Consider the following 72089-nt stretch of genomic DNA (forward strand, 5'->3'; position numbering starts at 1 on the left):
TATGTTGAAATGCCATGGAATTAGGAGGGCGTCCAAGGCGTACGGATTGTCTCTGGGGTTTAGGGAGCAAAACTGGCGACTCTTTTTGTTTTCTTTGCTGGCGAAGAGGTCTATATCCGGGCACCCCCATAGAAGTGTGATCTGGTTGAAGACAGTCTGATTGAGAACCCGAATCTCCTTGCCTGAGTTTTCTGCAACTTAAATAATCTGCCATGATGTTGTGTTTTCCCTTTGTATGAAGAGATGTGAGTGACCGTAGATGAGTTTCGGCTATCTGAAAGATACGACCCGCCACTTCCATTAAGGATCTGGATCAGGTTCCCCCTGATGATTAATATAAGCTACAGTTACCTGATTGTCTGAAAATAGCCTGATGTGACGGCCCTGTAAGGACATAAGAAAATAACTCAGAGCTCGTTCTACCGCCAATAACTCTTTAAGGTTGGAGAAGTTTTGCTCGGAATGTGACCAAACTCCCTGGACCCACAAATCACACATATGTGATCCCCATCCCCTGGGGCTAGCATCTGTGGTCACCACACGAGATATATGGTTTATCCAGGGAACACCTGTCCACAGGTTTGGTGTGTGTAACCACCAACGTAAGGATTGTATAGAGGCATCAGACAAGGAAAATGTACTATCAAGGTGGCCTTCTAACTGACGAGTATTGCACAGTATATCCCACTGTAGGACTCTGGTGTGGTACTGGGCCCAAAGAACCGCCGGGATACAAGACGTGAGTGAGCCTAACAGTGACATTGCCCCTCTTAACGTGACTGATGGATTGTTAAGGACCTTGAGTATTTGCTGTCGAATTTTGTCTACCTTTGTGTCTGGTAGGCGGCATTCTTGCAACCTGGACTCTAAGATGAGACTCAGGAATTCTTGTACTCTAAGGGCTGTAAACGTGATTTTTTTAAATTAATTATCCATCCCAAACTTTGTAAGGCTGCAATTACTTTTGCTAGTTGGGCCGCAGAGTGTCATTCTGAGTGTCCTATGATCAATAGGTCATCCAGATATGGAACCACTAGAATATCCTGTTCATGAAGATGTGCCATGACCTCCACCATTATCTTTGTGAAAACACGAGGGGCAACTGCAACTCCAAAGGGAAGGGCCCTGTATTGGAAGTGTATTACTGTCCCGCCTAGTGAGACTGCTACTCTTAAAAACTGTTGGTGGTCTACGTGTATAGGGACATGATAATAGGCGTCTTTAAGATCTAAGACAACCATGAAACACGTGTCAAACAATAGCTTTATTGCTGTTTTTACCGACTCCATTTTAAACTATTGGACCCATAAGAACTTATACAGGCCTTTAAGATTGAGGATAGTACGATAAGATTTTAATAGATACAGCCCACAGTGGACCAAAACATATGCGATCTCACACACATGCATGTAGCCATGTGTTCACACTGTGAGAGCCAGAGATTGCATAACTAGCCAATACTATGGACACTCCAAGAAACAGACATAGAAACCAGGAGAAAAAATAGGAGTATACGTCCAAGATTTTTGCATATAAAATTATCTTCAAATTTTATTACATCAAATATATACAAAACACGTCACATAACAAAACCAGTACTACATAGTGATCACGAGGGAAAGACTGGAACAACACTGAAAAAACACCCGGGGAGAAGCCCCTGGAAATGTCCGTATTATCAAATAAAGTGCCACTAGTGCATATCACAAAAATGGGTAAGCAAGAAGTTACTTGGAGAAAGTCAGCATACTGCGCTAAATAATATGACCCAAATCAGGGGTTACCATCCGATACAGCGCACTCAATGCCCACAATCCCTGTCAAGATCTTACCCATTTGCCGGACCACCAGGAGTTTCCACCGGAGCCCCAACGCGTCTGTTTCGTCAGGGGGCAGTGCTGTATTGTGTGTCAACCCGGTATTTAAGCGGTCAGTAAACTCCATCAGGTGCCACTCATCACGGCGCATGTCCGACGTCAGTGTGCCAGGAAATACAACGCTGCGGCGCACTCCATGACACTGCGTTCCACCCAAGCGCCGTAATGACGCCAGTGGAGCGCAAATGTCACTACTGGACGCTCCCAGCGATGTCCCGGAATTCGGACCACACAAGACATGCGCACCGTGGAACCCACCAAATCCCCGCCCATCAAATGAGGTGCCACTCGTCATGGCGCATGTCCGACGTCAATGCGCCAGGAATTACAACGCAGCGGTGCACTCCATGACGCCGCGTTCCACCAAAGCGTCGTAACCACGCCAGTGGAACGCAAACGTCACTAACGGGCGCCCCCAGCGATGTCCCGGAATTCGGACCACAAAGGACATGCGCACAGTGGACACCACCAAAACCCCGCCCATAGGACATCACGTCAGAGAATAAAAATAATAAAGACACCATTGTACCCCACAAATCCTAAAACCCAAAAAGGCCTAAGGGATGCGACAGGTGCGTACAAACCGTCCATATTAGATCGCACCCATAAAACATACAAAAAATAAATCGAAATACTTGAAGTGAAAACATAACATAAAGACCCCCCAAAAAAGGGGAATAACATACTACATCAAAAGACATAAAATGACAAGTACATAGCGCAGACATAAATGGATTACTCCATACATCAACGCAAAAATACAGTGTAGACATCGTGAACATATATGCTATAAATAAAGTCCATATATATCTATACAATATGAATATACAAAAGTGCACAGTGCACGTGTAGAAGCTTCTGATGGTCATCTTTAAGGCGTCAAACGGGGCCAGGGGGGAGGGGAATCACTCAACATCAGCACCCATCTTTAGGATGACTGTCTCTCATCCACCGGAATAATGACATTCAAACATATAACATGGGGTTCATCTTAAAGAACACTAAAAGAATAATCAGGTGGAGAAAAAACAAATTAATAGACACACAAAAACAAACACAAAAATAAAAAAGCATTAAAAACAGATCCAGAACTGCCTCACTATAAAAAGGAACTAAAGCTCAATTGTTCGTTTAACCCATGTGGGGAGATGGTATTTAACAGGGTTATCCAACGGCATTCACGTGCTAATTTTCGTTTTAGATCACCTCCCTTGATGCCTGCACGGACCTTATCAATACCCCAGATCTTCAAAAATTTTGGATTACATTGATGGTGTAAACGGAAGTGTTTTGGTATTGGTTTCAGGTTAGCCACATCCTCCACGTCCCAGGCTCCCATGATGTCCCTTACGTGCTCCCGCACGCGCACGCGCAATTCCCGTGATGTTAGCCCAATATAGATCAATTTGCACGTGCATACAGCGTAATATACTACAAATGCTGTGCTGCACGTAATATGTTCTCTTATTTGATACTGTTTCTTGCCATCTGTGGACGTGAAGGATGTGGCCCTTACCAGATTTTTGCATGCTAGACACCCCCCGCATGGAAAAAAACCTTTTCTTTGTTGGCCCGCACCAAAAAAGTCAGGGGTTTTAGCCACATAGTGGCTATGTACCAACATATCAGATATGTTGCTTCTCCGCCGTGCAGTCATCAGGGGTTGATCGGACAGATGTTTACCCAGAATTGGGTCTGTCTGTAATACTGACCAATGCCTTCTGATAATATTTCTCATCACATCCCACCTATGATTATAGGTGGATATGAACCGTGGTTGACCATCGCAAGTATTTTTCTTTTTGTCCTTCTTTATTTCCACAAGGAGATCATCTCTCTTCGTTTTTTTAGCTCTAGCATAACCTTTTTTGATCACACGACCACTGTACCTGCGTTGTTTAAACCTCTCCCCAAGGTCCCTAGCTTGTTCCTCAAATAAAACGTCAGAGGTACAGATCCTTCGAGCCCGAAGGATCTGTCCAATGGGGATGGCTCTTATCGTGGAGGGTGGATGTGAAGATGTGGAGTGCAGGAGGGCATTTACTGAGGTATCCTTTCGGTACATGTCCGTATAGATTAGACCATCATCGTTCACTCTCAGTGTAATATCAAGAAAAGAGATATCTTTGTGGTGGTAGGAGTACGTGAGCCTGATGTTGGAGTCGTTATTATTAAGGTCAATCATAAACTGCTGTAACTCCAGGACAGGGCCATGCCAAATAAACAGGACGTCATCGATAAATAGATACCATCCAAGAATCTGTGGGGCCGCCTGTGCTCCGCCGCAGAAGATCTAACGCTCCCAAAAGCCCAAAAACAAATTAGCATACGACGGAGCACAGGCCGCCCCCATAGCAGTGCCCTGCCTCTGGAGAAAAAAACGGTCCTTAAAAACAAAAAAGTTATGTGTTAAAACAGGGGTGTCAAACTGCATTCCTCGAGGGCTGCAAACAGGTCATGTTTTCCGGATTTCCTTGCACTGCACAGGTGATAATTTAATCACCTACACACATAATGATTGCAGCACCTTGTCCAATGCTAAGGAAATCTTGAAAACACGCATGGTTTGCGGCCCTCGAGGAATACAGTTTGACACCCCTGTGTTAAAACAAAATCCAGCAACTCCAACACCAGCTCACGCACATCTGCCTCCACATTACTAGGCTCCAAAAAGAATCTGGCTGCCCTCATGCCATCCACATGTCGAATGCTGGTGTAAAGTGCTTCAACATCCGCTGTCACAAGGACCATGTCCCCCTCCACGACAAGGCCATCAACCCGTTTCAGGACTTCCGTAGTGTCCCTGACATAGGAGGGCAAAGTCTCCACCTGTGGTCTCAGATAATATTCAATAAATTTGCAGGTCATATCACATAGCCCCCCTATGCCAGAGACAATGGGACGTCCTGGAGGAGAAGTGGGATCTTTATGGACCTTGGGGAGAAGGTAGAAAGTGGGTATTACTGGGTACTGTGGCAGTAGACCTCCCAGAATCTTCTTAGTTATTATGCCTCTTTCAAAGGCAATTTCTAAAATCGCCTGTAATTGACTTTGAAATTTGGGGAGGGGATTTTGTCCAAGCTGGGTGTAGGTATCTTTATTTTTGAGTTGACGAAAGGCTTCCTTTTCTTACTTCTCCACCGGACGTCCCATTGTCTCTGGCATAGGGGGGCTATGTGATATGACCTGCAAATTTATTGTATATTATCTGAGACCACAGGTGGAGACTTTGCCCTCCTATGTCAGGGACACTACGGACGTCCTGAAACGGGTTGATGGCCTTGTCGTGGAGGGGGACATGGTCCTTGTGACAGCGGATGTTGAAGCACTTTACACCAGCATTCGACATGTGGATGGCATGAGGGCAGCCAGATTCTTTTTGGAGTCTAGTAATGTGGAGGCGGATGTGCGTGAGCTGGTGTTGGAGTTGCTGGATTTCGTTTTAACACATAACTTTTTTGTTTTTAAGGACCGTTTTTTTCTCCAGAGGCAGGGCACTGCTATGGGGGCGGCCTGTGCTCCATCGTATGCTAATTTGTTTTTGGGCTTTTGGGAGCGTGAGATCTTCTGCAGCGGAGCACAGGCGGCCCCACAGATTCTTGGATGGTATCGATTTATCGATGACGTCCTGTTTATTTGGCATGGCCCTGTCCTGGAGTTACAGCAGTTTATGATTGACCTTAATAATAACGACTCCAACATCAGGCTCACGTACTCCTACCACCACAAAGAGATCTATTTTCTTGATATTACACTGAGAGGGAATGATGATGGTCTAATCTATACGGACATGTACCGAAAGGATACCTCAGTAAATGCCCTCCTGCACTCCACATCTTCACATCCACCCTCCACGATAAGAGCCATCCCCATTGCACAGTTCCTTCGGGCTCGAAGGATCTGTACCTCTGACGCTTTATTTGAGGAACAAGCTAGGGACCTTGGGGAGAGGTTTAAACAACGCAGGTACAGTGGTCGTGTGATCAAAAAAGGTTATGCTAGAGCTAAAAAAACGAAGAGAGATGATCTCCTGGTGGAAATAAAGAAGGACAAAAAGAAAAATACTTGGGATAGTCAACCACGGTTCATATCCACCTATAATCATAGGTGGGATATGATGAGAAATATTATCAGAAGGCATTGGTCAGTATTACAGACAGACCCGATTCTGGGTAAACATCTGTCCGATCAACCCCTGATGACTGCACGGTGGAGTAGCAACATATCTGATATGTTGGTACATAGCCACTATGTGGCTAAAACCCCTGACTTTTTTGGTGCGGGCCAACAAAGAAAAGGTTTTTTTTCCATGTGGGGGGTGTCTAGCATGTAAAAATCTGGTAAGGGCCACATCCTTCATGTCCTCAGATGGCAAGAAACAGTATCAAATAAGAGAACATATTACGTGCAGCACAACATTTGTAGTATATTACGCTGTATGCACGTGCAAATTGATCCATATTGGGCTAACATCACGGGAATTGCGCGTGAGCGTGCGGGAGCACGTAAGGGACATCATGGGAGCCAGGGACGTGGCTAACCTGAAACCAATACCAAAACACTTCCGTTTACACCATCAATGTAATCCAAAATTTTTGAAGATCTGGGGTATTGATAAGGTCCGTGCAGGCATCAGGGGAGGTGATCTAAAACGAAAATTAGCACGTGAATGTCGTTGGGTAACCCTGTTAAATACCATCTCCCCACATGGGTTAAACGAACAATTGAGCTTTAGTTCCTTTTTATAGTGAGGCAGTTCTAGATCTGTTTTTAATGCATTTTTTATTTTTGTGTTTGTTTTTGTGTGTCTATTAATTTGTTTTCTTCTCCCCCTGATTATTCTTTTAGTGTTCTTTAAGATGAACCCCATGTTATATGTTTGAATGTCATTATTCCGGTGGATGAGAGACAGTCATCCTAAAGATGGGTGCTGATGTTGAGCGATTCCCCTCCCTATGGCCCCGTTTGACGCCTTAAAGATGACCATCAGAAGCTTCTACACGTGCACTGTGCACTTTTGTATATTCATATTGTATAGATATATATGGACTTTATTTATAGCATATATGTTCACGATGTCTACACTGTATTTTTGCGTTGATGTATGGAGTAATCCATTTATGTCTGCGCTATGTACTTGTCATTTTATGTCTTTTGATGTAGTATGTTATTCCCCTTTTTTGGGGGGTCTTTATGTTATGTTTTCACTTCAAGTATTTCGATTTATTTTTTGTATGTTTTATGGGTGCGATGTAATATGGATGGTTTGTACGCACCTGTCGCATCCCTTAGGCCTTTTTGGGTTTTAGGATTTGTGGGGTACGATGGTGTCTTTATTATTTTTATTCTCTGACGCGATGTCCTATGGGCGGGGTTTTGGTGGTGTCCACTGTGCGCATGTCCTTTGTGGTCCGAATTCCGGGACATCGCTGGGGGCACCCGTTAGTGACGTTTGCGTTCCACTGGCGTCATTACGGCGCTTTGGTGGAACGCGGCATCATGGAGTGTGCCGCTGCGTTGTAATTCCTGGCGCACGGACGTCGGACATGCGCCATGACGAGTGGCACCTCATCTGATGGGCAGGGATTTGGTGGGTTCCACGGTGCGCATGTCTTGTGTGGTCCAAATTCCGGGACATTGCTGGGGGTGTCCAGTAGTGACGTTTGCGCTCCACTGGCGTCGTTACGGCGCTTGGGTGGAATGCAGTGTCATGGAGTGCACCGCAGCGTTGTATTTCCTGGCGAACTGACGTCGGACATGCGCCGTGATGAGTGGCACCTGATGGGGTTTACTGACCGCTTAAATACAGGGTTGACACACAATACAGCACTGCCCCCTGACGAAGCCGACGCGAAACGCGTGTTGGGGCTCCGGTGGAAACTCCTGGTGGTCCGGCAAATGGGTAAGATCTTGACAGGGATTGTGGGCATTGAGTGCGCTGTATCGGATGGTAATCCCTGATTTGGGTCATATTATTTAGCGCAGTATGCTGACTTTCTCCAAGTAACTTCTTGCTTACCCATTTTTGTGATATGCACTAGTGGCACTTTATTTGATAATACGGACATTTCCAGGTGCTTCTTCCCGGGTGTTTTTTCAGTGTTGTTCCAGTCTTTCCCTCATGATCACTATGTAGTACTGGTTTTGTTATGTGACGTGTTTTGTATATATTTGATGTAATAAAATTTGAAGATAATTTAAAGATAATGCAAAAATCTTGGACGTATACTCCTATTTTTTCTCCTGGTTCCTAGTACGATAAGATTTGTCTGGCTTTTTAATCAAGAAGAGGGGGGAATAAAACCCCTTACCTCTTTGTATTGTACTTCAGGAACTTCCACCAATACACCCTTTTGTTGAAGTTCCTGGACCTCAGACTCTAATGCCAGCTGTTCTGCAGGTGAAGATCGAACAGGTGTTAACAGAAATTTATTCTGAGGAATCCTCTGAAAATCAAACTTTAGTCCTGATTTAATAATGTTTAGGACCCATGGGCTACTGGAAATATTTAGCCAAGATGGATAGAAGGCCAAAAGCCTGCCTCCCACCCGGTCCGGCAGTCATTGTGACTTTCTGTTGTCCCGAAAGGAGTTGAACATATAACCTATTATTATTATTATTTATTGTTATAGCGCCATTTATTCCATGGAGCTTTACATGTGAGGAGGGGTATACATAATAAAAACAAGTACAATAGTCTTAAACAATACAAGTCATAACTGGTACAGGAGGAGTGAGGACCCTGCCCGCGAAGGCTCACAATCTACAAGGGATGGGTGAGAATACAGTAGGTGAGGATAGAGCTGGTCATGCAGCGGTTTGGTCGATCGGTGGTGAATGCAGGTTGTAGGCTTGTCGGAAGAGGTGGGTCTTCAGGTTCTTTTTGAAGGTTTCGATGGTAGGCGAGAGTCTGATGTGTTGTGGTAGAGGGTTCCAGAGTGGGGGTGATACGCAAGAGAAATCTTGTATACGATTGTGGGAAGAGGAGATAAGAGGGGAGTAGAGAAGGAGATCTTGTGAGGATCGGAGGTTGCGTGTAGGCAAGTACCGGGAGACGAGGTCACAGATGTATGGAGGAGACAGGTTGTGGATGGCTTTGTACGTCATGGTTAGAATTTTGTAGTGGAGTCTCTGGGCAATGGGGAGACAGTGAAGGGATTGACAGAGGGGAGTAGCCGGGGAATAGCGGGGGGACAAGTGGATTAGTCGGGCAGCAGAGTTTAGAATAGATTGGAGGGGTGCGAGATTGTTAGAGGGGGGCCACAGAGAAGGAGGTTGCAGTAGTCAAGGCGAGAGATGATGAGGGCATGGACTAGGGTTTTTGCAGATTCTTGGTTGAGGAATGTACGGATTCGTGAAACATTTTTGAGTTGAAGTCGGCAGGAAGTACTAAGGGCTTGGATATGTGGTTTGAAGGAGAGATCAGCGACAAGGATTACCCCGAGGCAGCGAGCTTGTGGGACTGGGGAGAGTGGGCAGCCATTTACTGTAATGGATAGGTTCGTTGGGGGGGTCGCGTGAGATGGGGGAAAGATGATGAATTCTGTTTTGTCCATGTTAAGTTTCAGAAATCTAGCGGAGAAGAAGGATGAAATAGTGGACAGACATTGTGGGATTCTGGTTAGTAGGGAGGTGATATCTGGTCCAGAGATGTAGATCTGTGTGTCATCAGCATAGAGGTGATACTGAAAGCCATGAGATTCTATGAGCTGTCCCAGGCCAAAGGTGTAAATGGAGAAGAGCAGGGGCTCAAGGACTGAACCTTGTGGGACTCCAACAGATAGGGGGCGAGGTGAGGAGGTGGTGTGTGAGTGGGAGACACTGAATGTCTGGTCTGTTAGGTATGATGAGATCCAGGATAGGTCCAAGTCTGTGATGCCAAGGGATGAGAGCATCTGTAATAATAGGGAATGGTCCACTGTGTCAAAGGCAGCCGACAGGTGCAGGAGGAGGACAGAGTAGTGTCGCTTGCTCTTGGCGGTTAAGAGGTCATTGGTGACCTTAGATAGGGCAGTTTCAGTGGAATGGTGTGACCAGAAGCCAGATTGTAAGCGGTCAAAGGAGCAAGAAGAGAGATGGGAGGACAGTTCAAGGTAGGCGTGTTGTTTCAGTAGTTTGGAGGCATAAGGGAGTGATATAGGGCGATAGCTAGATACAGAGGATGGGTCAAGAGAGGGCTTTCTTCCTATTGGTGTCATATCTGGACCTTTCTCTATTAGTTCTTGTACGGTCAAACCATCTTCTATTAGTACCCCATCTGTAAGAGGGTCTTCTAAGTAAGGGAAACGTTTTTTTGCTATCACCTGCTTTCTCCAATAGTTCATCTAGAACTGACCCGAACAAATGCGCCCCTTTACACGGAATACTGCACAATTTTGATATGGCCTGCATGACTCCTGGCCAACATTTTAGCAAAATGGCTCTACGAGCAGCATTAGAAAGGGCCGCTGATCTGCCTGCCAGCTTCACAGAATCTGCAGATGCATCTGAACGGTAAGCAGCCGCTCCTTGAATCATAGGAAGAGAGGATAAAATCTCATTTCTCGGAGTCTTGTTTTTAAGTTGATCCTCTAAACCAGTGTTCACCAAGTTCGGTCCTCAAGAGCCACCAACGGGTCATGTTTTTAGGGTTGCCTTAGTATTGTTCAGGTGAAAATTCCATCATCTAGACAGGCAATAATTCCATCACATGGGCCATACTAAGGAAATCCGGAAAACACGACCTGTTGGTGACTCTTGAGGACCGAACTTGGGGAACACTGCTCTAAACTGTTTAACCACACCATCATAGAGCGTGCTATACAGGTGGCCGCAATTGACGGCCTGAGAGCTCCTGCTGACGTTTCCCAAGCCCCTTTAAGGAACACATCAGCTCTCCTGTCCATCGTTCCCAAATCCTCAAATGGTAGAGAGGATTTCTTGGAAGCTTTGGCAGCATCGAGTTTTGGGGCTTTATCCCATGCTGAAGATGCCGCCTCCTCAAAAGGGTATTTCCTTTTAAACAACGGCGGAAGAGAACCTTTCCTCAGGTTTCTTCTACTCTCGTAGAATAAGGGAGTTCACCTTGTCCACCACCGGAAAACATCTACGAGATTTCCGGTCTAGACCTTTAAACATGACAACCTGCATAGATTTCTCTGACGGGGTCTCTTCAATTCCTATAGTAGTATTTACCGCCTTGACCAGCCGGTCTATCCGGTCAAAAGAAAAACATGAATGACCGGACTCCGTCTCTGAAGAGGATGATGAAGAATGAGGAAAGTCTGATCTTAGCTCCCCTGAGTCACTGTCCACAATTGATACCGGGGATCTGGGCTCCCTTCCTCTAATCTCTCTATCCTGAGAAAGGGATTTGACCGAACCTCTGACCTCCTGCCTGACCATCTGTCTCAGGCTGGTAAAAAAGTCTGGTGTCTCCTCTGCTATCAAATGCTGAATACAAGGTCCGCATAGCTTATGTCGTTGTCCAGTAAAGGAACTCCACATTCAGCACATTCTCTATGTTTAGCCGTAGTGGACAGTTTCTTTCCCTAATAAAGAGAGAGGGAACATAAGGGGAGACACACATCACCAAGTGAACTTTCTTGGAGATCACTTACTCCTAGAAAGTAACAGTGGTACCGTAGACTGCGGAAAGGGGGGGGTTCTTCACAGCCGGTGAGTCATCTTTACAGCTTGAAGATCTACCCGGCTTAAGGTTCTGACTGGTCCTCTCTTTCTGGGTGACTACTGCCACTGGACCTTCGCTGGATAGTCAACACTTGGGGCTCCTCCAATGGATGACAGTGCTGCTCTGGAGATTGCTGCAATGCTCCTGAGACTCCATTTCCCAATATGGATAAGAAGCATTTAGTAGCCTATAGGGATCTCTTAAATAGCCTGGTCCCTCTAAAGTACCTCCCCCGGATGGGGTCAGCAGGCCAATCCGAGTGAACTGCCTGGTACATAGTATATGGGAGGCCCCTCCCCCACAAGATCGCACCCCCATCGCTCCCTTATCCCTCCTATCAGCTCCATCTGCCCCAGGAACCGCCAGGCACCCACATTCCCCCATTGCGCTTTACAGGGCACCGCCATATTTACCACCGTGGCCCCCACTGCGCATGCGCCATCGATCCTCGCCAGCACCAGGGCCCGCCCCTTCCCGTGCATCATCCGCGATGCACCCTGCTGTGCCTGGAACGCTGACCGCACCACCACACCTGGCTCCGGCTGGAAGAGAACGCCAGCTCCGTCACATAGTCCCGGAAGACAGGGCCTCCCACGTTATATGCACCTGTACCTGCGGCGATGGGACACCCAAAGTCAGCACTCCCCCTGCTGCTGCCTACCCCCACAGCCCTCTGTGGTGTGGCACCCCCAGGACTCCCATCACCAAGGAAGGGGAGCTCCCGCCTCCTGAACCAGTCTGCCAGGGCTGGGTACAGTCTTTTATCTTCACCTTGCTTCTAAAGGTATGTCTGCAGGGTCCCCTGTCAGGGACAGGAAACCAACTGATGCGAGAGAGGTGCCGCCCTTTTATGTCTGTAGGTTTCCTGTCCTTGAAGGGTGGATTCCCTCTCTCGTTAGTCCTGTCATGGCGACTGAACAAGCTGTTTCTGGTGTCTGGTAAAAAAAAAAAAAAAAATCGTATACAGTAATGTTTTGTCTCTGAAAAAGCTGGAGGTGCCAGATCCGGCACTTCCGGCTTTTTGCTAGAATGGAAGCCGGATCTGGAAAATCTTTTTTTTTTTTTAAACTGAGAATGCGCCAATTGTTTTTTAATCCAATTATCTGATTATGCTAGTCAGATCTGTCGGGGGAAAAAAAATAAAAAAAAAAAAAAAAAAAAAAAATTCGTCGCATCAGTTTTCCCACAATCTGCAACGGATCCGTTTTTTCTTCAACATTTGACAGATTGTGCCTGACGGCAAAAACCTGATGTGTGAAAGTAGCCTAAAGAAGGACCCAAACATTCCCTCATCTCTAGTAAGAATAAGACCATTGTCTGTTATCTGAGGGGCTCCGATCAGCCTCCTTCAGGTTATGATCTGCCAGATTGCTCCAGTGTTTGCTGGGTGATCTAGATTAAGTCTCAACTCAATGTAAAATCGTAGAAAGCAAGAAAATATATGCAGACAAAATGGATTTTGAGCTGTGTGTAACCCCACCACCTGCTAATCAGTGCAGTAGTGACTAGATTATGAGGCTGCAGCGATAAGCTCCTGCAGCTGAAACACTCATTGCAGTGAAACAGCAAACCACAGTCCAGTAAAGGACATACCTGAAAACAGGGTCTCTTGTCCATTAAAGTGCTCTACCCTCGCCTACTGTATTCTCACCCATCCCTTGTGAGCCTTCGCGGGCAGGGTCCTCTCTCCTCCTGTACCAGTTATGACTTGTATTGTTTAAGATTCTTGTACTTGTTTTTATTATGTATACCCCTCCTTACATGTAAAGCGCCATGGAATAAATGGCGCTATAACAATAAATAACCTGCCAACAGATTCCCTGTAAACCAAACCAAGCCATTTGCAAAGTTGCTTAATTTTTATGCGATGCATCAGGTCAATACTATAAATTGTTGCAAATGTGCAATTCTGAACATGCATTTTTTTGGGGGAGGGGGGGTGGAGAATAACCATAGGAGTCAAGTTATGCAAGAAAGAACAAATGGTGGAAAAAAAACACTTTAATCAAATATTTTTAGATTGCAAATAAACACCAACAAAGCCAAGTTTCAGTAAGAAGCATGATATATATATTTTTAGATTCTCAACTGTATGCTGTGTATGCATATAAACATCTGCCCATGTCCATTCACCCCCTTAAAGAAAAAAAAACCAAAACCCACAGAAACTATTCACCGATCCCCCCCCAGCCACCACTTCTTGAATCTTCTTCTGGTCTACATAGCCTGGAGCGAAACCATTTTGATACAGACTTGGCTGCAGCAGACATACTGTTGGCCAAGGAGACCTGGAAAGTTGCAGCATCAGTCAGGTAAGGCAAGAATTATTCATTTTGTAATTTCATACCAGTCCAAGCTTTTAGTTTTAAGACCAAAAAAATAAAAAATAAATAATGGACAACCTTTATTTGTGCATGTTGCTTCTCAACATTTTCTAGACTATTACATTTCTGAGGAAATGAAGATAATTGGCACTTCTCATGTCAACATTATCAGATCAAGATTTTGTATCCCTCTGCAGAGTTCCTTAAAACTAGTTATGGTCCGCTGCACTTGCTCTAGGAGATAAAGTGGGATTGTGGGCTGATGTGTGTTATATCATGATCAGCAGGATTGGCGGCAGATTCATAGTTGCAGATTGTCACTTCATGGCGATGTGCCTGCAAATAGAAAATGAGACAATGAATCCAAACGGTTTAAGCCTTAACCCTGCATTCTGTACGGTTTGGGTTAGGACTCCATTTTAAACAATTGCTGTTTAATACTGGAGTCAACTGCATGAAATGTGTTTTATCCATTTGACAACTATCTATATGTAGAAAAAAAAAAAAAAAAAAAAAAAACACGGAAAAGAAAAGGTTTGGTCAAAATGGATTTGAACTGACCGATTGTGAACCTGAATTTGCCAACAAGAGCCTTAGCACAAATTGATTAAAATAAGCCCTAGGCAACTACATGGCGCAGAAGTGTGTCCCTATTATTTTAGGAGCAGAACTGTGCACGGAGAGATGGGAAGAAGCACTCAATAGAACAACAGCACTCCGATTGCACTTGCGCTATTTAAGTCATAACGTAAGCACAGCTTTAGATTAGCCAATCATTTGCCGTCTGTAACGTATTTGCAGCGTATTTGAATTTATTTATTACCTCTGTCCATTCTCCTCTTAAACCAATGTAATAAATCTTAGTGTTTTCTGCGCCAAAATTTTTGGAAATGTGGATAGATAGATGATATACACTTGAAAAGCGAGAAATTCTGTTAGGAAAAAAAAAAAAAAAAAGTTTAACAGTCAACAACAACTGAAATTGCATTTTTGTTTTGCACAAATTTCACTGCATTAGGGATTTTTTTTTTTTAAATGTTTTCCAGTATGGTATACAGTAAAATCAATAGTGTAATAATGCAAAAGTACAACTCATCCGGCAAAAAGTAAGACCTCATAAGGATTAACTGACGAAAGAAAAGTCATGGCTCTGGCAAGGGGGAGTAAACAAAAAACCTTTTGCAAGGTTGTGAACGGGTTGCCACAACATGGCAATTTTCCATTTTTCCACTCATCCCTTCTTCCAAGCAGGGCTGTGGAGTCGGAGCCCATTTTGGTGGAGTTGAGGTCATGGAAATTGAGGAGTCAGAGGTTTGGCTTACCGACTCCACAGTCCTGCTTCCAAGCGACAGTTTTCCTGTCAATTTAGCAGTGAGGGGGACTTGTGCGTCCCCAGTTGTACCTTTGAATGTCACCTTTCCTTCTACCATAGGACTGAAAAAAAAAAAAAAAAAAAAAAAAAAAAGATTCTGCAACAGATAATCCATCTTCTGCACCTCAATGTGTGATTTATGAAGCATAAAATTTCTTTAAACCCCATACATACGACTGAGTCAAAAAATAAATTGCATATCTGCTAGGTGCAAGCATACCCTAAATTATACATAAAGCACATCATTTTATTATTGTTCACACTCCCAGAAGACAAATTAAAAGGACGCAGATCTTTATGAAAGTTACTTACCTTCCATCAAAAGGCATGGAGATCTTGCAAAATCTATTCAATAATCACAAAGCATATTTATGGGTAGACACGCGAGATCATACGTACTTTGTTGGATATTCTAGTTCTCCTGTGGTGTCAACGTGAAGATTGAAAACTTGATCAGCTTCCCTTCCAACGTCGTCAAAGCTCATGTGAGGAACGTTCTTAAATCTGGAAGAGGCATGCATAGTATAAAAGAAACTGATTAGGAAAAACAACACAATTGCAGTTAAAGGGAACCTGTCAGCAGGATTGTGCTCAGTAACCTACAGACTGTCAGGTCGGCGCCGTTATACTGATTACAATGATATCTTGGTTGTTGAAATCCATCTTGTGGTTGTCAGTTAAGGTACCTTCACACACAACGATATTGTTAACGATATCGTTGCTATTTGTGACGTAGCAACGATATCGTTAATGAAATCGTTATGTGTGACAGCGACCAACGATCAGGCCCCTGCTGGGAGATCGTTGGTCGCTGAATAAAGTCCAGAACTTTATTTCGTCGCTGGATCTCCCGCGGACATCGCTGGATCGGCGTGTGTGACACCGATCCAGCGATGTCTTCACTGGTAACCAGGGTAAACATCGGGTAACTAAGCGCAGGGCCGCGCTTAGTAACCCGATGTTTACCCTGGTTACCATGCTAAAAGTAAAAAAAAACAAACAGTACATACTTACCTACAGCCGTCTGTCCTCCAGCGCTGTGCTCTGCTCTCCTCCTGTACTGTCTGTGAGCCGGAAAGCAGAGCGGTGACGTCACCGCTCTGCTTTCCGGCTCCCAGCCAGTACAGGAGGAGAGCAGAGAAGCAGAGCGCAGCGCTGGAGGACGGACGGCTGTAGGTAAGTATGTACTGTTTGTTTTTTTTTTACTTTTAGCATGGTAACCAGGGTAAACATCGGGTTACTAAGCGCGGCCCTGCGCTTAGTTACCCGATGTTTACCCTGGTTACCGGCATCGTTGGTCGCTGGAGAGCTGTCTGTGTGACAGCTCTCCAGCGACCAAACAGCGACGCTGCAGCGATCCGGATCGTTGTCGGTATCGCTGCAGCGTCGCTTAATGTGAAGGGGCCTTAAATCTTTATTTTCAGTGTCGAGTTCGTGATCTGCTCATGCTCTGGGACGGGTCTTTATGTGGTGCTCTGATTAGGTATTCATCGGTATGGCTTCTGACAGCTCACTGATTAAGTACATGCAGTACATTTTAAGAAAAAAAAAGTAGCAAAAATGGCATCTGCAGCCAGCGGCAATCAGATACCCAATCCAGTGCAGGTGACACCATTTTGCCACAGTTTTTGAATTTATTTATAGCATCAAATAAAATAAATGCATGTTATACATGCAATCATGCCGCAGGAAATGTGCCAACTGCTGAAATAATTTTATGTAAAATAGGGGCAGGTCAGTGAGGGATCAGTGACCTGTCAAGCCATACACATGAATACCTAGAGACCCTCCCCCGGTCACCTCAGGGCAAGAGCATATCAATAACTCAAAACTGAAAAGATTAAACCACAAGGCGGATGTCATCTACCAAGGTATCATTTTAATCCGTGTACCGGCACCAACCTGACATTGTAGGCACAATCCTGACAGGTTCCCTTTAAAAATTCTGCAATGCTAGAGTAATCAATTTCACAATTCCCTTTTATGTACACTCATTTTCCTAAATTTCTTCACTTAACTCCATTACCCCCCCCAAAGGTGGTTTACACGTTAATGACCGGGCCAATTACTACAATTCTGACCACTGTCCCTTTATGGAGGCAACTCTGGTAAATGTCAAGATCTGTTGAAGCATTCCACTGTCCAGTACAATTTTTTTTTTTATGATTTGAGTTTACAGAATTTGCCAAATTTGTTTGTTCTTTTCTCAGTTTTCCAACTTTGAATTTTCATGCCCTTAAGTATATTGTGTTAAGTAACCTTTCCCACATGCTTCCTTTCACTCAAAAGGTTTTTGTTATGATTAAAAGTTAAACAGCGATTTTTTATTTTCACAATTTTCTATATAGGGATCACATTTGGAGTCACTTTGAGGGGGTCTATATGATAGAATAGGGTCACTTTGGGGCATCTTCTAAAAACTGCACCCCATTAGGTACTCAACCACATTAAAGTGTATTAACCCTTCAGGTGCTTCACCAGAATTTTTGGAATGTAGAAAAAAAAACAACTTTTTTTCACAAAAAAAGTTACTTCAGATCCAATCCCCCCCCACCCCCACAAGGGTAACAATAAATTAGAGCCCAAAAGTTGTTGTACAATTTATCCTGTGTACTCCGATTACCCCCACATATGGGGAAACTACTGTTTGGGCGCATGCAGGGCCGGCTCCAGGTTTGAGGGCCCCGGGCGAAAGAGTCTTAGTGGGCGCCCCCCCCCCCCTCTTTAACACATACCCTGATTTATGATGCACAGATACGGCAGAGAAATGTATAGTACAATGCCAGATTTCACTTCTTACATGACAGCTATTGTAGATTCTGCAGTGTATATATACAGGAGGAAAGGTGCTGTGCAGTGTATATATACAGGAGAGGTGCTGTGCAGTGTATATATACAGGAGAGGTGCTGTGCAGTGTATATATACAGGAGAGGTGCTGTGCAGTGTATATATACACAGGAGGAAAGGTGCTGTGCAGTATATATACAGGAGAGGTGCTTTTCTGTTTTGAGTTTTTCTATGAAACAAAGACTTTTCTACATAAACAACGTTGTTTGGTTTTGCTGCCCCAACAGATCTGTGCGGCTCGGGCATTAATGAGGGACCTGATGCTGAATCCTTTCCACAAACCCCAATGAACCAATTAGTGCCCCGTCATTAGAAGCTCATTAAACGCCTCCCTGTCCCGAGCAGTCATGTACAGTATGGGGGGGATCCTGCAGCCCACCCCCTGACTGCTCCATACCATACACTGCCCTCTGTCGCGCTCACTATTATCCTGTGCATTTCTCCGTCATCGTTACCCCATGTTACACTTGTCACCCCCCACTACAGAGTAGCAGGGCAGCCAATGTCACCCCCTCCCGGACCCTAATGGCAGCAGGAAATGTCTGCTCCTCTATTGGGTTGGAACCTGATTTAATCAAGGAATAATGTGGATTTGTTGCCGGTGGCTGCAGGGGAAGGGTTAAGTGATGCCATGTCCTTGGTGGGAGCAGTGGCAGCTGCTGGGACCTGGACAGACAACCAATGTTGCTGTGACTGCACAGTGCGATGTGGAGGAGAGAAGCTGAGACTCCGGAGCAGAAATCACCCACATGCCAGCACTGGGCACAGTCCCTCCAGTCACCAGCCTGGGGCCACGGGGCCCCAACGTACAGCCCACAGCTCAGTTTTATCCATGGCAGCAGCTCCCCTCCCTCCTGGCATCTGGTTAACCCCATTTATGCGGGTCGGATTGTTATCTTTAAGGTTCAGCAATAACCTTCATATAGATGGGAAGGGGTTAAGCTTCTTCCTACCCCACTGGTGCAGGTTTGGTGCAGCATGCATGTATTCTGGGAGAGCTGGGTGGCTACAGGCTGCACCCCACCAGCTGCTCCTCCAGACATCACCCACATTTTTAGGCAGCGGAGACAGACAGCAGACTGAGCCACAACTGCAAGATACCTGTGCACTCAGGCACTGGTAGGACGGAGCTCCTGAATCTGCCTGATAAACTTCAGCACTGTCCGCAGCCAGCCAGGGGGGAGAGCAGAGAAGGTGCTCTCTCCGCCCACAATGTCACACTGGCTGCCTTCTGTTAACCCCTATGTGTGCCTGCCTGGCTGCACTGACTGAGTGAGAAGATGCTTGTGTGAGAGCTGGCACATAGGGGTTGAGAATGCAGCCAGCAGTGACTTTGTGGGGGGAGAGAGCATGTTATCTCCTGCTCTGCTCTCCCAGCTGTATCTATGACAGCTAAGTGGGCCCCCCTCTCTCCCCAGGGCCCCGGCATTTGCCCGCTGTGCCGGGTGCTGACGCCGGCCCTGGGCGCATGGCAGAGCTTGGAAGGGAAGGAGCGCTGTTTGACTCAACACTAAATTGTCTGGAAACAAGATCTGACGCCATGTCGTGTTTGGAGAGCCCCTGATGTGCCTAAACAGTGTAAACCCCCCAAAATAACTTTGAAACTAGACCCCTCAAAGAACTTATCCAGATGTGTGATCAGCACTTTAACCCCCGAGTGCTTCACCGGTTTACCCCCATATGTGGGGGAATACTAATTTTGAGGCACAGTGCAAAGCTCAGAAGGGAAGAGGCGCCATATTAGAGTTCAGATTTTTCTGGAATGGTTTGAGGGTGCCATGTCACATTGGCAGAGCCCCTGAGGTGCCAGAACAAAAAAAAAAAAAAAAAGTGAACTCATTTCCAAGACTACACTCCCCAATGAATTCATCTAGGGGTGCAGTGATCATATTGACACCACATGTGCCTCACAGAATTTTACACCACTGAGCGGTGAAAAAATGAATAAATTACATTTTTACCACTAAATTATTTAACCCCAAGTTTAAATTTTTCTAAGGGCCAATATTTATTTTTTTGACAAACCGAGGTCCAAAATTTGAAAATTGTGCAGTTTTCAAAATTTTCACCAAATTTCTGTTTTTCACAAATAAACCCCCCCAAAAAAGAGACCTAAATTTACCACTAACATGAAGCCCAATATGTCCCAAAAAACCTCAATCGCTAGGATCCATTGAAGCATTTCTGAGTTACCTCAAAGGGACACTGGAATTGCAAAAAATGGCCAGGTCGTTAAGGTCAAAATAGGCTGGGACATGAAGGGGTTAATATTTGTGGCATAACTATCTGAATTAAAAAGGGATAATCAAAGTTTAAAAATTGCAAAAAAAAAAAAAAAATATCTCTCTTCACATGTGTCAAAAATTTGATTTTTTTTTTTTTTTTTTTTAATAAAGACAAAACATTGACCTAAATTTACCATCATAAATTAAGCCCCGGAGCTTCTTTTGGTTTTGCGTTTTTCACTCCCTTTCTTCCCAGAGCCATAACTTTTCTGCCAATATGGCCATGAGGGCTTTTTTTTGGAGGGACGAATTGTACTTTTGAAGGACACCATTGGTTTTACCATGTCGCGTACTAGAAAATATGGGGGGGGGGGAGGAACCACACAAAAGTGCAATCCCACACTGGTTTGCTTGCCTTTCCTAGGTTCACTAAATGCTGAAACTGACATGATCAACTTGTAATGACCTGGAGAATCAGACACCAAACATGTCTAGGTTCTTTTTTATCTAAGTGGTGAAAGATTCCAGACCGTTAAAAAAAAAAAAAAAAAAAAAAAAAGCGCACCATTTTCTGACACCATTAGCGTCTGTTTTTTGTGATCTTTGTTTGGGCGAGGGCTTATTTTTTGCATGCTGAGCTGGCTTTTTTTTTTTTAAATACTATTGTGGTGCAGATCCTAATTTTTAATCACCAGTTATTGCATTTTAATGCAATATCGTGGCAATCCAAAAACGCATTTTTTGGACTAGAAGACGCACCAGACCATAAGACCCATCCCAACTTTTCAGAAGGAAAATAGAGAAAAAAAAAGAAGTGTCAAATGGGGGTTGCAGCACTGGACTGCCGCTACAGTAATTGCAAGTATATTCCGGCTATAAGATGCTCCCCCATTTTCCCCAAAAACATTTTTTGGGAAAAAAAAATTAGTCTTCTATTCTGAAAAATTCTGGCATTTTGACTCTTGCCAAGCTGTTTAGAGATGAGGTTAATTCTCTTATTGATCGGGTGATTCTGGACATGGTGATACACATTTGGTAGGTTTGATTTTATTTTTATTTTCTTTCGAATGGGGCAAAAGGGGTGGCGATTTGAACTTTCATAGTTTTTTTAAAAATCCACTGGGTGGCGCTCAAAGCAAGCCGGTAATAAACCACAGAGGTCTCCAGGAGACCTCAGGTTGTCATGCCAACACACTGGTGACCCCGCGATCACGTGACCGGGGGGGGAGGGGGGGGGGGTTGAGTCACTGGTGTACGCATTAGCAGAGAACTCTGCTTCAGGAAAATGGCCCCCACGATCTCCATCTGCGCACGCGCGGCCTCTCGAGGCCATTTTCCTGAAGCCCCGGGAAGCAGAGCACTCCATCTGCGCACGCGCTGCCTCAGGAAGATAGCCGCCACCACCGATAACGCCATGATTCACCTGGCTCTGCTGCATCACCTCACCTGTGGAAGGGACCCCGCTCACACCATACCGCCTCCTCATCCCCGCACCTCTGCCGGTAAGCCTGTATTCCAACTATAAGACGCACCCCCCATTTTCCCCCCTTTTTTTGGGGGGTGGGGGGGTGGGAGTGAGTCTTATAGTCGGGAAAATACGGTAAGTTACATGACTGAGAATGTTTGTTCACACACGGCTCTGGCAAAAAAATACTGCACAGTTTTCTAAAAAAAACAAAAAACAAAAAAAAAAAAAACGCTTCTCCATGACTGACAGCTATTCCCTTCTAGCGTCAGTTGAATTCCAAAGAGGACACCTCATTCTACTTAATGTGCTTCTGATTAGGTGATCACCTAAACCACATCGTATTTAGGCCGGCGTCACTACCGTGTTTTATGGACGTAAGAGAGGTGCCCCAGCTCCTATCAGCCGTATTTTACTGATCTGTATTATAGGGTCTTCTACTGCCGTACAAAAGTTGCAGCATGCTGCATTTGTCACCGTATTGTGCAAAAAATACGCCAATGAAAGTCTATGGGGGCCAGAAAAATACGGATTACACATGGACCAGCAGTGTGACTTGCGAGAAATACGCAGCGGTGTTAGAGAGAAGAGCCGGCAATTCAGTGCGGTGTACAGTAAAGTCACACTGACGGCTTACAATAGAATAGGTAGAGTAAATGTGTACAATATATAATAGTATATATGTTTTTACGATTTTTTGAGCACATGGATCCATTGTATGTCCGTATGTTGGTTTTGCAAGCCTGCGAGAAAATCTCGCAGTACGGATGCCATACGGATTACATACGGAGGATGCCATGCGTAAAATATGCTGACACACCCTGCCTACGGATGAGATACGGACCACTATTTTGGGGACTTTTCTGCATATTACGGCCGTAAATTACGGACCGTATTTTTATACGCCGAGTGTGACGCTGGCCTTAAACGAAGAAAAGTATAAAAACTCTGCTGTGGTTTTCACAATCCTCTTGCAATAGGACAAGCTGGATGGCAAAGCAAGTACTAGTAATATCTCAAAAGTAATAGGAATGAAATAAATTACTTAACCATGCCAAAGGAGGAAAAAAAAAAAAATAAAGTCTTGAGTGAGGAAAAGAAGGGTTCAAGTCTGGCTTTAATAGCACGGGGACACTGAGCGTCAAGTTGCCTCCAAGCTTAAAATTTCTAAGACGGCAGTCCATTACAACAAGGTCAAGCAGCAGACATTGGGGACAACAAAGCTACAGACCGGCAGAGGGCAAGAACGACTCTCCATTGACCGGGATAACAGTCATCTTATTCGAATGTCACTCATCAACCACAGGATGACCTCAAATAACCTACAAAAGGAATGGCAAATGGCAGCTGGGGTGAAGTGCATGGCAATAACAGTTTGTAGCATGCTCCTAGAGGCAGGACTCAAGTCATGTAAAGCTAGAAAAAAAAGCTTTTCATCAATGAAATGCAGAAGAGCCAGGCTGAAGTTTGCCAGTAAAGTAATCTTCCCTGATGAGTCTAATTTTCAGCTTTGCCCAACACCTGGTCGTCTAATGGTTAGACGGAGACCTGGAGAGGCATACAAGGCAGTCTTGCACATACTGTGAAATTTTTTTAAAATTTGTTTATTAATTACAGGATAGATTATACACACATTTGCTTGTATTCATCATTATCCATTAGTTAGTTACAGAAAATTACCATACATAGCCATGTATAAAATATTATAAAGATAATAAACTGTGCATGTTAATCGTTAACATCTTATTTGAACCTTAACTACATTAACTTCTAATAAAGCTTCTAAAACTAACATAATAGTGCCTCTTGCAGGAGAGTTCTAAATAGACTCCGCCCTGTGAGTGAAGAGTGTCTGCATAACCATATACCCTTTTTTTTTTTTATGCGTATACTGAGTTATCTTGACCTAAACAGTATGACAGGATGAGTTCCATCTTCCCCATATCTTCTCAAATTTAGCTGGACAACCCCTGTTTTGGTACAGTGTCCGCTCATACGGAATAATTGAGTTCACTAAGTCAATCCATGCTCTAAGATGAACAGGAACCTCCCATCCAACGCATTGCCAACACCTTTCGTGCCATAAATAGCGATTCTCTCAGAAAGATTCCCGTGTGGTGATCCCAAGTCTCTGCCTCCCACACCCCAAACAGGCATACCAGTGGTTCAAGTGGAACAGGGATCGACACCAAGGATGTCAACAGTACCGTTACCCCTCTCCAAAATTGAAAAACAGGACATTTCCATATCATATGAATGAAATCTGCGTCACTGGAATGACACCTCAAGCAGTCTGATGAATGAAGATGGCCCATTTTAAATAGACGAGTCGGGGTCAAATAGGATTGATATATAATATACAGTTGGATCATCCTATTATTGATTGATGGGGAGACCCTAGTTGGAGATTCCAAGATTTCATCCCATTCTTCTCCTAGTGTATCTGGAAGTAGCCTCCCCCATTTTCCCTTAATTAAATCTAAGGTAGATTCTTCGCCTATGGATAACAGATAGGTATATAAAGAGATGAGTCCCTGAGGCCCTTGTGATTTGAGAATTCCTATTAACGGTAGAGTTGAAATCGCTCTACCTGCACCCGTATTCTGTACATATGATTGGAAAGCAGATCTTAATTGTAAGTAGCGGAAAAAATTGAGATCTCGGTATATTGTGAGTATTTTGTAATTGTTCAAAAGAAACAAAAATCCCCTGGCTATGTATATCGCTCACTGTGAGGACACCATACGATATCCAAAATTCAGTAGATGGGTGGCCTAATAATCCCGGGAAATAGCTATTGTTCCACAGTGGCATATCGGCTGCTATATCAACAGATTGTTACTTTTTTAATTTGCCTCCATATCGATCGAGCCAATCGGAGCAAAGGAAGCAAACGAGGGACAGTAATTTTCTCCATTTCCAAAAAACCCAGCGGGCAATCAATTTGAGCTGAATGTAATACATGGCTTTCAGAGTTGGGAAGAGACTCCCCGGGCATCCACTTATTTATCATTTTAGCCTGCCCAGCAAGGTAGTACAGATAGAAGTCCGGCACGGCCACCCCGCCCCCCTGTTTGGGTCTCTGCAGAGTGGATAGTTTAAGTCTAGGCCTAGCCTTCCCCCATATGAAAGATGTGGTAAGGGAATTCAGGGTTGCAAAAAAAGATTTAGGTATTAAAACGGCACTATGTTGAAAACAATAGCTCAATTTTGGGAGTAATATCACTTTGATCAGGTTAATACGACCAGCCACAGATAGCGGGAGCTTGTCCCAGGTAGCAAATTTAGATTTAACCACTTCCACTAGTGGGTATATATATTGAGATGCAAATCTTGGTGACTGTGCTGAGACATATGTATATGTATTGGAGACTATGGGTAGCAGCGAGAGGGTTTCAAGGCATGACATTGGGGCATGGGAGAGAGGCATCAAAGCAGATTTATCCCAATTTATATATAGGCCAGAAAATGTACTAAATTTATCAATCATCGTTATTACTTTTGGTAATGTATCTTCTGTCTGGTCCATAAACACCACCATATCGTCTGCATAAAGACCAATAATGTCCACTCGATCAGCAATATGTATCCCTTTAATGTCTACAGAGGACCTCATCCGTATTGCCAGGGCTTCTATAGCCAAGGCAAATAGAGCTGGGGAGAGAGGGCATCCCTGGCGAGTTCCCCTATGCAAGGAAAATGGTGCAGATATAGAACCGTTTACCACCATACGTGCCCCAGGTTTCGCATATAGTGTACCTATCCCTCTTAGAAATTTATTCCCAAACCCATACTTCCGTAGGCATGCAGTTAAAAAGGACCACTCAAGGGAGTCAAAAGCCTTGGCTGCATCCAACGAAGCCAATGCCCACTTATTGTCCGGCTCTAATGAACTATATTGAATGACCGATTGCACTCTTCTAATATTAATAGAAGTATTTTTCCCGGGCATAAAGCCGGTTTGATCTGGGTGTATGAGATCTAATATGATCGCATTCAATCTAGTAGCCAGAATTTTAGTGAAAATTTTGTAGTCCACATTCACTAAAGAAATTGATCTATATGATCCACAATCCAGAGGATCCTTCCCCTCCTTCCTAAGCACGATAATATTAGCATCATAAAACGATTCGGGTATCGATTCTCCCTCCCATATTCCCCTAAGTACCTTCAACAATATAGGTGCTAATTTATCACGGTATTTCCTATAAAATTCAATGGGAAATCCATCAGGTCCCGGGGCCTTCCCAGTAGCCATATCTGCTATAGCATGTTCTACCTCTTCCAGAGTAAATTCAGCCTCCATAAGAGCTCGTTGGGATGGACTCAGCGAGGGGAATGTTATATCCGATAAATAATCCAGGCCTTCATCGACATCTAGACCACTATTAGACTTATACAACGAAGTATAATAATCATAAAAGCCCTGAAGTATTCCATCAGTAGAGGACACCAATGAGCCATCGGACACCCGGATCTGCAATATTGTGTTGGAGGTGCTATGTTGGCGCACCAAGAAGGCCAGGAGTGTGCTGGCCTGATTCCCTAGCTCAAAGTAGGACTGACGAGTAAAAAATAATTTGCGCTTTGACTTAGCATCTGTATGTTGGGTATACAATCTCTGGGAAGTAAGCCACTCAATTCTGTTACTGCTGGACTGATTAGCTATACAAGTGGCCTCCGAGTCTTTTAATCTTTGCTCTATCTCCTCGTCCTCCCTCGCTGTCACCCTCTTAATATAGGAAATAGTAGAAGACAAGCATCCTCTCAGGTATGCCTTCAAGGTATCCCAGAATAGACCAAGGTTTTGGATTTCTGAATGTGTCAGCACAAAGCCATTCAACTGATCAACCGTCCTATCACTAGAGTCTATCAATTTTAACCAAAAGGGATTTAATTTCCAGGACCTATTGCTATTATCGGATTGCCCATATTTAAGTTTAAGAATGATCGGGCTATGATACGAGATCCCCCGGTTACCATGTTCAATGCTATCTACCCGTAACGCCAAGCCACCCGACCCAAATATATAGTCTATTCGAGATAAAGACTGCCTAGTAGACGAGTGGCAGGTGTACCCTTTAACTTCTGGATGGTTTATTCTCCATAAATCTAGCCACCCACTCCCTTCCATAAACAGCGCTAATTGTGAGGGGTGTTGAGGCACAGCTTCCCCTAAGTCCACATCGTCCAATCTCAATCTATCCATGGACTGATTCATAATTAAATTAAAGTCCCCCATACAGATAACATTGCCTTCCGGATATTTTAAGGAGAAGCCCAGAGCCATACGTAGGATTGACATGTTAGCAGGAGGGGGGTTATAGATACACAACAGCACACTCTCGTGAGTTAATAAATGCATGCACAAAGACGAAACGACCCTCTGGATCACGTCTCGCCTTTTTAGCCTCCCATCTGACCTCTTTGTGTATCAGCAGAGAGACCCCTCTTGAATAGCTAGTGTGGAATGCGTGTAGGGACCATTGTACCCATGGCTTTTGCATACATCGAGCCGTGTCTCTTGTCAAATGTGTCTCTATTAGTGCTACAACTTGAGGGTGATATCTTTTAATCTGCGAAAACACCTTAATTTTCTTTCGAGGGGTTTTTATACCTCGTATGTTCCAGGTCATACATATAAGTTCAGCCCCCATATTTACTCTTAGAGGAAGAATTGATACATATCATTATCATTCGGGTGCAGTCCTGCAGCATCACACAGAGCAAAGAGTTAGCATTAGAGGCAACCATGCTTAGTAAACATCCAAAACTAGTATATAAAACCAAACTAAACAAAACTTGAACAGTAGGGGAGCATATTTCCATACGCCCACAATCAAATTGAATAGGGGATACCCTCACTGGACTCGGTGTCCGGTATTGTTGACATTTTCCGCACCCAGGCAGAAAGCTCTATCTATGTTGCCATTAATCAGGGAACTCAGGTTAGGAGTCTTCCACATTCGACCCCCCCGCGAGACCGCAGCCACTCGGTCGCCTCCGCTGGATCCGTGAAGAATAAGGAGGAGCCCTTATGAACGATACGAAGCTGGGCTGGATAAAGCATGGAGTAAACGATGTTCTTATCTCTAAGTTGTTTCTTGATATCCATAAATCGTGCCCGCTGCTTTTTAAGTTCCATGGAAAAATCTGGAAAAAAAAAAATCGATATGGTAGCGTTATCGAATTTGATGAGGCCCTTCTGTCGTGCCAAGCGGAGGATGATATCTCTGTCTCTACAATTAAGGAGATGCGCCAGGAAAGGCCGCGGCAGGGCTCCAGGAGGAAGAGGCCTGGTCGGGACCCTATGGGCCCTTTCCACCGCGAATGTCGAGGAGAATCCATCTCCCAATGATGACTTGAGCCATTCCTCCAGAAACTGTTCAGGCTGCTGACCCTCCGACTGCTCCGGGAGACCTATAATTCGGATATTATTGCGGCGCAGTCTATTTTCCAAGTCGTCTGCCTTTTGCTTCCAGGCATTTACGGATCCGGCAGCTTTGGTCAGTTTAGCCTCCATAGGGGTGATAGTGTCTTCAATATGAGACACCCTCGTTTCAACCTCCGTGATGCGCCCTCTCATAGTTTGCATGTCATGTCGCAGGCGTCCCACCTCAGTATGCACATCTTCTATTTTCTCCGTAAGAGCTGATCTAGTGAGGGAGATAAACAGGCATCAGAGCAGTTGACGCAGGCTAAGAGTCAGTTCATCCTCTCCTCCCTCCTCATTACTGTCAGAGGGGCGTCCTTTACGTTGAGACGGTGTAGGATTATTTCTAAGATTGCGCACATTATCATGAGGATCATCTTTGGCATATTTTTTTAATTTTTCAGCAGCCGATGCTCCTCTAGGGTGCTGCATGATGGATACTCACAAGGGGATTTCACAAAGCGACCCAAGGGGTAATTATGGATAAGCTGTACTCCGATTTTGAGTCTTGTATTATGGAGCCCAAGGTTATAAGACAGGAGTCCACTGGGCAGGCAGCTTAGGGTATCCGGTATATAAAGATAGCTGCTGTAACACTCAAGCCGTGCAATTCCACAGTTACCATAAGGGGAGCAGCTAGAAAGGGGTTAATCCCTGTAATGTTATGGCGCTGGCAGGGAAAATGTCCACCCGACAGGGGGGCGCAGGTCCCACTTTCTCAGGGCACACACTGCACCACCCCTACTTCTTCAGGCACACACTCACCGCCCAGCGCCGCTGATAAGATTACATACTGTGAAATTTGGTAGAGGATCGGTCATGATCTGGGGATGCTTCAGCAAGGCTGGAATTGGGCAGGTTAATCTTTGCGAAGGACATGAATCAAGCCACATACAAGGTTATCCTGAGTTGATTCCTTCTGCTCAGGCAATGTTCCCAAACTGAGGACTGTTTTTTCCATCAGGACAATGCGCCATGTCACAGTTAGGTCAACCAATGTGTGGATGAAGGACCACCACATCAAATCTCTGTCATGGCTAGCAGCCCAATCTCCAGACCTGAACCCCTTTGAAAACGTCTGGAATGTAATCAAGAGGAAGATGGATAGTCACAAGTCAAGAAGAAGAACTGCTTATATTTTTGTACTAGGAGTGGCATAAGGTCAACCAAAAGCAGTGCGAGACTGGGGGAAAGCATTGCCAAGATGCATGAAAGCTGTGATTAAAAAATCATGGCTATTCCACAAAATATTGATTTCTGAACTCTTAGAGTTAATCAATTAATATTGTGGTTTCTAAATGATTATGAACTTGTTTTCTTTGCATTGAGGTCTGCATGCACTGCATTTTGTTATTTTGACCATTCCTCATTTTCTGAAAATACAAAATTTAGTGCTACGATATGTTGTCCGTAGTTTATAGGCATATTTGAGTAAAATTTCTCTTTTATTCTATAGAGAGAAAAAGATAACTGAAAATTTTCCAGTGGTCTCTTAATTTTTGCCAGAGCTGTACAAGTAGATCCAAAGAGAACGAACATCTTCTGATCATGTCTCCTCATGTTTGGAAAGTTCTCCTCTGATAGAAGAGTAAAAATCCTGCAGTGATGCGGACCTAAAGTACTTTGACTTGCAGTCTAAAAAAGACTACTCAAAGAGTTCAAGCTGAACATCGCTGGGTGCATCATCAACGATACAGCTAAAGAAAAATATAAAAATACGGTAATTGCATTTCAGTCTCAACTGATTTGAAGTCTTGAAGAAAAAAAAAAAAAATCACCTAGAAAATTCATCACGCTGCGCTCCTAACATGGAGTACATGGGGCAGTGATCAACTGATTGTGTGGCTTCCTTTAGTGTTGGCAAGTGGGTAAGAACGTTGTCATCCATTGGTCTTGAAAAACTGCAACTTTCTCCTGAAAGCCTTCCCCAAGCTATACATTTCATTTACAAAAATACTCTTGCATTGTAGTTTGGCATTTAGCCCATTCATTAGTGAAGTTACATCAACAGCAGATCCAAAATCTGGTATTCAATCAGCATCTGACAGCGCTGTGATATAATATTTCTTGTCACAGAACTCTTGAATCTCTTCTCTCAAGTCAAATAATATTTTAAAGCCCTCTCCCCAGGCTGAGCCATCTGACAGCTGTGTGGTAGCCTAAAGCACGATGTTCAGTTTCATGCTCTTCCAAAAGAGCTATGAACTGTGTGATTCAGCTCTATTGCCCTTGTAAAATTAACTATTTTGGTAGTTAAACCATGTTACAGATGTACATTTAGCACTGACTTGCGCAGCACATCTTCATGAATAATGCAGTGTAAAAAAAAAAAAAGTCATTAAATAATAGTGTACACTTCTACTTCCTTCACTGGCACAGTTCTTCCACTGAGGCCTGTGTACCCATATCACTGTCACATGAAGGCAGTAGTTAAATGCAGCCGTTTAGTGACATTGTGGATAACCTCAATACTGGTAAACTCCCACTATGAGCCGGAAATGTTGGCTGCAGCCTTTACATTTGTCAGAGCAGGCACCAAACTTGACAGAATACTGATCAGCTGCAGCCATGCCACATTACCCTCCGCCAACAGCAGTGCGGACATTGCTAGAATGGTGTCACTGCCGGAGGGGAGTATTCATTATTTGCATTTTAACTAGGATCCCAAAATGATTATGGGAAATTGTCATGACAGATAATGCCATTACCTGCAGATAAAATAGCCTAAAGTTATGTGCCCACAATCTGGACGCTGTGTCTAAAGCGTTGCCCTCTATTGAATGCAGGTGCGGCGCCCCAGGGTCCTGGTCGTTGCAGTGGTATTGCTTTCCTCTTGGGGAGAGTGATGCTACGTTTGGAGGCAAAGAAGGATAACTGCATCCAGGTATCACAAATATGCTACACATTTCTCACTCCAGGCCACCAGGGGGAGCTTCTGCTCCCATTTATTAGGACACTCCCCACATAGGTAAAACTAGTCGCCTGTAGGGAAAGATTTAGTTGCTGGCTGAGCTCAGCTCAGTTAGTTGGTCCCTGACAGGGGTGGGATCCTATCAGTGAACGAAGGAGAAAAGACACGGAGCTGTGCATGCCCTCAGAGCTGCAGCTCCTAGAAAGACGTTTAAGGCAGAACTATTGCAGCGAGCGTGTAAAGAAGTCGTAGCAAAGGAGAGGATACCAGAAGGGGACCAGCCCTACACAGGCTGCCTCCTTCTGAGGTGCAGAAGCCCAGTGGCCGAACACCGAGGGAGTAAGGACCTTTATGCTTTGCTCCAGAGACCGGCAGGACAGCCGATTGCAAGTTACCTGTCCGCCCTACACCCAGGAGGCACGGTGGCAACCCATGGAGGTCGGGGCAAGCTAGAGTCCCTATAAACAGCCTCAAGCCACCAGTCATACGGGTTTGTCCTATCCTATACGGAGGACAGAGAGAAAGACATTACATCTGTGAGGACCTTACGTGAAGCCTTAGGCAGTAAGGGACTACAACACTGCAACGCAAGGGAAGGCTCCTGATTTCCACCTGGACAAGGGGACTCTGGACTTGCCTCCAAACCGGCCGGACTCTGCCTGCCCTGTGATCTGGTGCCCTGGACTGTGGATGCTGGAGTCTTCAGTAAAGGTAAAGAGACTGCAACCTTGTGTCCTTGTTCTTCTCTGCGCCTCGCACCATCCACACACCGGGAAGCCCTGGGGACATACCTTCCCACAGGTGAAGTATACCATCTAGCTGCCATATCACCCCAGCAGACCCCTTAAAGCAGTGTCGGTCACCCTGACCGAATACCACAGGTGGCATCACAAATATTCCCCTTAAAGACCTTTTCCTTTTTACACGGACGTCCCAGGGCCACAGACCAGGTCAGCCACCGTGAAATTCCCCTGTGAACCGCAGGACCCGGTGCAGAGTACCCCATGGGAGCGCTCCACAGGCAAATCCACATTTCTTTCACTGAACCATGTAGTCTTACCGCATCCAATACATTACTATTGATGTTATTTCAGCTATGGAAACTAGCGTTTTCCGCAAGAAAATTTGACATGCATGTCAATGTCTGGGTGATCCACAGGTGACTATGCTCACAGGTTAATAGCGTTTACACAATATGAATGTCATACATTTACCTTATTTAGAGGAGATGTCTAGGCTTGGGGCTCAAGTCTACAGTTACTCTATGCAATAACAGACTTGCAAATCCTCAGTGCGCTGCGTGTACATTGTCAGGATTCTCTACGAGCAGGCAGTTGTGTGACCACAAGTATGCGATTTGCATACCTCAGACCACATTTTGGCTAGACATCTCTGGCCTTGCTCAATACCCTTGCATCAAGCGAGGCTGTGCCCATCTAGTCAGAATGTACCCAGGGAGTACACAAATTACATACTTGCAGTCAACTGCCTGCTCACTCCTGGAGAATTGCACATACAGTGCCATTTGAAAATTTACATTTAGTAGAATTCTGTGTCAGTAAGTATAGACTTTAATCTGAACAAGCCTTTTAACTTGTAATAAAATATATAGGGCCTCATGCACATGTGGATCCATGCATTCTACATTTCCAGTATGAATCAATATATTTTTCTATTTTTACCTGGGACATGCCTTTAATAAGACTGCAGATTTATGTAGGTGCGAGTACCGAGGCTAGCGTGCTCAATGAGGAGAAGTCTGAAATCCGGGAGAAAGTCAAGGGCAATGTGCTGTGGTCATCTGACCTGTGTCTACACATTTACGCAGGCGAGATGCAGTGAGATGTTCAGGACCATGAACAGCATGGCCTGCGCTCCTCCTCCTCTCTTCAGACTTATGCTGGCCGCACCACCTCCACGGAATCCTTATGATGGCCGCTCCGCCCCTGCCTCCTCCAAACCCTCATGCTGGCCGCTCCACCCCGTCTCCTCTGAATCCTCATGCTGGCCACATAATGGCTGCTCTGCCTCCTCCGCTTGGTGCCCAGCCCACACACGAGAGCTGTGACTTCACATTAATTCCTGAAAAGCACCTGAAGGGTTAATTAACTACCTGAAAGCAATTTTTAATACGTTGAGGGGTTTCGTTTAAGATTGTGTCACTTTTGGGGGTTTCCAACATGTAGGACCCCCAAAGTCACTTCAAAACTTAAAGGGCCACTGTCACCCCCTCCAGCCGTTATAGACTAAAAGAGCCACCTTGTGCAGCAGTAATGCTGCATTCTAACAAGGTGGCTCTTTTTATTTTGGGAATAAATGCACCAAAAACTGAGTTTTATAACTTCTCCAAAATACCTGTCTTTAGCCGTCTGACATCACACTGCTATAATTTTAAACCTTATAAAATGCTGATGTATTTTGTTAGCATTCTAGAAGTGGTGGTGATGTAAAGCAGACATGAGGAAAATGTTATTGTTTGCGTGGTATAACCATCTAGATTACAGGGATAATCAGACAGTTTAAAAGTTGCTATTTAATGTTTATAAAATTTTATATTTTTATAAAGCAGAAAATATTGACAAAGTTACCATTATCATGAAGTACAACAGGTTATGAAAACAAAAAAAAAAACCTCAAAATCAATGGGATCTGTTGAAGCGTTCCAGAGTTACCACAAAGTGCCACTGGTCAGATCTTAAAATATTTGGCTTGATCACTAAGGGGTTAATGTTATTCTAAGCAGGAATGAAAAAAAAAAAAAAATAGAGAGATTAGCATTAGATTGTGAGGGGAACAGTTTTTACTCACAATCTAATTTCTGAAGGGTGCTCATCGCTATCCTCTCCAATGAGAATGATCCCTTTTAATTTCACATTGCCAGTGAACCTAACAAAGATAGCAAGAGTTAATAAGATGTGATAAAACTGAAAACCTCCAAATAAAACATACTCACGGGATGTTGAACAGCAACTCTGCATCGTCATCGCTTTCTACAAACTGAACAGATAAGAGTCATTAAAAAGTCATACAAACTAGTACGGCTTACACATTTAAACGGTTTTACTATTAGGTTAAGTTCACATGGGGAGTTATTGCTGCATTTTTTATGCCAATTTTCAGCTGCTTTTTACAGTACCAGCAAAGCCTATGAGATCAGAAATCTCATGCACACACATTTGTTTTTTGTTTGATCAGTAGTTTGTGCTTTGCGGTGTTTTTTGAACAGAGCATGTCACTTTCAGCGTTTTTGCACCCTTTGACTTGAAGAAAAAAAAAAAAAGCAGCAAAAACGCAGGTATCATTTGCTGCGTTTTTTGCTGCTGAAAATCCAAGGACATTAGCATGGACAAGCCTTCTCCCTACTCTCCTTATCATTCAGGTTGATCTTCCTTTCATCTGTCTGAAGAATGCCATTCCTAAACTGGGTTGGCTTCTTTTTCTGCAAAGCCTAATCTGGCCAATTGTCAAGGCGGATTAATTTTTTGCACCTTGCAGTGAACCTTCTATATTTCCTCTTATGAAGTCTTCTCTTTTTGCTAGGACGTTCAATCCGCAGCGTCCAGATGTTACAGCATAGTGGAGAGGATTTAATGAAATCCTGTCTCCACTATGCATGGAGACACGCATCCGGCGGCCCTGCGATTCGGAACATGCGGCACGTCTTTTTAGATCGTAGCATGTCCGTTTACCTTGCGGCGACGCTGTGCCACCGCAAAGTAAAACACAGGGCCCTATGTGTGGGGTGCGAGGATTCCAGATGTGTGCAATGAACACATCCGGCATCATCGCGTATCCAGAAGGGGGTGGAGAGAGTTTTCCGCTCCATCTAAAGCGCCGGCCATCCTGAACATGTACCCTTACAGTTCTGACATCTGATGGATTTTTTTTTCCCCCTTCAGCCTAATGATTGTCAGTTTCTCTTCCATTGAGAGCTCCTTTGACTGCATGTTGTGGAATCACAGCAAGTGTTTCCAAATGCTACACCTTCAATCAGCTTCACACCTTTTACCTGCTTAACCTTCATCAGGCTGCAGAGGTACAATTGTACCTCCATATATTTTATTGAAATTTGGCCAATATATTCTGGACCAAAACTGCAGAGATGTCACGAAATTTCAGCCCTCTACGGCTTTTCGAAAAAAAAAAAAAAATAGTTATTGCAATTTTAAAACGGAATAGTTACAATTGTACCTACTCAGCCGGACGAAGGTTAAATTGATTATCTATTAACAAGGAAATAGCCCATTATAGGGAATCTGTCACCCCAAAATCGTATACGAGCCAAAGCATCAGGGGCTTATCTACAGCATTCTGTAATGCTGTAGACTGGTACGGTCTGGGGCTAAAATTCAACCCTGGCATTTGAAGTCACACAGGCCCATGCAGTCCCTATCCCCAAGCACCAGATGGAATATATTACTAATATTTCCCTGCATGGAGGAAAGCAAGATTTACCAATATTTCTAATGATACCTCCGTCACAACTCTTAACAGTATGGATGTTGAGGACACCGATTCTGTTAATGTAGCAGACTAGGTGGCCCACAACCAGACAGGCCCTTCTGGCATATGCCAGAATTACCAGATGGCCAGTCCGGCCCTGGCTGTAGATAAGCCCCCAATGTATCCTGAAAGGTAAGAAAAACAGGTTAGATGATACTCACCCAGGGGCGGTCCGGGGCCTCCCATTCTCATAGGATGACACTCTTGTCTTCAAGCTGCGGCTCTGGCACAGGTGTACTTTGTCTGCCCTATTAAGGGCAGAGCAAAGTACTGTTGTGCGCAGGTGCTGGGCCTCTCTGACCTTTCCCGGCGCCTGTGTACTGCAGTACTTTGCTCTGCCCTCAACAGGACAAAGTACGCCTGCGCCGGAGCGTGAAGACAAGAAGAGGACGTCATGGAATAAAGATAGGAGGCGCTGGACTGCGACAGGACCGCCCCTGGGCAAGTATAATATAACCTGTTTTTCTTACCTTTCAAGTTAAGGTACTGTCACACTAGACGATATCGCTAGCGATCCGTGACGTTGCAGCGTCCTCGCTAGCGATATCGTCCAGTGTGACAGGCAGCAGCGATCAGGCCCCTGCTGGGAGATCGCTGGTCGGGGAAGAAAGTCCAGAACTTTATTTCGTCGCTGGACTCCCCGCAGACATCGCTGAATCGGCGTGTGTGACACCGATTCAGCGATGTCTTCACAGGTAACCAGGGTAAACATCGGGTAACTAAGCGCAGGGCCGCGCTTAGTAACCCGCTGTTTACCCTGGTTACCAGCGTAAAAAAACAAACAGTACATACTTACATTCAGCTGTCTGTCCCTTGCCGTCTGGTTCCTGCCTTGACTGCTTGCCATAAAGTGAAAGCAGAGCACAGCCACAGCGGTGAGTCACCGCTGTGTGACTCACCGCTGTGCTGTGCTTTCACTTTCACTTTTACGGCAAGCAGTCAGTGCAGGAACCAGACGGCAAGGGACAGACAGCTGAATGTAAGTATGTACTGTTTGTTTTTTTACACTGGTAACCAGGGTAAACATCGGGTTACTAAGCACGGCCCTGCGCTTAGTTACCCGATGTTTACCCTGGTTACCGGGGACCTCGGGATCGTTGGTCGCTGGAGAGCTGTCTGTGTGACAGCTCTCCAGCGACCAAACAGCGACGCTGCAGCGATCCGGATCGTTGTCGGTATCGCTGCAGCGTCGCTAAGTGTGACGGTACCTTTACTCCAGGGGCTTATCTACAGCAGTACAGAATGCTGTAGATAAGCCCCTGATGGCGGTGGCCATAGCTCAAACGATTTTTGGGGTGACAGACTCCCTTTAAAGCTTTTAAGATAGTTGTCTGATTTGACAAAAAAAAAAAAAAAAAAAAGAGAGAGAGAGCAGCTACATTAAAAACTTGTAATTCCTAAACACTTAATCCAGTTAGGATGTGAATACCCTCAAATTAAAGCTAAGATTATGCACTTTAAGCCCATATTGAATATATCACCATCTTGAATAGGTATTAGTAAACAGCTAAAATGCCAAAACATGTAACTGTCCACATATTTTTGGACCCAAGTGTATCTGTCTAGCCATCGCCCCATATCACTAGTCACATTGGCCACAAAACTCCTTGAACTCTTGTTCACCTTAAAATGCCCTCCCAGCTCTCATGCAATACACCCCTCAACCAACTACACTGCTCAAAAAAAAAAAAAAAAAAAAAAAAAAAAAAAAACCACAACCACCACAATGGAACTGCAAGTCAATCACACTTGTGTGAAATCAACCTGTCCAGTTACATCCTGTAATGCTGTTGTGCAAATGGAACAGACAAGGTGTAGAAAATATAGGCAATTAGCAAGACAACCGGGGGGGGGGTTGGGGGAAAAAAAAAAAAAAGTGCCAATGGTGCAGAAAATTCTGCACTAAAAACACAGCATATTCAATAAAAAGGACCATATCAATTCTTTTTGCAGATCTGCAGAGTTTCTGCACCCATCCAGCTATGTCTGCTTCAGTTACAGGTAGCCAGATGATGGGACAGTATAGTCCCATCATCTGGCTACTGTGTTCCAGTGTATAAACCCCCCCCCCCCCCCCCCCAAAAAAAAAAAAAAAAAAAAAAAACACATATACAGGACATACAGTACATACTCAATCACCTTGATCCCGAAGCCATTGCTCACCTGTAAATTTTTTATTTTTTTAAAACAATATACTCCCTGATCTACAGTAATCCATGTAATAACGATTGTCGCACGACGATCTCTCGTGGAGAGCAGCTACATCAGCCGAGATACAGTGACAAGGTATCCTTCCGCACTGTACCCCTCCACCGCTGTGAGTACAGTCTAGTTCATACTGTCATTTGCGGCACTGCTGGATGGGAAAATTCCCACACAGCATTGCCATAAAGTGAGAGCAATGAATTGAAGTAACCTCTTCAGTGATGCACTGCAAGAGCCATTGTCTGTCAGTTTGTCACTGAAGGCCCTATAGAGCAGTCACATCTCCTGATGTCACTGTTCTATAGGAGAGATTGTCGTGGGACACTCATTAATTGGACTGCGTCAGACAGGGAGTATATGGTTGGTTTATTTTTTTGAAGGCGATTGAGGGCGTCGCAGGAATTAGGCGTGGTTGCAAGTATGGTGAAATTAAGATTAAAAAATTTTCTGGCTGTGTATTTTTAACTCTCACTACTATAGGATTAATAATGGATAGGTGTCTTATTGACGCCTCTCCATTATTAACTGGGCTTTGTCACCTCAGAATACAAAAGTGACATTAACCCCTTATTACCCCATAGGCCACCGCTCCAGGGTAGAGGAAAGAGAGGCTAAGTGCCGGAATGGAGGCTGGTATTTGTAGCCGGTGGGCAGACCAATATCCATGGTCGATAGATATCACCCGCTTCCCAGGCTACAAATATCGGCCCCCAGTAGCTGGTTTTCCCACTCTGGACTTGAAAATTGCATGGGAGCCCAGAAAATTTTCTTCCATTCTTTTATTAAAACAGATAGTGTTTAAGGCCAGGGACCCACTAGCGAGATACTTGCACAGGTCTCACACCTCAATACCCGGCACTGCCACCGGAGTGTGCGGCTGCATGAATTTCTATGTAGCTGAACGCTCCTGTCCAAGTGCCGGCGGCAGTGCCGGGTATTGAGGTGCAAGACTGGTACGAGTGTCTCGTAAATTGTGACCCCGGCCTAACGCAGATTTTTTTCTATCTATATTTATATCTGGCTTGAGAAAGGCTCATTTGGAGCTGTAACGTCGCCCAGACAAGTGGGTTGATTAAAATACTGCATGTCCAACAATGGAGTGCTGCCTCGTTTTTTGGTAGTATATTTATATCTATCTCTCATTCCTTCTGTCTGTGTGTAATGAAGTGTGGGTTGGAAAAATATTAAAGAGGTTGGACCAAAAAAATGACAATTTTTGTTGTTCAAGAGATCTTTATTTCGCTTTCAAAAACACATACAAATCTGCATGCAGCAAAGACGCACCTGCATTTTCTGGCAGAGGAAAGAATCTGCACAGAAATTTCCACAGTCAAATCTGCAACGTGTGCACATACCCTTAGTCACTTTTGCATTTTGTCATTGGTCTCACCTTTAGGGCTCATCTCCACTTGTGTGAGAAAAAAACGGTCCGATTTACGGACCGAAAACACGGATGTAATGTGTGCGAGTGTCATGCGAGTGTAATGTGATTTTTTAATCGCATCATCCGTTTTTACATCCGTATGCAATCCGTTTTTTTTCTCTGCAACTATTTTTATACAGTCATCTACAGGACTATTTACAGTGTTCTGTGCCACAGAATGGTAAGGTATCCGTAAAAAACGGATGGAATACGGATGGTCCGTATTCCATGCGTTTTTTTTTCTCGCACCCATTGACTTGCATTGGCGAGTCTCGTCCGAGAATCTCAGCAATACGCAGCATGCTGCGATTTTTTTCTCAGCCGACAGATTTTTCTCAGTCCGATTTCGGGTGGGGGGGGGGGGGGGGGAGAAAAAAAAAATAAAAAAAAAAATCGCAAATGGAATGTCACCTATTGAAAAACATTGGTCCGAGTGCAATCCGATTTTTTATCGGATTGCACTCGTCCGTTTTTCTCACAAGTGGAAAGGGGCCCTTACAGGTAGAGTAGCATGAGGCAGAATCTACAACCCACAGACGTTGCTCAGGTAGTACAGCTCATCCATGATGGCACATCAATGCAAGTTGTGTCAAGAAGGGTAGCTGTGTGAGCAGAGTGTCCAGAGCATGGAGCAGATACCAGGAGACAGGCCAGTACATGTGGAGGGGGCCGTAGGAAGGTAACAAACCAGCAGCAGGACCGCTACCTCAGCCTTTGTGCAAGGGGGTACAGGAGGAGCAGTGCCAGAGCCCTGCAAAATGACCTATGCAATATGCATTTTCCAGAGAACACCAAGATTGGCAGTTTTGACATTGGTGCCCTGTGCTCTTCATGGATGAGAGCAGGTTTACACTAAGCACATGTGACAGTCTAGGGATGCTGTGAAGAACAGTCTGCTGCATGCAACATCCTCCACCAGCATGTTCAGTTTGGCAGTGGGGAGGCTTTTTTTTTGAGGGCTGCACATTCCTCGATGTGCTAGCCAGAGGTATTCTGACTGCCACTAGCTACTGGGTACTGAAGTGAGATCCTCAGACCCACTGAGACCATATACAGGTGCAGTGGGACCTGGGTTCCTTCTGATGCATGACAATGCTGGGCTGCATATGGCTAGTTCTTGCATGATGAAGGCATTGATGCTATGGACTGGCCAGCCCGTTTCCCAGGCCTGAAGCCAATTGAGCACATCATGTCTTGTTCCATCCAAAGCCATGTTGCACCACAGACTGTCCAGGAGATGACTGATGCTTTAATCCAGGTCTGGGAGAATATCCTCAGGAGAATATTTGCTGCCTTATCAGGAACATGCCCAGGTGTTGTAGGGAGGTCATACATGCACATGAAGGACACACTACTGAGCATCATTTCCTTGTATTTAGGCATTTCCAGTGAAGTTCGATCAGCCTGTAATTTGATTTTTCACTTTGATCATCATTACAAATCCATACCTCCATGGGATATTCATTTTGATTTACATTGATTTTTGTTTTATTGTTCTTAACGCATACTACTATGTAATAAAAAAGGCTATGTGCACACGTAGAATGGTCCTCTGTGGATTTTTCCGCAGCAGATTTGATAGATCCGCAGGGCAAAAACATGTCTGCAGTTTTTGTGCGGATTCCACTGTGGTTTTACACCTGTGGTTTTCTATTATGGAGCAGGTGTAAAACCACTGCGGATTCAGCACAAAAGTGACATGCTGCGGAATGTAAACTGCTGTGTTTCCACGCCTTTTTTCCCGCAGCATGGGCACAGCGTTTTCGGTTTCCCATAGGTTTACATTGTACTGTAAACTCATAGGAAACTGCTGCGGACCCGCAGCAAAATCCGCAACGTGTGCACAGAGCATAAAGATTTGCAACTGTAGTATTTCAGCGATATCTAGGATGTGCTATTTTAGGGTTATCCTTTTTTTTGAGCAGTGTATAACCCACGTTCTGCCCTCTCCAAAGTTACAAGTTACCTATTAACTGCCAATGTTAACAGACAATTTTCTATCCCATAGACTAAGTCCGCAAGGACAGGGTCCCCTCCCCTCTGTACCAGTCTGTCACTGTAAACGATATCTATAACCCTGTATGTAAACTTTTTCTCATGTACAGCACCATGGAAAAAACTCCTTTAACTTTGACGGTATTGCTTCATACTACAAATCCGTTCATTGCCTTGCATCAAAGACTTGGACCTTTTCTGGATATCCTCATAGCTGACTAAATGCACATTTAGGCCGGCGTCACACTTGTGAGTTTTACGGACGTAAGAGCGCAGAATCTACGTCCGTAAAACTCGCAAAAAATACGGCACAATTATTCTCTATGCCCCTGCTCCTATTTGCCGTATTTTACTGATCAGTATTATACGGCTTTCTACGGCCGTACAAAATCGCAGCATGCTGCGTTTGTCACCGTACTGCGCAAGAAATACGCCAATGAAAGTCTATGGAAGCGTGAAAAATACGGATTACACACGGACAAGCAGTGTGACTTGCGAGAAATACGCAGCGCTGTTAGAGAGAAAAGCCGGCAATTCAGTGCGGTGTACAGTAAAATCACACTGACAGCTTACAGTCCAATAGGTAGAATAAATGTGTACACATGAATAGGTATATATATATATATATATATATATATATATATATATATATATATATATATATATATATATATATATATATATATATATATATATATCAGTGAGACACATATATGTATATATATTAATATTTATTCCAGCGCTATACAGCTTGAAAGCCGGTAATTCAATTACCGGCTTTTTCTTTCTCCTTCCTAAAACCCGACATGATTTGAGACATGGTTTACATACAGTAAACCATGTCTTCTCTCCATTTTTTTTGCAGATTCCACACTACTGTCAGTAGTGTGTATCTGCAAAATTTGGCCGTTCTAGCTCTTAAAATAAAGGGTTAAATGGCGGAAAAAATTGGCGTGGGCTCCCGCGCAATTTTCTCCGCCAGAGTAGTAAAGCCAGTGACTGAGGGCAGATATTAATAGCCTGGAGAGGGTCCACGGTTATTGGCCCCCCCCTGGCTAAAAATATCTGCCCCCAGCCACCCCAGAAAAGGCACATCTGGAAGATGCGCCTATTCTGGCACTTGGCCACTCTCTTCCCATTCCCGTGTAGCGGTGGGATATGGGGTAATGAAGGGTTAATGCCACCTTGCTATTGTAAGGTGACATTAAGCCTAATTAATAATGGAGAGGCGTCAATTATGACACCTATCCATTATTAATCCAATTGTAGTGAAGGGTTAAATAAAACACAAACACATTATTTTAATGAAATAAAAACAATGGTTGTTGCAGTATTTTATTCAACGCCCAATCCAGTCACTGAAGACCCTCGTTCTGTGAGTAAAAAAACATAATAAACCAACAATAAACTTACCCTCCGCAGATCTGTAACGTCCAACGATGTAAATCCTTCTGAAGGGGTTAAAACATTTTGCAGCAAGGAGCTGTGCTAATGCAGGCTGCTCCTCGCTGCAAAACCCCAGGGAATGAGGCTAAAAATAGATCAATGATCTATATTTAGCTTCATTTGCGGTGAGGCGCCCTCTGCTGGCTGTTCATAGATCGTGGGAAATTACCTAGAAAGCTCCCTGGCTTTCTAGATAATTTCCCACGATCTATGAACAGCCAGCAGAGGGCGCCTCACCCCAAATGAAGCTAAATATAGATCATTGATCTATTTTTAGCCTCATTCCCTGGGGTTTTGCAGCGAGGAGCAGCCTGCATTAGCACAGCTCCTTGCTGCAAAATGTTTTAACCCCTTCAGAAGGATTTACATCGTTGGACGTTACAGATCTGCGGAGGGTAAGTATATTGTTGGTTTATTATGTTTTTTTACTCACAGAACGAGGGTCTTCAGTGACTGGATTGGGCGTTGAATAAAATACTGCAACAACCATTGTTTTTATTTCATTAAAATAATGTGTTTGTGTTTTATTTAACCCTTCACTACAATTGGATTAATAATGGATAGGTGTCATAATTGACGCCTCTCCATTATTAATTAGGCTTAATGTCACCTTACAATAGCAAGGTGGCATTAACCCTTCATTACCCCATATCCCACAGCTACACGGGAATGGGAAGAGAGTGGCCAAGTGCCAGAATAGGCGCATCTTCCAGATGTGCCTTTTCTGGGGTGGCTGGGGGCAGATATTTTTAGCCAGGGGGGGGGCCAATAACCGTGGACCCTCTCCAGGCTATTAAATATCTGCCCTCAGTCACTGGCTTTACTACTCTGGCGGAGAAAATTGCGCGGGAGCCCACGCCAATTTTTTCCGCCATTTAACCCTTTATTTTAAGAGCTAGAACGGCCAAATTTTGCAGATACACACTACTGACAGTAGTGTGGAATCTGCAAAAAAAAATGGAGAGAAGACATGGTTTACTGTATGTAAACCATGTCTCACATCATGTCGGGTTTTAGGAAGGAGAAAGAAAAAGCCGGTAATTGAATTACCGGCTTTCAAGCTGTATAGCGCTGGAATAAATATTAATATATATACATATATGTGTCTCACTGACATATATATATACCTATTCTGTGTGTACACATTTATTCTACCTATTCTACTGTAAGCTGTCAGTGTGATTTTACTGTACACCGCACTGAATTACCGGCTTTTCTCTCTAATATATGTGTCTACTGAGATATATATATATATATTTTTTTCTTTTCTTTTTGGGACACATGGATCACTTCTATAGCGGTATGTTGGTTTTGCTAGCCTGCGAGAAAACCACGCAGTACGGATGCCATACGGATTACATACGGAGGATGCCATGCGCAAAAAACGCTGACACACCCTGCCTACGGAGGAGCTACGGACCACTTTTTTCGGGACTTTTCAGCGTATTACGGCCGTAATATACGGACCGTATTGTTTTACGCTGTGTGTGACGCCGGCCTTAGAGTCACCAATTCCCATACTCTTCTGTTATCCTTCAAAGCTCTGTCCTGGAATACCTACTCTTCTCCAATTACACCATTAGCCTGGAAAAAGCCTGAAGTGCAGTGGCTTACAGTAGTACCACTTATATACTTTGGATTTTGTTCACAACTTAACCCCTTCATGACCCAGCCTATTTTGACCTTAATGACCTGGCCGTTTTTTGCAATTCTGACCAGTGTCCCTTTATGAGGTAATAACTCAGGAACGCTTCAACGGATCCTAGCGGTTCTGAGATTGTTTCTTCGTGACATATTGGGCTTCATGTTAGTGGTAAATTTAGGTCAATAAATTCTGCGTTTATTTGTGATAAAAACGGAAATTTGGCGAAAATTTTGCAGTTTTCACATTTTGAATTTTTATTCTGTTAAACCAGAGAGTTATGTGACACAAAATAGTTAATAAACAACATTTACCACATGCCTACTTTACATCAACACAATTTTGGAAACAAAATTTTTTTTTTTGCTAGGAAGTTATAAGGGTTAAAATTTGACCAGCGATTTCTCATTTTTACAACGCCATTTTTTTTTTTAGGGACCACCTCACATTTGAAGTCAGTTTGAGGGGTCTATATGGCTGAAAATACCCAAAAGTGACACCATTCTAAAAACCGCACCCCTCAAGGTGCACAAAACCACATTCAAGAAGTTTATTAACCCTTCAGGTGCTTCACAGCAGCAGAAGCAACATGGAAGGAAAAAATGAACATTAACTTTTTAGTCACAAAAATTATTTTTTAGCAACAATTTTTTTATTTTCCCAATGGTAAAAGGAGAAACTGAACCACGAAAGTTGTTGTCCAATTTGTCCCGAGTACGCCGATACCTCATATGTGGGGGTAAACCACTGTTTGGGCGCACGGCAGGGCTTGGAAGGGAAGGAGCGCCATTTGACTTTTTGAATGAAAAATTGGCTCCACTCTTTAGCGAACACCATGTCGCGTTTGGAGAGCCCCCGTGTGCCTAAAAATTGGAGCTCCCCCACAAGTGACCCCATTTTGGAAACTAGACCCCCCCCAAGGAATTTATCTAGATGTGTGGTGAGCACTTTGAACCCCCAAGTGCTTCACAGAGTTTACAACTCAGAGCCGTGAAAATAAAAAATCATTTTTCTTTCCTCAAAAATGATGTTTTAGCAAGCAATTTTTTATTTTCACAAGAGTAACTGGAGAAATTGGACCCCAATAATTGTTGCGCAGTTTGTTCTGAGTATGCTGGTACCCCATATGTGGGGGTAAACCACTGTTTGGGCACACATCGGGGCTTGGAAGTGAGGGAGCACCATTTAACTTTTAGAATACAAGATTGGCTGGAATCAATGGTGGCGCCATGTTGCGTTTGGAGACCCCTGATGTGCCCAAACAGTGGAAACCCCTCAATTCTACCTCCAACACTAACCCCAACACACCCCTAACCACAACCTTAATTCCAACCCTAAGGCTATGTGCCCACTTTGCGGATTCGTGTGAGATTTTTCAGCACCATTTTTTGAAAAATCCATAGGTAAAAGGCACTGTGTTTTACCTGTGGATTTACCGCGGATTTCCAGTGTTTTTTGTGCGGATTTCACCTGCGGATTCCTATTGAGGAACAGGTGTAAAACGCTGCGGAATCCGCACAAAGAATAGACATGCTGCGGAAAATACAACGCAGCGTTTCCGCGCGGTATTTTACGCACCATGGGCACAGCGGATTTGGTATTCCATAGGTTTACTTGGTACTGTAAACCTGATGGAACACTGCTGCGAATCCGCAGCGGACAATCCGCTGCGGATCCGCAGCCAAATCCGCACATAGCCTAATTCTAAAGGTATGTGCACACTGTGGAAAACGCTGTGGATCCGCAGCAGTTTCCCATGAGTTTACAGTTCAATGTAAGCCTATGGGAAACAAATCGCTGTACAGATGCTGCAGAAAAACTGCACGGAAACGCAGCGGTTTACATTCCGCAGCATGTCACTTCTTTCTGCGGATTCCGCAGCGGTTTTACAACTGCTCCAATAGTTAACTGCAGTTGTAAAACCGCAGCAAAATGTGCAGAAAAATGTGGTAAATCCGCAGCGGTGTAGCACTGCGGATTTATCAAATCCGCTGTGGAAAAATCCGCAGCGGACCAGAATATGTGTGCAGATAACGAAACCCTAACCTTAGTGGAAGAAAAAATAAATAAAAATTCTTTATTTTATTATTGTCCCTACCTATGGGGGTGACAAGGGGGGGGGGGGGGGGGGGTCATTTAGTATTTTTTTTATTTTGATCACTGATCGGTTTTCACAGTGATCAAAATGCACTTGAAACGAATCTGCCGGCCGATTCGGCAGGCGCACTGCGCATGCGCCCACCATTTTGGAAGATGGCAGCGCCCATGGTTAAGATGGACGGACCCCGGGTGGCTCGGTAAGTATGATGGGGTGAATCGGCGCACGGCGGGTGGATTGGAGCATGGGGGGGAGCGGAGCTGTGTACAGGACTGATCGGAGGACTGGGGGTTGCAGACCAGTGTTTCCAGCCATGGCAGATATTGCAGCATCGGCCATGGCTGGATTGTAATATTTCACCAGTTTTAATAAAGTTGAAAGTGAAACTGCCAATCAGAGCGATCGTAGCCACGGGAGCGGGTGAAGCCACCCCTCCTGGGCTGTACTACCACTCCCCCTGTCCCTGCAGATCGGGTGAAATTGGAGTTAACCCTTTCACCAGATCTGCAGGGACGTGATCTTTCCATGACGCCACATAGGCGTCATGGGTCGGATTGGCACAGACTTTCATGACGCCTACGTGGCGTCATGGGTTGGGAAGGGGTTAAAAAAAAACCAAAAAAAAAAAACCTATGTTTGGTATCTGTGAACTCGTAAAGACCCGGAGAATCATAACAGCATGTCAGTTTTAGCATTTAGTTAATATGGTAAAAAAAAAAAAAAATTGGAATTTTTATCACCCTTTTCCAGTACACAATATGGTAAAACCAATGGTGCCGTTCAAAAGTACAACTTGTTTGGCAAAAAAAATAAGCCCTCACATGGCCATATTAACCGAAAAACGTTATGACTCTGGGAAGAAGTGGAGTGAAAAAACAAAACGCAAAAATGAAAATACCTCTGGCTGTGAAGGGGTTAAATTAAAGAGGGCAGGCCCAGACAGGTGATCGGTTCCCTCTAAAGGGAACCGGTCACTTCAAACACCATTTATCTGCAGGTAAAAAGCATTTCAATGCCATTTGGTCGCCTTGTTGCAAGTGTGTCCACTTGGTGAACACGAGCTCATTCCCTCCAATGAGCCACAGCTTTCAGTCATAGAAGTGTGTACGGAGCAGCAGCAGTCACTCATAGCACTGTTCACTATAAGAAAATGGAGTGATGATGGCTGCAAGAATACCCTGGCATTTTGACAGCCAGCTTTGCAACACATCTGTTTAGACTTAGGTGTCAATCCAAATGTTGGGGTGTAATTACAGTATCAATCATACTGTGAGCCGCTGACTATAACCTCTATATGCATGCCCCATGACTGAAAGCCAGCAGCTGCTGAGAGGACAGGTTCCCTTCAGCTCACCTATAAGCAGATCCTTATCTCTAATTTCATGTCGACACACCAAGTATAGTGTTCAAACAATCACATTGTGCATAGCTACAAGCTGGAGAGTCCCAATCGGTTACAATTTCACGATACATCTCCAGGTGAGGCACGACAACTTGGGAAGGAGTGATACATCAGCACCAGTGATTATGACATGCCACATTGGGACAGGCAAGTATCCAAACCAAAGTTATAAGGACACCATTAGATATCATGCTGGATGTCAGTTGCGAGTGCTATTACTCAGGCTATTTTTCGTTTCTGCTCTTTTGTTGTTTTCACTCCTTTCTTCAAGAGCAATATTTTTTCTTAATTTTACACCATCATCACCACCATATGAGGGCTTGCTGGCAGCCTGATTCTCGAGGTCAGTATGGCTACAGCAATATTACAGGTGAAGGCTCATTTTTGTGGGGTGGGGGATTATAATGACAGTTGAAAAGTTAAAAAACAAAAATGTTTTATCTTCCAGGGATTTAGCTTCCAATTTAATTAAAAAATTAGATTTAATTTTTACCGTCACTACAGTTTTTTTTTCTGGCTAGGGGAAATTAACTTAATTGTTTTATTGCTAACTGTAGTAAGTAGTGAAACTGGGCATTCAGCAGGCACCCAGCTGTCATGGTGTCCCATCAGGTCCTCCATCTTATGTGTTATTGTGCAAGATGAAGTCTATTGACTTTAGCAAATTCCAGGTTCCAACAATCTGACCATATCCCTTTATATTGGATACCCATCATATAACAGGTGTTATACATGCAGTCATCCACCACCAGGAAATGCACCATGGGACAGTTTCTAACCCAAGGGGACTTAGCAGGTAGATTGTTTGGTGCGCCATAACTGGTGGCCTGCATAGCACAGGTATTGTACATAAATGTTGGCCTATGCTACATGACTATCACCTATGGGGACTTCGCAACATGTAACTATGAATCAGTACACCATACTTGGTGTCCACTTGGAACAGGAGATCAGGATCTGGTTACTGGCAAGCTTGATTATTTCACTATAAAACCAGGAATTTGATGAACAGACTTCATACTTTGAATTTACTATTTTTGCGCTACGACAGCAATTGTGTTCAGTCAGTCATATGGGAAGTATACACATGCACTAGATATGTTATGCCGTTTTGTACTGAACTGGATCATGTACATTTTATAAGGCATGCTAGACTGATGATCAGCTATTGTTTCAGCGCTGCACTGTAAGTACCTGTGTTATACACCATCATACTGGGAAAAAGTCAAAGGTTCAGACTCTTCAAGGCTGCCGGCTTGTATACAAGTCATGGTGAAGGGACCGCTGGGGTAAGACACACCACATGTATTAAGACGTGTCCTGACTTCAGCTCCGCATGTATGAGGCCGAGGACGTCAGATCAGGAGGCCAGTGGTCAGAGTACAGATTTGTGAAATTAGTGTTTGGGGGATAGGGGGTGGAATTCACTTGGTTCTGATGGCTCAAAATAGAGTTTAGTGAAAATCAGTCTTCAGGTTCAGGCATTATAAACTAAAGGCGCTGTGCTGCTGATTTTATAAGTGCCTTCACTGTAGAAATCTGCAGGCTGGTTAATCACCATTAGAAGTTTCCATGCAATAAGCTGTTCGTACATCAAGGTGGACCTGTGGGTAGGGTCTTCATCTCTGCCACAGCCCCTCATCTATCTCTGGTGTAAGTATCTTCATACGGTTTAAAATTCTACACCAGCGTCACCCTAGCCATGACCAACCCTTGCGCAAATCAATCTGGTTGACTGCTTCAGTAAAATGGTGCAAGCACATGCGTACATTAAACTCCTGATTCAATGACGAACAGATCTCAATCTGCGCATGCACCGCCAATGGCACCATTTTCCTGAAGCCTATCGAGAGGTTAATGTGCGCATGCACAGAACACCATTTTACTGAAGCCTTCAACCAGATCGACCTATGCAAGGGCAGTCTGTGGCTAGGAGGACAAAGAATTTTAAACAGTATGTAGATAATTACACCAGAGGTAGCTGAGGGGCCGTGGCAGAGATGAAGACCCTACCCCAGTCCCACCCTGGTGACTGAAGAATAACCAGGCTGCAAGTTTCTACAGTGACGGTACCTATTAAAATCAGCAGCTCAGCACCTTTATGCCCGTACCTTTAGTTAAGCCCTTTGTGACCGACGTAATAATCCATCCATGTGACTTGGGTCGGCACCCTGAGACTGCATAGGTGATTGCCGCTGATTCTGACAGCTGACACTTGGCACTAAGTGAAAGGAGCAGTCACTCTCTGCTCCTGGTACTTTAACCCCCAAAATGCCATGATCAAGCGAGATCACAGCATTCCAGGAGTCGGCAGAGGGCTGATCGATCCAAAGGCAGAGGGGCTGAGCCCCTGAAGCATGACACAGGGACTTAATCATTGCCATGGTGACCCGATGTTATGATGACATCCAGGTTACCAGAGCTAGGAAACTTGCTGATCATGCGCAGCGCATGATCAGCAACTTTCCGTGTCAGTGCAGAGCTGATAGTTTCTATAGCATGGGGATGCTGATGCATCCTCATATGTAGAAGAAATAAGCCTGCAAAAAAACGATTGTGTGCCAAAAAACAAAAAATATTTGTTTAACCCCTTACCGGCATCGGACGTACTATATCGTCCGATGCCGGCTCCCCTGCTTTGATGCAGGGCTCTGCGGTGAGCCCGCATCAAAGCCGGGACATGTCAGCTGTTTTGAACAGCTGACATGTGCCCGTAATAGGCGCGGGCAGAATCGCGATCTGCCCGCACCTATTAACTAGTTAAATGCCGCTGTCAAACGCAGACAGCGGCATTTAACTACTGCTTCCGGCCGGGCGGCCGGAAATGACGTCATCGCCGACCCCCGTCACATGATCGGGGGTCGGCGATGCTTGTATATTGTAACCATAGAGGTCCTTGAGACCTCTATGGTTACTGATGACCGGTGGCTGTGAGCGCCACCCTGTGGTCGGCGCTCACAGCACACCTCCATTTCTGCTACATAGCAGCGATCAGCAGATCGCTGTATGTAGCAGAGCCGATCGGGTTGTGCCTGCTTCTAGCCTCCCATGGAGGCTATTGAAGCATGGCAAAAGTTAAAAAAAAAAAAAGTTTAAAAAAAATGTGAAAAAAATAAAAAAAACATAAAAGTTTAAATCACCCCCCTTTCGCCCCAATCAAAATAAATCAATAAAAAAAAATATCAAATCTACGCATATTTGGTATCGCCGCGCTCAGAATCGCCCGATCTATCAACTAAAAAAAGTATTAACCTGATCGCTAAACAGCGTAGCGGGGAAAAAAAATTCGAAACGCCAGAATTACGTTTTTGGTCGCCGCGACATTGCATTAAAATGCAATAACGGGCGATCAAAAGAACATATCTGAACCGAAATGCTATCATTAAAAACGTCATCTCGGCACGCAAAAAATAAGCCGTCAACCGACCCCAGATCACGAAAAATGGAGACGCTACGAGTATCGGAAAATGACGCAATTTATTTTTTTTTTTTAGCAAAGTTTGGAATTTTTTTTCACCACTTAGATAAAAAATAACCTAGTCATGTTAGGTGTCTATGAACTCGTACTGACCTGGAGAATCATACTGGCAAGTCAGTTTTAGCATTTAGTGAACCTAGCAAAAAAGCCAAACAAAAACCAATGTGGGATTGCACTTTTTTTGCAATTTCACCGCACTTGGAATTTTTTTCCCGTTTTCTAGTACACGACATGCTAAAACCAATGATGTCGTTCAAAAGTACAACTCGTCCCGCAAAAAATAAGCCCTCACATGGCCAAATTGACAGAAAAATAAAAAAGTTATGGCTCTGGGAAGGAGGGGAGCGAAAAACGAACACGGAAAAACAAAAAATCCCCTGGTCATGAAGGGGTTAAAGGGATTTTTTTATAATTGTAAAATTAAAAAAAAAAAACAAGATATTCTATCTAGAAATGTGAATGCAACTATATAAACAGTGAAAGTACACATTTGGTATTGCTGCGTCCGCAGCGGCCTGACCTATAAAATTGGCCCAATACTTAACCCCTTTAGTGAACACCATATAAAAAAATAGAAAAAAAAAAAAAAAGGCAAAAAACAAAAGCTTCATATCATACCGACGAACAAAGACGACGAATATAAGTAAACATGGTACCGCTGAAAATAGTCATTGTCCTGAAAAAAAAAAAAAACCCACCATACAGCTCCATCAGCTAAAAAAAAAAATATATATATATATATATCTAATATATAATTGCCTAGAATACTACTTCCTGCAATTTGTGCCAACTTCCGAGCTAATGTCCGGAGCTAATGTCCGGAGCTAATGTCCGGAGCTAATGTCCGGAGCTAATGTCCGGAGCTAATGTCCGGAGCTAATGTCCGGAGCTAATGTCCGGAGCTAATGTCCGGAGCTAATGTCCGGAGCTAATGTCCGGAGCTAATGTCCGGAGCTAATGTCCGGAGCTAATGTCCGGAGCTAATGTCCGGAGCTAATGTCCGGAGCTAATGTCCGGAGCTAATGTCCGGAGCTAATGTCCGGAGCTAATGTCCGGAGCTAATGTCCGGAGCTAATGTCCGGAGCTAATGTCCGGAGCTAATGTCCGGAGCTAATGTCCGGAGCTAATGTCCGGAGCTAGCAGTGCTGTAAGCGCACCAACCCAAAGAATAAAGTCGCCTAGTCACTTATACTGCATGAGGAAAGGCGTAAAAAAAACAAACAAAAAAAAAAAACAATTCTTCACCTGCTGTTGATTTTTTCATTCTGACTCCCAAAGATCGCAGTAAGGCTCGGCGCTTGCATCGGGGTTTCAGTGTAAATTTCTGGCAGAAGAGTCCCTATAATTAGGCAGATAGTGGCACTGTGGACTTCGTCTGACATGTGATCCGGCAGTGTCAGTCTTTTTAGGATAGCATAAGGCCATGTTCACACGTTCCTGATTTCCCTGCTGTTTTTTCTGCACTAAAAACCGCAGCTCTTGGCAGAAAACGCAGGTCCTTTTTTTGGTGCAGTTTTCTATGCAGAGTCTGTTTTCTAGGAAGTTTTTTTAGGGTTAAAATGGCTGAAAGTACCCTAACCCTATTCTAACCTTAGTGGAAAAAAAAAAATTATTTTTTTATTGTCCCTACCTATGGGGGTGACAAGGGGGGGGGTCATTTACTATATTTTTTATTTTGATCACTGAGATATAACCTCTCTCAGTGATCAAAATGCACTTTGGAACGAATCTGCCGGCAGATTCGGCGGGCGCACTGCGCATGCGCCCGCCATTTTGGAAGATGGCGGCGCCCAGGGAGAAGACGGACACCGGGAGGCCGGGTAAGTATAAGGGGGGAGATGAGGGCACGGGGGGGTAGCCACTGCAGCGGTTCTGCACCACAAACCGCAGAAAACCCGCAGATATTTTTTTCATCTGCGGGTTTTACTGCGGGTTTGACCTCACAATGGAGGTCAATGGATGCAGAACCGCTGCAGTTCCGCAAAAAGTAGTGACATGGTACTTTTTTACCGCAGCTATTCAGCGTGGCTTTTTTAGTTAATTCCCGCATCATGTGCACAGTGGTTCCTGTTTTCCATAGGGTACAGTGTACTATACCCTGCATGGAAAACAGCTGCGGAGCCGCAGCGGCAAAATCGCGGCGGTTCCGCAGTAAAAAACGCACTGTGTGAACATGGCCTAAAAGCACCTTTGCCCAAAGTTTTGTGCACTTCTGAAAAGGACACCACTGAACAGAGGCCAGATGGAGTCCAGAGTAACTCTGCTGCCTCATTATAGTGAATGGATCACTCAAGGGGTTTCAGCTGAATCACACTCAGATTTAGATGGAAACCCAAAAGTAAGTGGTAAATGTAGAGCGCCAGATAAATGTGATCCCAAACGTTATGTAAAATGTTCCAATAAAAGCTTCAACTCCTTCCACAAAAAAAAAAACAAAAAAAAAAAAAAAAACACAAGTCCCCACTCAGGTCTGTCATCTGTTAATGAAAATATAGGGGGGCTTCCATGTTACTGGTAGCACAAAGGCTCTGGAAAAGCTCTCACCTGCCAAAAGAAATTCAGCACATTCTCTGCTCCCAAATCCAAGTGCCCCCCTCAGTGTTCCTAAACATCATAAGTGATGAGAGCCTGCCTAAAGGTACCTTCACACATAACGATATTGTTAACGATATCGTTGCTATTTGTGACGTAGCAACGATATCGTTAATGAAATCGTTCTGTGTGACAGCGACCAACGATCAGGCCCCTGCTGGGAGATCGTTGGTCGCTGAATAAAGTCCAGAACTTTATTTCGTCGCTGGACTCCCTGGAGACATCGCTGGATCGGCGTGTGTGACACCGATCCAGCGATGTCTTCACTGGTAACCAGGGTAAACATCGGGTTACTAAGCGCAGGGCCGCGCTTAGTAACCCGATGTTTACCCTGGTTACCATGCTAAAAGTAAAAAAAAACAAACACTAGATACTTACCTACCGCTGTCTGTCCTCCAGCGCTGTGCTCTGCACTCCTCCTGTACTGGCTGTGAGCCGGAAAGCAGAGCGGTGACGTCACCGCTCTGCTTTCCGGCTCCCAGACAGTACAAGAGGAGAGCAGAGAAGCAGAGCGCAGCGCTGGAGGACAGACAGCGGTAGGTAAGTATCTAGTGTTTGGTTTTTTTTTACTTTTAGCATGGTAACCAGGGTAAACATCGGGTTACTAAGCGCGGCCCTGCGCTTAGTTACCCGATGTTTACCGGCATCGTTGGTCGCTGGAGAGCGGTCTGTGTGACAGCTCTCCAGCGACCAAACAGCGACGCTGCAGCGATCCGGATCGTTGTCGGTATCGCTGCAGCGTCGCTAAATGTGAAGGGGCCTTAACTTACGAGTGTATGTCTCCAGAAGCACAGGTTGGGCATAATGCACTGGTCACTACAATGGCAGTTTGCAATTTTCACTCGGCAACATCCACTGCTGCTTGTTTCTGGAAAATACCCATGGAGTCAAAAATCACCACTACACTTGTAGATAAATCCCCAAAGAGGTACAGTGTCCAAAATGGGGGTCACGGGGGGGGGGGATTCTGCTCTTCTAGCAATTAGGGTCTCTGTTTATGGAGTCCGCAAACTGTGAAAATCTGCGCTCCAGGAGGCAAATAGCGAGTCTCTCTGTATGGCCAAGTAGTACTGTACAGCCACATACTGCCATGTTCAGTAGGAGTCGTGGGACAAATTTTAATGCCATTTTTTACCCACTTCTTGTGGAGATGTAATATCTGGGCCAAAACAATGTTGGGTAAAAGTATTTTGTCTTCACTGCCCAATGGTATAAAATTCTGTGATAAGATATAATCACTGCACCCCTAGATTAATTCATTGAGAGGTGTAGTTTGTAAAATGGGGTCACTTATGGAGAGTTCTGCTGCCTCAGGGGATCTCCCAGTGGGTCATGGCACCTGCAAGCCATAACCATAAAATCTGGCACTCCTTGCCCTCCGCTTTGCACTGTGCATGTAGGGTATTGGTGCACTCAGGGAAAAAAAAAAAAATGGACCTCAGCTTGTTGCAAAAAAAAAAAAAAATCCTATTAGCCCTCAGAAAAAAAAGCTTTGGCTAAAAAACAACATTTTATTGGTAAAAATGTAGTTTATTCATTCTTTACCGCTCAGTGGTCTAAAATTCTGTGAGGCACATGTGGTGTCAATACGATCATTGCACCCCAAGATGAATTACTTGGGGAGTGTGGTTTGTAAAATGAGTTCACACATAGGAGGTTTCTTCTGTTCTGGCCCCTCAGGGGCTCTGCCAATGTGACATGGCACCCTCAATCCATTCCAGCAAAATCTGAACTCCAATATGGCACCTCTTCCTTTCTGAGCTTTGGACTGTGCCTCAAAAGTAGTATTTCCCCCAGGACCGGATGGGCCATCTGGCAAGTGCCATAAGGGCCCATCTGGTCATGGGCTGCCTGGTCTAATACATTGCTAACTGAATTGGTGTTCTCAAGACACCCATACTGTTAAGAGTTGTGATGGAGAACAAAGTCGTTCCGTCACTTAACCCAGCAGGCCACAGTTATCATTAGAAATATTGGTCTTGCAGAAAATCCTGCTTTCCTCCATCCAGTGTAATATTAGTAATATATCCCATCTGGTTCATGGGGATAGAAACATGATGGGCCTGTGTGACTTCAAATGCCAGGGCCCAGTCTGTACCCGATACCCATACATATGGGGTATTGGCGTACTCAGGAGAAGTTGCACAACAAACTGTATGGTGCAATTTCTCTCGTTACCCTTATGCTAAGAGGGGCTAAAATATCATTTTTGTGATAAAAATGTGATTTTAATATTTTCATGGCTCAACATTATAAACTTCTATGAGGAACCTGGGGGCTCAAAGGTGCTCACCACACATCAAAATACATTCCTTGAGGGTCTTGTTTCCAAAATGGGGTCACCACTGTTTAGCAGACATCATATCCCATTTGGAGAGCCTCTGATGTGCCCAATGATTCCAGGAAATTTTACATTCAAAGAGTCAAATGGCGCTCCTTCCCTTCCGAGCCCTGCTGTGCACCCAAACAGTAGTTTTCTCCCTCATATGGGGTATTGGCGTACTCAGGAGAAATTGTATGGTGCAATTTCTCATGTTTCCCTCATGAAAAATACAATATTTTTTCCATTAGTGGGGCAAATTTGATTATTTTTTATTTTTACTGCTCAACAAACTTCTGTGATGCACGTGAGCATTTAATATGCTCACCACACACCTAGATCAGTTCCCTGAGGGGTCTAGTTTCCAAAATGGTGTCACTTGTGGGGGATTTTCACTGTTTAGGCACATCAGGGGCTCTCCAAACACGACAAGTCATCCCCCAATTGTTCCAGCAAACTGCATTCAAAAGGTCAAATGTCGCTCGTTCCCTTCTGAGCCCTGCCATGCGCCCAAACAGTTTCCTGCCTCATATGGGGTATTGTCATGCTCAGGCAAAATTCCACAACAAATGTTAGGGTCCATTTTTTCTTAATACCATTTTTGTCAAAAAGAAAGTTTAGATTTGAAGTAAATTTTTCGTTAAGTGTTAATTTTTAATTTTTTTAATTCCTGTGAAGCACCTAAAAGGTTAATAAACTTGCTGAATGTGGTTTGGAGGACCTTGAGGGGGTGCAGTTTTTAGAATGGGCATTTATCATATAGGCCCCTCAGAGTGACTTCAAATATGTGGGCCAAAAAAAAAAATATATATATATATATATATATATATATATATATATTTCCCCCCCCCCCCCCCTCCTGGAAAAACAGGGAGGGTAGGGAGAACAAAAAAAAAAACCAACAAATTGCTGTTCAGCTTTTAACCCTTATAACTTCCTGACAAAAAAAATTTGTTCCAAAATTGTGCTAATTTGAAGCAGATATGTGGGATGTGTTATTTATTAACTACTTTGTGTGACATCTGTGATTTAAGGGCATAACATTTTAAAGTTTGAAAATTACAAATTTTTTTTTTCATTCAAAAATAAAGCACAAGTCATACCGATGAAGTTTTGCCATTATCATGAAATACAAGTTTAAAAAAAAAACCCACACAAGGTCAGAATCAGTGGGATCCACTGAAGCGTTACAGAGTTGTTCCCTAATAAAGGGACAGTGGTCAGAATTGTAAAAATTACCATGGAAACCACCCTGGGGGTACAGGGGTTAATAATGACTGATCCTGGAGTGAGGCGAGTGGCAATGGAAGCCATGTGGCCAATAATACCAGACCAGAATCAGGCTAGTTTAACAAGGTCACCATTTTTGGCCGCAATGTTAGGCCTTATCATATAATTATATACTAAAAGGCAACCATCAGAGACCAGATGAATTATGGGTAACTGTGGTGATCAGTATGGCGTCACTGCTGGCCACCAGTATATGATGGAAGGAGACAAGATGGTGGACTGTGGGGTTGGGAATTATGGTGTTGCCATAGAAACACAGCTGTCACTCTGTAGTGACAGGTTGCTAATGACAACGTCCCAGTCACCAGCTTGTACACACGGCTGCACACGTGGTCATGCAGCGGCCACCTGACTGCACACACTACAGGATAACGGCATAAGTCAGTCACCCGGCTCCGGTCTCCACGTTCTTCCCAGGCCTTGAACACTCCCTTCCCGCTGCCCTCCAGGCTTTCATTCAGGCACTGCAGCCTGTGCAAGTCTATCTTCTTGTAGAGTCCATACTCCAGCCCCCGCTCCGGCGTCTCTAGCCGCTCAGCCCCACAGGCGCAGCCTCCACCATGACTGTGCCCGTGCGACATAGTCTCTGCTTTCTGAACGTGTACTCGGCCATCTTGCGACTCCTCTTATATAGTCCCCGCTAAGCGGCCATCTTGGTACTCTCAGGAACGTCATCAGGTGCAACCAATCACAAGCCGCTCTCGCACTTGGCGCCTGACCTAATGGGAAGGCTTCACACCTGCTGCTCCTCGTCACCTGCAGGTTATGGCGGGAGAGGAGCACCTGCAGGGAATAGTATGGCCGCCAACATGGCTGGTCACAGGGGTGCGAGTGCCCTGCGTGTGCCACTGTCCGGGACAGCTGAGTGCAGTCTGGCTGCAGCTGTGGCAACTGTTCTCAGCTGTGGCAACTGTTCTCATGTAGTTTCTCCACTGCAGAACCTACTGCACAGGAGGTACCTCAGCGATATCTACAGTAATGTCTACCCACACCGATATCCTTATCAATATCTACGTGCAGCGATATCCTCATAAATATCCGCTCACAGTGATATCCGCAGCAATGTCTACCTGGAGGGATAGCCGCAGCAATATTTATCTGCACCAATATCTGCAGGCAGCAGCAATATCTACCAGCACTGATAATACAAAAGAAAGGATGGAGTACATAGAAATCCCAACTAAAAACACATTTTATTAGACTATCACATAAAATCTGCATCAAGCAAACAATAAATGACAAACATTGAGGAAACTATGGAGGAGACATGAAGGGAGGCAAAGGAGGGAGTGGGAGTCAAAGTATGGCAGAGGGGAGCAGGAAAAATAAGAAATAACTGATCTATAAACAAAAGCTGCAAAAGACTGGTAAAAAATGGTAAAAGGAATACCTTGTATGTCCTAAGTGCCAGAAATGTGCTGCCATAATAGATGAATCCTGCTTACCCATAATTAGTCACGACGCCCTCAGCCCTCCTTACGGCCACTGACGCATATTTCGCGTCCTGATTTTTCAAAGGGGGTGTGTAGTAAGTAATTGGAGCGCCCCCAAGGGCTAAGGGTTACTCGGAGCCGGGCCCTACGGTTATCGGGGATGTCACGGTGGCTGACCCGATCCGTGGCCGTAGTGGGACGTCCGTTGTAAAATGGGGAAAAGGTCTTTAAAGGGATAATGTTCGTGACGCCACCTGTGGTATTCGGTCAGGGTGACCGACGCTGCTTAGGGGTCCGCTGGGGTGATGTTATGGCAGCTAGGTGGTATACATTCCCACAGGTGAAGTATGTCCCCAGGGCTTCCCAGAGTGTAGATGGTGGATGATGTAAGGCGCAGTGAATAACGAGGACACAAGGTTGCAGTCTCTTTACCTTTACTGAAGGCTTCAGCATCCACAGTCCAGGGTAGGGACCACAGGGTAGGCAGAGTCCAGCCAGTTTGAAGGCAAATCCAGAGCCCCCTTATCCAGGTGGGATTCAATAGCCTTCCTCTAGCGCCTGAGTGTTGTAGTCCCTCCTTGCTGAGCAACTCGGTAAGGTCCTCACAACTATTGTAGGTGTTAAGTCTCTTCCTCTCTGTCCCCCTGACTGATAGGACAAAACACGTATGACTGGTGGCCTGAGGCTTTTTATAGGAACCCTAGAGACGGCCCGGCCCCCACAAGTTGCCACCGTGCCTCCTGGGTATATGGGCGGGCAGCCAACGTGGAATCAACTGTCCTGCCAGTCTCTGAAGTAAAACATAGAGATCCTTACTCCCTCGGTGTTCTGGCTACCGGTAGTGCGCTTCAGAAGGAGGCAGCCTGCTTCTAGCTGGTCTCCCCCTGATGTTCCTCTCCTTTTGCTATTACTTCGTTTCTCACTCACTGCAATACAATTCCTTTCAATGTCTCTTTCTTTGGATGCTGCCGCATGTGGGGCAGGCGCAGCTCCGTGAACCCTCGTTCTCCCACAGACCTCCGTCTGCTCTCCTCTCCTCTCCTCTCCTCGTTCTGACTAACTTTCTCTCCCGACTACCAGTTTTACCTAATTGTGAGGAGTGCCCTAATAGATAGAAGCATGGCTCCCCCTGGCGGCCTGGAGTGTGAAGTGTGTATTGTTGTTTTGATACCTGGACAGAAGATCTCCTTCATTGCCTTCGGACGTAACATCACTCCCCCTGGTGGAAGAATAACATTACTGCAGCAACCAGGACTCTGGGGCGCTGCATAATCTCTACTCACAGTGATATCCGCAGTAAAACCTATCTGCAGAAATATCTACCCACAGTGATATCCACAATAATATCTACCCACAGTGATAGCCACAATAATATCTACCCACAGTGATAGCCACAATAATATCTACCCACAGTGAAAGCCACAATAATATCTACCCACAGCGATAGCCACAGAAATATCTACCCACAGTGATAGCCACAATAATATCTACCCACAGTGATAGCCACAATAATATCTACCCACAGTGATAGCCACAATAATATCTACCCACAGTGATAGCCACAGAAATATCTACCCACAGTGATAGCCACAATAATATCTACCCACAGTGATAGCCACAATAATATCTACCCACAGTGATAGCCACAATAATATCTACCCACAGTGATAGCCACAATAATATCTACCCACAGTGATAGCCACAATAATAGCCACAATAAGATCTACCCACAGTGATAGCCACAGAAATATCTACCCACAGTGATAGCCACAATAATATCTACCCACAGTGATAGCCACAATAATATCTACCCACAGTGATAGCCACAATAATATCTACCCACAGTGATAGCCACAGAAATATCTACCCACAGTGATAGCCACAATAATATCTACCCACAGTGATAGCCACAATAATATCTACCCACAGTGATAGCCACAATAATATCTACCCACAGTGAAAGCCACAATAATATCTACCCACAGTGATAGCCACAATAATATCTACCCACAGTGATATCCAAAATAATATCTACCCACAGTGATAGCCACAATAATATCTACCCACAGTGATAGCCACAATAATATCTACCCACAGTGAAAGCCACAATAATATCTACCCACAGTGATAGCCACAATAATATCTACCCACAGTGATAGCCACAGAAATATCTACCCACAGTGATAGCCACAATAATATCTACCCACAGTGATAGCCACAATAATATCTACCCACAGTGATAGCCACAATAATATCTACCCACAGTGATAGCCACAATAATATCTACCCACAGTGATAGCCACAATAATATCTACCCACAGTGATAGCCACAATAATATCTACCCACAGTGATAGCCACAATAATATCTACCCACAGTGAAAGCCACAATAATATCTACCCACAGTGATAGCCACAATAATATCTACCCACAGTGATAGCCACAATAATATCTACCCACAGTGATAGCCACAATAATATCTACCCTCAGCTATATCCACAGGAATATCTACCGAAAACAATATCCGTGGTAATATCTACCTGCAGCAATATCCACAACAATATACGCGGCGATACCTACCCACATCGATATCCACAGCAATATCCACCTGCAGGGATGTCGACAACAATATCTACACGCAGCAATATCAACAGAAATAACTACCCACAGCAATTTTCACAACTATATCTACCCACAGCAATATCTACTCTCAACAATATCCTCATCAATATCTGCTCTCAGCAATATATACAGTGATACATAGCAGCAGCGATAGCGGCAACAATTTCTACTGTTATGGAAAATATGTTAGACTTAGTTTGGATTATTATTTTAGACAATTAAATATATATATATATATATATATATATATATATATATATATATATATATAGAGAAAACAAAAAGCAGCACCAAAAGAAAACAAAGGGTGCAAAAAATCCTTCCAGGTATATACCAAACCTCATACTATAGTCCAAAAAATGAAGGCAGCACTCCAATAGGAAAAAAGAAAGTGATTTATTGGCCCATGTGCGACGTTTCAGTCCAGGATGTGGACCTTTCTCATATATATACAGTACAGACCAAAAGTTTGGACACACCTTCTTATTTAAAGATTTTTCTGTATTTTCATGACTATGAAAATTGTACATTCACACTGAGGGCATCAAAACTATGAATTAACACATGTGGAATTATATATGTACTTAACAAAAAGTGTGAAACAACTGAAAATATGTCTTATATTATAGGTTATTCAAAGTAGCCACCTTTTGCTTTCATGACTGCTTTACACACCCTTGGCATTCTCTTGATGAGTTTCAAGAGGTAGTCACCAGAAATGGTCTTCCAACAATTTTGAAGGAGTTCCCAGAGATGCTTAGCACTTGTTGGCTCTTCTGCCTTCACTCTGCGGTCCAGCTCACCCCAAACCATCTTGATTGGGTTCAGGTATGGCGTAGCACCCCATCACTCTTCTTCTTGGTCAAATAGCCCTTACACAGCCTGGAGGTGTGTTTGGGGTTATTGTCCTGTTGAAAAATAAATGATGGTTCAACTAAACGCAAACCGGAAGGAATAGCATGCCACTGCCAGATGTTGTGGTAGCCATGCTGGTTCAGTATGTCTTCAGTTTTTAATAAATCCCCAACAGTGTCACCAGCAAAGCACCCCCACACCCTGACACCTCCTCCTCCATGCTTCATGGTGGGAACCAGGCATGTAGAGTCCATCCGTTCACCTTTTCTGCGTCACACAAACACACGGTGGGTGGAACCAAAGATATCAAATTTGAACTCACCAGACCAAAGCACAGATTTCCACTGGTCTAATGTCCATTCCTTGTGTTTAGCCCAAACAAGTCTCTTCTGCTTGTTGCCTGTCCTTAGCAGTGGTTTCCTAGCAGCTATTTTACCATGAAGGCCTGCTGCACAAAGTCTCCTCTTAACAGTTGTTGTAGAGATGTGTCTGCTGCTACAACTCTGTGTGGCATTGACCTGGTCTCTAATCTGAGCTGCTGTTAACCTGCGAATTCTGAGGCTGGTGACTCGGATAAACTTATCCTCAGAAGCAGAGGTGACTCTTGGTCTTTCTTTCCTGGGGCGGTCCTCATGTGAGCCAACTTCTTTGTAGCGCTTGATGGTTTTTGCAACTGCACTTGGGGACACTTTCAAAGTTTTCCCAATTTTTTGGACTGACTGACCTTCATTTCTTAAAGTAATGATGGCTACTCGTTTTTTTTAATTAGCTGCTTTTTTCTTGCCGTAATACAAATTCTAACAGTCTATTCAGTAGGACTATCAGCTGTGTATCCACCAGACTTCTGTTCAACACAACTGATGGTCCCAACACCAAGACAAGATAAGGCAAGAAATCCCACTTATTAAACCTGACAGGGCACACCTGTGAAATGAAAACCATTCCCGGTGACTACCTCTTGAAGCTCATCAAGAGAATGCCAAGAGTGTGCAAAGCAGTCATCAAAGCAAAAGGTGGCTACTTTGAAGAACCTAGAATATAAGACATAATTTCAGTTGTTTCACACTTTTTTGTTAAGTATATTATTCCACATGTGTTAATTCATAGTTTTGATGCCTTCAGTGTGAATTTACAATTTTCATAGTCATGAAAATACAGAAAAATCTTTAAATGAGAAGGTGTGTCCAAACTTTTGGTCTGTACTGTATATATATATATATATATATATATATATATATATTTATTTATTTATTTAACCCTTAACCCTCGGAGCTTTTTTTGGTATTGCATTTTCGTTTTTCGCTCTCCTTCTTCTCAGAGCCATAATTTTTTAATTTTTCCGTAAAAATGGCCGTGTGAGGGCTTGTTTTTTGCGGGACGAGATATACTTTTGAACGACACCATTGGTTTTACCAAGAAAAACGGGAAAAAAATTCCAAGTGCTGTGAAATTGCAAAAAAAGTGCAATCCCACACTGGTTTTTTGTTTGGATTTTTTGCTATGTTCACTAAATGCTAAAACTAACCTGCCATTATGATTCTCCAGGTCATTATGAGTTCATAGAAACCAAACATGTCTAGGTTCCTTTTTTATCTAAGTGATGAAAAAAAATTCCAAACTTTGTTAAAAAAAAAATTGCGCCATTTTCCGATACCCGTAGCGTCTCCATTTTTTGTGACCTGGGGTTGGGTGCGGGCTTATTTTTTGCAAGCTGAGCTGAAGTTTGTAATGATACCATTTTGATGCAGATAGGATCTTTTGATCGCCCGTTATTGCATTTTAATGCAGAAGAAGTAAGGAGGCGCACACAGCTGGTAGAGGACGAGGTGCAAGCTGAACCGGGATATCGTAGAAGGAAAGTCAAACAGCTGCACTCTCAATTCGTGTTGCTAGTGAATCATTTAACATTTAGAACATTTGACACCATACAAATTGATTTGGTGCATAAGGTACAGAATCAAGTAGCGCGTGTGACGTTTCGACCCTTTGAAGGCTCTTTCTCAAACGACGCTGAAAAGTAAGTGAACATACATATAAAAAGTGTGACATAAGCAAACCAGTGTAACATTTTCATAAAATTGGACATAAATAAAAATTTAAATTAAGGAATAATCAATACAGACTTTTGATAAAGTATTGGCAGTTGTAAGCATACATAATAAAGATTACTGGAGAGATTAACCGGAGAGGATGGGGTAGGGGGAAGGAGAAAAGGAGTTTGCAGAAAAAAGGAAAAAAGAATCTAAGGCCGGCGTCACACTCAGCGTATGAAAATACGGTCCGTTATTTACGGCCGTAATACGCAGAAAAGTCCCCAAAATAGTGATCCGTATCTCATCCGTAGGCAGGGTGTGTCAGCGTATTTTGCGCATGGCATCCTCCGTATGTAATCCGTATGGCATCCGTACTGTGAGATTTTCTCGCAGGCTTGCAAAACCGACATACGGACATACAATGTATCCATGTGCTCAAATAATCGTAAAAACATACAGTGGGGCAAAAAAGTATTTAGTCAGTCAGCAATAGTGCAAGTTCCACCACTTAAAAAGATGAGAGGCGTCTGTAATTTACATCATAGGTAGACCTCAACTATGGGAGACAAACTGAGAAAAAAAAATCCAGAAAATCACATTGTCTGTTTTTTTAACATTTTATTTGCATATTATGGTGGAAAATAAGTATTTGGTCAGAAACAAACAATCAAGATTTCTGGCTCTCACAGACCTGTAACTTCTTCTTTAAGAGTCTCCTCTTTCCTCCACTCATTACCTGTAGTAATGGCACCTGTTTAAACTTGTTATCAGTATAAAAAGACACCTGTGCACACCCTCAAACTGTCTGACTCCAAACTCCACTATGGTGAAGACCAAAGAGCTGTCAAAGGACACCAGAAACAAAATTGTAGCCCTGCACCAGGCTGGGAAGACTGAATCTGCAATAGCCAACCAGCTTGGAGTGAAGAAATCAACAGTGGGAGCAATAATTAGAAAATGGAAGACATACAAGACCACTGATAATCTCCCTCGATCTGGGGCTCCACGCAAAATCCCACCCCGTGGGGTCAGAATGATCACAAGAACGGTGAGCAAAAATCCCAGAACCACGCGGGGGGACCTAGTGAATGAACTGCAGAGATCTGGGACCAATGTAACAAGGCCTACCATAAGTAACCCACTACGCCACCATGGACTCAGATCCTGCAGTGCCAGACGTGTCCCACTGCTTAAGCCAGTACATGTCCGGGCCCGTCTGAAGTTTGCTAGAGAGCATTTGGATGATCCAGAGGAGTTTTGGGAGAATGTCCTATGGTCTGATGAAACCAAACTGGAACTGTTTGGTAGAAACACAACTTGTCGTGTTTGGAGGAAAAAGAATACTGAGTTGCATCCATCAAACACCATACCTACTGTAAAGCATGGTGGTGGAAACATCATGCTTTGGGGCTGTTTCTCTGCAAAGGGGCCAGGACGACTGATCCGGGTACATGAAAGAATGAATGGGGCCATGTATCGTGAGATTTTGAGTGCAAACCTCCTTCCATCAGCAAGGGCATTGAAGATGAAACGTGGCTGGGTCTTTCAACATGACAACGATCCAAAGCACACCGCCAGGGCAACGAAGGAGTGGCTTCGTAAGAAGCATTTCAAGTTCCCGGAGTGGCCTAGCCAGTCTCCAGATCTCAACCCTATAGAAAACCTTTGGAGGGAGTTGAAAGTCCGTGTTGCCAAGCGAAAAGCCAAAAACATCACTGCTCTAGAGGAGATCTGCATGGAGGAATGGGCCAACATACCAACAACAGTGTGTGGCAACCTTGTGAAGACTTACAGAAAACGTTTGACCTCTGTCATTGCCAACAAAGGATATATTACAAAGTATTGAGATTAAATTTTGTTTCTGACCAAATACTTATTTTCCACCATAATATGCAAATAAAATGTTAAAAAAACAGACAATGTGATTTTCTGGATTTTTTTTTCTCAGTTTGTCTCCCATAGTTGAGGTCTACCTATGATGTAAATTACAGACGCCTCTCATCTTTTTAAGTGGTGGAACTTGCACTATTGCTGACTGACTAAATACTTTTTTGCCCCACTGTATATACTGTATTTATATATATATATATATATATATATATGTCAGTGAGACATTAGCAGGCTTCTGCTTGTAAAATTAGTTAACCCTTTCAGATGGATTTACAGCGTGCAACGAGACTGATCGTCGGAAGGTATGGAATATTGTTGTTTGTTTTTTTACATTTGTTACAGGTGACAAGGGTCTTCAGATGGATTACCAGTATAATAAAATATTACAACAACCTGTGTATTTATTTCATTAAAATACTTTGTAATAATGTGTGTGTGTTGTTTTAACCATTTCATACTATTGGATTTATAATGGATAGGTGTCATAATTGACACCTCTCCATTATTAATCTGGCTTAATGTCACCTTAGAATAGCAAGGTGACATTAACCCTTCATTACCCCATATGCCACCGCTACACGGGAATGGGAAGAGAGTGGCCAAGTGCCAGAATAGGCGCATCTTCCAGATGTGCTTTCTGGGGTGGCTGGGGGCAGATGTTTTTTGCCGGTGGGGGGGGGGCAATAACCATGGACCCTCTCCAGGCTATTAATATCTGCCCTCAGTCACTGGCTTTACCATTCTGGCGGAGAAAATTGCACGGGAGCCCATGCCAATTTTTTCCGCGATTTAACCCTTTAATTTAATAGCTAGAGCGTCCAAATTTTGCACATACACACTACTAACATTAGTAGTGTGGAATATGCAAAAAAAAAAGGGATATGAGATGGTTTACTGTATGTAAAGCATGTCTCATATCATGTCGGGTTTGAGAAGGAGGTAGGAAAAGCCGGCAATTGAATTACCGGCTTTTAAGCTATCTAGCGCTGTATGAAATATTAATATACATACATATATGTGTCTCACTGACATATATATATATATATATATATATATATATATATATATATTTACCCCTATACTATGAGTAGACATTTATCTTAGCTATTCTAGCCTGTCAGTGTGATTTTACTGTACACCGCACTGAATTGCCGGCTTTTCGCTAGAACACCGCTGCGTATTTCTCGCAAGTCACACTGTTGGTCCGTGTGTAATCCGTATTTTTCTCACCCCTATAGACTTTCATTGGCGTATTTTTTGCGCAATACGGTGACAAACGCAGCATGCTGTGATTTTCTACGGCGTAGAAGACCGTATAATACGGATCAGTAAAATACGGCAGATAGGAGCTGGGCCATAGAAAATCATTGTACCGTATGCAATCCGTATTTTATGCACCTCTCATACGTCCGTAAAACTCGCTAGTGTGAGGCCGGCCTTAGAGTTATAACAGCAGCTTGTCAGGAGTTGAGAAAGAGGGGGAGGAGGTGAGCAGCTATCTGCTGCATAGAATGTAATGGTCTGGATAGAGCTGAATGGGATATTAGGCAGTAACGTCTCTCCTGAAATGTAGATACTGCACACACTTGGCCAGCATCTGGGTAGGCGGTGATGCCTGAGCTTGTACTCAGGAGACAGAGTTACTAGAACTGAGGAGCAGTTCCCTTCATTTTTTTGTATTATATCACCCTCCTGCACCAAACAAAGTTAGTGGAAAACCTCTTTATACAACAAACTTTTCACAACCTGGCAATATCTTCTTGGTTTTTTTTCCCAGAGCCATCCCTTTATTTTCCTTCAAATAGCTTTATGAGGGCTTATTTTTTCCAAGATGACTTGCTGTTTTGAATGTCCTCATTCATTTTTACTTTATAATATACGGAAATCAAAATTCATTGTGGGTGATCAGATTTAACAAAAAAAAAAACGAGTACTCCTGTTTCCACCCACGCTCCATAGCCATACTGACAAGGAAATTAGAATAAGCTCTGATGGGTACAGTAATGAAGATGTCTGAAAAGCGCGGTGGAATTTAATGGCTCTATATAAGCGGGTAAAATAAGTAAATAGCATTTTTGGAGGGTTTGGTTAGTATGGTGTTCATTGTGCTGTATGAAAGATAAATATCTTTGTACCGTGTTAGCAAGTAGATAGAAAAATAATTAGAATGGAGAGTCTTCAATGGTTGATACCTTTTAATGGCTAACTTAAAAGATGGTAATTGTAAGCTTTTGAGACTACTCACTACTGAGGTCTCTTCATCAAGCATAGACTAATACAAAATCTGAAGAATCACATATTTATACACAACACAGCACTGAAATAATGCAGTAGATGAGACAAGTGACGTGAAGCAGATCTATCATTATGGGAGAGTGATAAACAGTTGTGTTCATAAATATTGGAACAGTTCATAGATAACGAGTGAAAAGGTATGTTTCCACGTTCAGGAAACGCTGCGTTTTTGATGCTGCGTTGAGCCGCAGCGTCAAAAACGCAGCGTCCAGATGTTACAGCATAGTGGAGGGGATTTCATGAAATCCTGTCTCCACTATGCATTAAAAGACACATGTGGCATACCCGCGAAAACGCACATGTGGCGCGTCTTTTAAGAACGCAGCATGTCCTTACATTGCAGAAACAACGCAAGGACAACGCAGGTGATCTGCCAGTTACCTCTGGTGCAGATGTGGTCAGGATTTTACTTGCATAAAATCCTGACCAAATCCTGATGCAATCCTGAACGTGGACACATACCTTAAGGGTATGTTCACACGTTCAGGATTTCCATCCTTTTTTTTTCAGGACAGTTTTTTTAAAAAACTGCAGCTCTTGGCAGAAAACGCAGGTCCTTTTTTTGTCCTTTTTTGATGCGTTTTTGATGCGTTTTTTGATGCGTTTTTTGATGCGTTTTTTTATCCTTTTTTTACTGTGTGTTTCCTAGGAAGCTTTTTAGGGCTAAAATGGCTGAAAATACCCTACCCCTACCCCTAACCCTAACCCTAACCCTACCCCTAATCCTACCCCTACCCCTAACCCTACCCCTACCCCTAACCCTACCCCTACCCCTAACCCTACCCCTAACCCTACCCCTAACCCTAACCCTACCCCTACCCCTAACCCTACCCCTAACCCTAACCCTAACCCTAACCCTACCCCTAACCCTACCCCTAACCCTACCCCTAACCCTACCCCTAACCCTAACCCTATTCTAACCTTAGTGAAAAAAAAAAAAAAATTCTTAATTTTTTTATTGTCCCTACCAATGGGGGTGACAAAGTGGGGGGGGGTGTCATTTACTATTTTTTTATTTTGATCACTGAGATAGGTTATATCTCAGTGATCAAAATGCACTTTGGAGCGAATCTGCCGGCCGGCAGATTCGGCGGGCGCACTGCGCATGCGCCCGCCATTTTGCAAGATGGCGGCGCCCAGGGAGAAGACGGCCGGACGGACACCGGGACGCCGGGTAAGTATAAGGGGGGGAGATTAGGGCACGGGGGGGGCATCGGAGCACTGGGGGGGGGCATCGGAGCACGGGGGGGGGCATCGGAGCACGGGGGGGCGGGATCGGAGCACGGGGGGGCAGCCACACTCCGCCCACGCACTTCCGCCCGCTCCCCCGCACTTCCTGCTGCAGCGGTTCTGCACATCAAATCGCAGTAAAACCCGCAGATATATTTTTGATCTGCGGGTTTTACTGCGATTTTGACCTCACAATGGAGGTCTATGGGTGCAGAACCGCTGCGGTTCAGGAAGAAGAATTGACATGCTCCTTCTTTTTTCCGGGAGCTATTCAGCGCGGCTTTTTTTTTACAATTTCCGGACCATGTGCACAGTGTGTCCTGTTTTCCATAGGGTACAGTGTACTGTACCCTGCATGGAAAACAGCTGCGGAACCGCAGCGGCAAAACCGCCGCGGTTCCGCGGTAAAAAACGCACTGTGTGAACATGGCCTAAAAGTTTTATTGTCCTCTGATTGGGGTCTGGTTCTGTGTTGTGATGCCCCCACAAAGTCTGAGGAGCAAATTCCTTAATTGATGTAAAAAGACATAAATCCATGCGACACATTCATTTCTGCACCTAGTGTGTCGAAGGTTGTTATGAGTTTATACTCCCAGACCCTTCTGTCTCTCTGGGATTTGAAGTTACCTTTTAAGGCCGGGGTCACACTTGAGAGTGCAATGCGAGAAACTCGCACGAGTCTCTCTCATCAATACCCAGCACAGCTGCCAGCACTCGGGACCGGAGTGTGTAGCTACATGTGTAGTGAAACCTCCACCAGGAGGAGCTGGTGAGGGAAGAGAGGTTAAACACTAAGCGTAGTAACACAGAGCTCAGGCACAGGTGTCACAGGTAATGAGAGAAGTCAGACAAGCCAAGGTCATACACAGAGATATCAGCACTGTACACAGGGGCAGTCAGGAGAATAGTCAGGGACACGCAAGAAATCAGAGCCTACCGGGAACGTGGTAACCAAAACGTGAGACGTAAGACAAAGTCGGGGTACAAGCCAAAGTCGGAACCAGAAGGGGAGCGTGGTGTCAGAGACGGAAAACAAGAGGCGAAGTCCAGAGATCAGATCGAGTCATACATGGGTACAGGCAGACAGAGACACAAGGATCACCAAAACCAGAATACAGGTCAGGGGCTTAAGCTGGGAAGCATGAACTCTCACTCAGGGTATGTGCACACGTATTCTGGAGCAGCGGATTTGGAAAAACCACAGTGCAAAACCGCTGCGTTTTTTCCTGCGGATTTATCGTGGTTTCTACTGTGGATTCTGCTGCGGCTTTACACCTGCAGTTTTCTATTGGAGCAGGTGTAAAACATGCTGCAGAATGTAAACCGCTGCGTTTCCGCGTGTTTTTTTCCGCAGCATGTGCACTGCGGATTTTGTTTCCCATAGATTAACATGGTACTGTAAACTCATGGAAAACCGCTGCGGATCCGCAGCTGCGCAAACGTTGCGGATCCGCAGCAAAATCCGCAGCGTGTGCACATACCCTAAGGGTATGTTTCCACGTGCAGTAAACTCTGCGTGTTTGACGGCGATACTAAACATGTGTTCTTTTATTGTTTTGTTTTTTTTATTTAAAAATGTATTTATTGGAACAATATTTTTTTTTTTCTTTATTTAGGATTTTTTTTTTACACATGTAAATATTTTTTTTTAACTTGTTTACTTTGTCCCAGGGGGGACATGACAATATAGTGTCAGATCGCTGATCTGACACTTTGCAGTGCACTGTGTCAGATCAGGGATCTGACAGGCACTGCATGGAGGCAAGCCACCTCCCTGCAGGACCCGGAAGGCCCCCAGCGGCCATTTTGGATCCGGGGCCTGCAGGGAGGAGGAGGTAGGAGACCCTCGGAGCAATTCGATCCCATCGCGTTGCTCCGAGGGTCTCAGGGAAGCACGCAGGGAGCCCCCTCCCTGCGCGATGCTTACCTATGCCGCCGGAACGCTGCGATCATGTTTGAAAAATGGCCAAAATATAAAACCAAACAGAACAGTGCTTTCAGACCTAAAATAATGCAAAGAAAACAAGTTCATAATCAGTTAAAAACAACAATACTAATGTTTTAACTCATGAAGGCTGCCGTCACACTAGCAGTATTTGGTCAGTATTTTACATCAGTATTTGCAAGCCAAAACCAGGAGTGGGTGATAAATGCAGAAGTTGTGCATATGTTTCTATTATACTTTTCCTCTAATTGTTCAACTCCTGGTTTTG

General features: G+C 44.2%; 1 protein-coding gene across 2 annotated transcripts; it reads right to left on the reverse strand.

Annotated features, from left to right (window-relative positions):
* Positions 1–13530: 13530 nt before the first annotated feature.
* On the reverse strand, positions 13531–58121 carry PITHD1 (PITH domain containing 1). 2 transcript variants are annotated; one of them, XM_069757146.1, is made up of 6 exons: positions 57909–58121; positions 34079–34122; positions 33934–34011; positions 15643–15747; positions 14695–14803; positions 13531–14207 (listed from the first exon to the last, which is right to left on the reverse strand). In XM_069757146.1, exons 1-6 carry the CDS (start codon positions 58098–58100, stop codon positions 14106–14108), a joined length of 630 nt encoding a protein of 209 aa, XP_069613247.1. In that variant the 5' UTR covers positions 58101–58121; the 3' UTR covers positions 13531–14105. The 2 variants fall into 2 exon arrangements, with proteins under 2 accessions (XP_069613247.1, XP_069613248.1); XM_069757147.1 differs by lacking the exon at positions 33934–34011.
* Between the last annotated feature and the right edge of the window lie 13968 nt (positions 58122–72089).

Source organism: Ranitomeya imitator, chromosome 3 (assembly GCF_032444005.1).
Source record: "Ranitomeya imitator isolate aRanImi1 chromosome 3, aRanImi1.pri, whole genome shotgun sequence".
In the NCBI taxonomy this organism is placed as follows: domain Eukaryota; kingdom Metazoa; phylum Chordata; class Amphibia; order Anura; family Dendrobatidae; genus Ranitomeya; species Ranitomeya imitator.

What these genes read in the sequence shown, in the direction of transcription:
- PITHD1 (XM_069757146.1), bottom strand. Translation starts at nt 58,100, where the DNA reads ATGTCGCACGGGCACAGTCATGGTGGAGGCTGCGCCTGTGGGGCTGAG. An exon ending in CACCCTTCAGAAATTAGATT is followed by an intron (nt 15,748 to 33,933) that starts GTGAGTAAAAAC and finishes TGCCTCTTCCAG; the next exon opens with ATTTAAGAACGTTCCTCACA. An exon ending in TAAGAGGAGAATGGACAGAG is followed by an intron (nt 14,208 to 14,694) that starts GTAATAAATAAA and finishes TTCTATTTGCAG; the next exon opens with GCACATCGCCATGAAGTGAC.